This window comes from Miscanthus floridulus, chromosome 6 (assembly GCF_019320115.1).
Source record: "Miscanthus floridulus cultivar M001 chromosome 6, ASM1932011v1, whole genome shotgun sequence".
In the NCBI taxonomy this organism is placed as follows: Eukaryota; Viridiplantae; Streptophyta; class Magnoliopsida; order Poales; family Poaceae; genus Miscanthus; species Miscanthus floridulus.
Genome location: NC_089585.1, coordinates 96899648 through 96970382, shown reverse-complemented (window position 1 = coordinate 96970382; position 70735 = coordinate 96899648). Strand labels below are relative to the sequence as shown.

Here is a 70735-nt window from a genome sequence, read left to right as displayed (position 1 = left end):
CAAAAGGAAGGTGCTAAATAGCCTAGGGATTTTAGGCTCAAGATGTCAACGGGCCCCGATCCCCGATCCTCAATGGGGATTTCATCCATTAGGAGAGCTTAGTAGTCAAAAAATGATCCCCATGGGGAGCTCAATGGTTAAAAAGTGATCCCCGTTGGGTCAAGCGGGTAGCAGAGTGTTCTAGTAGTCCCTGTCCCCATTACCCGTTGGGGGACCCGAGTATACTGGCCAAAAGAAGCCTATCACAATATGTTCAGCTCAAGCCCAGAATAGAGATATAAGTAACAAGTAACCCTAACAATCCCTCACCTCTTAATCCCACCATCCATGACCTGCGGCCGCCAGCCACTTGCCCTCGCCCGCTTCTCCCATCCACTTCTGCACCCGCAATCTCGTGCTCATGGAGTGGCAGTTGCGCCGTGTCGTTAACTTCCTATCCATAGTCCACCCTCCACGGCTTCACCCATCCCACTACCGTTGTCCTACACTAGATCCATGAGGCGCTCGCGCCACGCCATTGCTGGTCGCCTGGTCCCCAACTCAGTCGTCATGCCTCCACTCCCGTAGGTGCAACCAATGATCATCACACAGATCCAGGCATAGCCCGTTAGCAAATTGAGCTCTGTCAGGATGGATGCAATAGATGCGACTATTGAGCTTCATGTTGGGGTCTTCATGTTCCAGATTCGTTGATTTTTTAACAGTTTGTGCATTTGTTGCATGTCCCTATTCCATGTGAAGAACAAAGTCATTATAGTACTTCTATTGTTGAATCTGTCAAGGATTTTGATTTTTTTAGAGTATTTATTTTGAGTCAGTCACTTTTAATCGGGTGTGTTCAACCCGGCGGGGCCCCGCGACCGCTATCAGGGACGGGGATGGGAGAAAACAAGCCCCAAGATGGGGAATGCGGCCAGGGAGCGGGGTGCTGCTCCTCGACGGGGATGTCCCCATTGCCATCTTGATTTTAGGCCCACAAACTTGGTCCATAGCTTTGCCAAACTAGTCACAAAGATGCTTGCTAATCGTCTGGCCCCTAGGCTTTAGCAAATTGTCTCTCCCAACGAAAGCGCCGTCATTAAGGGGCATTTTATATAGGATAACTTCATGTTAGTGCAGCATACAGCAAGGTTTCTCCATTGAAACAGCCCAGAGTTCTACTCAAACTGGACATTTCAAAGGCTTTTGATTCGGTGTCTTGGCCATTCCTACTCGAGATCTTGCAGCAACTCGATTTTGGACAATTTGGTAGGATATAATCAGCGGGTTGTTATCCTCTTTGTCGACCCAAGTCTTACTAAATGGGATTCCTGGTGATCATATTTCTCATAGGAGAGGACTACGACAAGGTGACCCCCTCTCCCCGATGTTATTTATCTTGGTTATGGATGTCTTGGGGTACATGATTTTGAAGGCCAAAATTGAAGACTTGCTGCTGCCGCTATCTAAACATAACTTATAGCACCAAATTTCCATTTATGTGGATGATGTTATTATGTTCCTCTGACCTGAAGTGGGTGATGTTGCTATAACTCTGGGTATTCTCAATCTTTTTGGAGAAGCAACGGGGCTCAAGACAAACTTATAGAAGAGTAATGTGTTGTGCATCAGATGTGGCGACATAGAACTTGTTGCTGTATAGAGCCTGCTGCCCTTTGCACTCACAGATTTCTCATGCAAATATTTGGGATTGCCTCTCTCTTTGAAGAACCTCACCAAAGAACAAATCCAACCAATTATTGACCATACTTCTAATTAGCTCCCTGGTTGGAAAGTAGATTTGATTACCAAGGTCAGAAGAAAGATTTAGATTCCGTTTGTGCTTACTGGTATGCTCATCTATCTTGTTATGGCTTTTGATTTTCCACCCTGGGCTATCAAAGCAGTGGATAAAATCTGACCTAGTTTTCTTTGGAGAGGCCGCAAAGATGCAAAAGGTGGACACTGTCTGGTTGCTTGGGGCAAGGCATGCTGCATTGAAGAGCTTGGTAGTTTAGGAATTTCTGATCTCAAACTTCTTGGCTAGGCACTACGTATGAGATGGGTCTAGTTACAAAAAATAGAGCCACATTGCCCCTAGGCTAATCTTCTGTGGTAGAACCGCCTGAAATAACACACCTTCAGAGGCGCTCGTCTTCCACCAGACACTAAGCACCCCAAAAGCAAGCTACATCGGATGAATTCGGTCGAGCACACCCCAAGGAGAACTCGAATAATCCACATTTTTCCTCCAGGATCTAATAACGAGAATGAGTTTACAATACTTAGTCCATTTCATACAACAAGAGTTCTTAGAAATACATTATTACAATACTAAGTTCAGAGTGCAGAATTTAAATAGCGGAATTACAATAAACATCTAACGGTAGAATACAAGGATCCGGTTGTGCCCACCAGAAGAATCCTCCACACAATAGCTACTCTTAAAGCTGCACCTGCAATAGGGGTGAATAAACCCTGAGTACACAATGTACTCGCAAGACTTACCCGACTAGTGGGAATAATTTCCTGACTCCAAAGAATATGATAAGCTTTATGGTTTGCTGGGTTTCCTTTTTACAAAAAACAATACTAGTAGTGAATCCTTATGTATGTTTCTTATTAGCAGTCATGATTAGTTCATTATCTAACCATTCTAGGTAAGCACATGTTCCACTTTCAAGCAAGAGTTGAACAAACATATCCATTTCACTATCTTTCATCTTCCAGTTCTTACTATGGTGCTAGATCATAGACAAGTCGTACTGGATTACTCGGCGATTCGTGAATCAATGTGCCCAGCTAGGTACCTCAAAACACACGCCCCGCTTGTACCCTAGGCACAAGCAGGACCAACCCACTACTCTCCTGTCGATGGGTCTAGGTCCCCATCCAAACTTGGACTCCAAGCACCCACACCGGAGTCTCGGACTCAGTGTGGTGCTTAGACCTCCACCATCCCCGCCTCCAATCAGTCAGTCCAAAAAGAGCCAAAACCCAAGATAAGAGAGTAACGAGTCTTCCCTGCTCCCATAAACAAGTTTGTGCTTAGGATAATAAGTCTGTGACTTGACTAGAACCCAATGCAACGGTCGGTCCTTAACTGACACGGACAGGGAAAATAGTGTAACCAAGCTATGCTCCGTTGGTCGTAGGACACAACCTCTTACACCTACCAATACCCATACCATATTCCTGTCTGGTCTCCATTTCCTTTCATCATTTTATCATGAGAGTGATAATAATAATCACCTATTGTGAGTAATGGCAGGTTACTCACGTTACCGATAGCCTAAGCATAGCAGCTACCAGACATATGCTAGTAGGACTCATAGGTAGGTATATCTATGCATATAGTTTCAATATAAATCCTATAACGTAAATGCACATCATATATATATATTTCCAGTGATTATTCAAAATACGGGTTATGCACCAGGGCTTGCCTTGGGCAGGTGGATTGTTAGCTATGTCAGTCGGCGGCGGCTTCCGAGGCTTCCTCTTATACAAAGACCTCCTCCTCATACTCCTCACTCACCTCCTCGTATTTTTGCTCTCCAACGGTTATGAACTCCACCAACATGTTCTCTACATGCATGCAATGATGATGCAACACTTAGCATTTTAGCAATAGTAGCTCTTAAAATAACAATACATCTACCAAGCTACTAAGCTAACTCTAATGACTAAGATGCTAAGCTACCCATCCTTTCCACTGAACAGGTATGAAACATTCAAGTATTATCTTAGCAACCAAAAATGCATTTCTTACTTTATTTATGATTTCATATATACTAAAACAAGGAGTACTTAGCTACCCTATTTATCAACCTATTCTAAGGCTACAAAAATTATAGTGAGCACATAATAATACAATGAACCTACTGTAAAAATTCTATGGACAAAACTATTACCCATTTGCCACAAAAATTCCTACAAATATTAACCTAAATAATACTAAACACTTGAAATTGATTTAATAGGCCTCAGTATCAACTTAGACAAGCATAAACTAACTATGCCATCAGATAGACAACATTTTAAGGAACTAAACAAAATTTATTTCACAATTTTTGGACATCTATGCGAATTGATATTAATTTTCAAAGTTCAGCTCAGAAATTAAAATATAAAGCTATTTCTAATTTCTTAAGAAAAGGAAAAATGAATTCCACTCCGTGGCCCACCACTGCGCGTCCCATGCAGACGTGGCCCACCACGAGGTGGCCCATGACCGAGCGACCTGCGCGCGCTGCTAACTTCGCAAAAATGCCCCCGCGCTAAGACCGAATCAACCCGCATTCCACAACATTATTTCCCAAGAGAGAGACTATGTGGATGGGACCCTACAATCTATCGCCTTTACCATGGCTAGGTCCTTGGCCACCCCTGCACACGTCGGCACAGCGGACGCGGCACAGGACGGCCATGCCAGCCAACCGGGACCCGCCCCGGCCTAGATAGCGGGCCGATCTACACCTACAGCCCTAGCACCTACACTAGCTGAAGCTATGGTAGTGGTGGAGTTTGCGGGAGTGATAGCCATGGTGAGCAGGCGCATGCAACGGTGGCGTGACCATACCAGCCACCCTAGACCACCGCATAGCTACTGGCTATCACGAGAGCATCACTAGCTTACCCCAGTCACGGCTGCGATGATGGTTCGGTCGGAGATACCTCGAGCTGGGCTAGCAACGTGCGGCCAACAGGAGGCACCGGTGCCCCGTGATGGCGTGGCCGCGTCAACAGCACCGACAAGATGGTAGAGGTGTGAGTGAGGCGCGTAGGGTGTAGTGGAGGTGGATGCAAAACTCGTGGCATAGTTGGCTAGGCGTGGGATGGTGCGGTGAGTGGTTGCCTTCGGCCATGGCTAAACCCAGCCTTAATGGCACAGCAGAGGGAAAACTCCAAATTGGAGCACGTCATGACACAACTCAAGGCAGGGTGGGGACAATTGGCACATGGATGCCAAGGCGGAGACACGAGCACATGACATTTAAGGCAAGCTCCCATGCTCTAGCTCACCGGGGTCACGACATGACCATGGCGGGAAGCAGGGGAGGGCGCAATGGTGGAAACAACGACGAGCAGTGACGCGGCTGGTGCTCTTTGGCGGGACACGAGCATCGCAATCAGGGTACACACGCCAGGCGCAAGCGACAAGTGCAAGCGGCCATGGCTGGCTCTGGCCCACGTACCACAACGCCATTAATGGTGGACCGACGGCACCACAAGGTGACATCCCACGTGCGCGGTAGCAAGGTAGCAACAACACGGTGCAGGAGAACATGGTGGTGTAGTGGCAGCAAGGCACGATGTAGTGAGCAGGCGTGCAGCGCAGTGATGGGACGGCGGCGGCAACATCACAGCGCGGCGGGCAGCCAGGCTCAGGGGGTGGGGCACGGCGGCTCATGTTGATGGATAGCTAGCTCACCCGAGCAGGTAGCCTACGATAGCAGCGGCTGGCCAGTGTGTGCACGCGCCGACGTCGGGGCAGACTGGGAAGTCGGCCGAGAACATGCTGTGCATGGTTTTTAAAGCGTTCAAATCCTCTGACCAATTGCTCCAATCCCCAAACCCACTTCGCTACACCTTAGGGGTCCATTAGGATACTAAAACAAGCCATAATACCTCACTATTCCTTAACCCAATCTCTCATGATAAATTGCTAAATATAGCAGTGTCTAACAGTCGGTAGACTTGAAAATTTCTGTGTTTGAGCAAAAATTGACTTCCATTTGCGATTTCTAAGCTAGTGGAAATATTAGCTAGTAATATCATTTTTTGACAGCAAGTATTTCATTGTCATCTATAAAGTTTGTACTTCAAACTTTATTTAAGTTTCACATACATATTTCATAGCATTTTTGCTTAATAAAAATTGGTTTTTAACCTTAAGTGATATAACATGACTATTGAATTAACTTTCATTTCGCATTCGAGTTGATCGTTTCGAGTTACAGAAATTGATCGACACAATTTATTACATGCATTAACACATAAACATGATGCTCATGACATGTTTTAGTAAATGATTTATAGTGTAACACCGAGGGTGTTACATCTTCCAATCCATGTGCCTGAGCAAATTACAACCTTTTTTGCAATGGTTGTTTACTCTGAAGTTGGGGATGGATCAACTACCCTTTTCTAGATGGATCAATGACTCCATGGCCAATGTATCGCAGACCTTGCACCTTGCCTTTTTTGCCATCATTCCCAAAGAAGGCTCAAGCAGCGAACTATCCAGGATTCCCTCTCCAACGAGACTTGGATTTCTGACATTCAAGGGGCTCTCACTATTGGAGTAATCATTGACTATCTTCACCTTTGGGACAACTTATCTGATTTCTTTTTACCACTAGAGGTTGAAGATAGGCATATTTGGCAGTTCTCTTCTGATGGGTAGTATTCGGTCAAGACTGCATATAGGGGTCTTTTCATAGGATCTACTTCTTTTGAGCCTTGGGAAAGAGTTTGGAAGTCTTGGGCACCACCCAAACGTCGCTTCTTTGTTTGGTTGGGCGCTCACAACCGTTGTTGGACAGTGGATTGCCTCCATGGGCTTCCTCATCCTAAGTGATGCCCTCTATGTGACCAGGATGAGGAGACTATTAATCACATCTTAGTCCTGTGTGTATTTGCAAGAGAGTTCTGGTATCGGCTCTTCTCACGGTTTGGGCTCCAAACCTTCACCCCTCAACCCATAGAAACTTATTTCCATTTGTGGTGGGAAATGGGGTGAGCAGTACTGTTGGTGACATGTTAAGGAAAGGAATGAACTCCCTCATTATCCTTGGAGCCTAGACTTTATGGACACACCACAACAAGTATGTTTTTAATGGTGCAACCCCAAATATTGTAGGTGCACTAGCTGTAGCTAAAGATGAGGGAAAGACATGGTCATTGGCAGGGGCTAGAGGTTTATCCCTCCTAGCTGCCATTGATCCAGGTGGTTAGCACCCTGTCTTATGGTCAATTAGTCGTCTGTACTTTCTTTTGCAGGCGCGAGTGTTTCTAAGGGCAGCAACAGAGTTTGTGTTTGTGTGTGTGTGTGTGGAGTGAGTTTGAGGTTTTTGTGTTGTATGCGCACTTGTCCCTTTTTTATCTTCTTAATATAATGATGCACAGCTCTCCTGCGTTTTTTAAGAAAAAAAATCAATATAAAACTAGAGCACCTAGCACGACCAACTCAAAATGATCCATAATTTAACTGCACTAACAAAAGTAACATAACTACAAAGCATCCTATCCCAAGAATTAAATCAAGTATCATACTGATTGCTGCATCTGAATAATATCGAATAAAACTACAACAGGTAACAGGTCTCCCGAGAAATCATTTCAATGTAAGCGAGGTGTTAGGCAAAGGGGTCCTCTATCCCCCTGCTATTTGTTCTGACAGCTGATCTCCATCAATGCATCATCAATAAGGGTCCTTAGGATGGTCTCTTTGAACTCCCCATCTCTTCCTATGAGTTGGATCAATACCCCATAATACAATATGTTGATGACACCCTGTTGATCATGAAAGCTTCCCAAAGAGAACGGTTCACGCTTAAGGGGTTATTAGAGTCCTTCTCTACCTCGACTAGGATCAGGGTCTATTATAAAAAATCATGTCTTGTTCCTCTCAACATGTGTGATGATAAAGCACAACAACTGGTGGGTGTCTTCGGTTACAAACTAGAAAGTTTACCCTTCACCTATCTGGGTCTGCCTTTAGGCACCACCAAACCAAGAGTAGAGCACTATGGCTTCATAATGAACAAGATTGAAAGAAGGCTTACTGCTACCTCCAGCCTCTTAACCCATGCTAGAAGACTCCAACTTGTTAATACAGTTCTGTCTTCTTTTCCTACTTATGCCATGTGCACTCTCCAAATCCTAGTGGCTAGAATGCATTGATAGAGCTAGAAGGCACTATTTGTGGAGAAGAGCTGATAGTAATGCTAAAATGCAGCCCCTTGTGGCTTTCCAGAAAAGTTGCAAACCAAAAAGAAAAGGTGGACTAGGAATAATAAACCTAAGAAGCCAAAACAAAGCTATTCTTCTCAAACACCTAGATAAAATTGTACAAAAAGAAAGAAGTTCCATGGGTTAAGCTCATCTAGAATGCTCACTACTCTAATGGTCAAATACCCCATGTCACCTCTAACAAAGGCTCTTTCTGGTGGAGGGATGTTTTAAAACTTTGTGATATGTTTTGTGGAATTGACAAATGCAAGGTGGGTCATGGTTCAACTATTCTCTTCTGGCATGACCTCTGGAATGATTATATTATGCAAACCAAGTATCCAAGGCTTTATACATTTGCAAAAAACACAAACATCTCAGTTGCCCAGTTCCTGACAAGTAATACATTGGAAACTTAGTTCCACCTACCCCTCTCTGAACAAGCTTATCATGAGTATCAAAGTCTCCAAGATTATTTGTGGGGGATATAACCCCCATGGTAGTAGACATAGGCCGCACCACCAGGGGAGGTCCAGCCCATAAGGAGAAGGCGTGTGACGCAAGACACCAATTGGCATGCATCACACAGTTTCAGGAAAGAATCTTGAAGATAGAGAAAGATCTGTTCGGATATGATAGATATCGTATTCCTTGTAAATACTTACCATATAGCCGAATAGATCTAGATCTAACCGACCTATAACCCTACCCCCAGACTATATAAGGCGGGTAGGGACCCCCTTGAATTCATCTCATATTCAATACAATCCAACAAAGACATAGGACGTAGGGCATTACGTCGATCAGACGTCCCGAACCTGTCTAAATCGTTGTCTCTATGCCTTGTGTCACCATCCGATTTCTATTATGCGCACCTCCACCGATCATCTACTACCGTGGATATAACCCTCGATAGACTGCCGACCAGATTTTGTCGATATTATTTACAAACAATTCAGGTTCAGCAAGAAGATAAAGACACTTGGCAATACATCTGGGCAAATAATGCATATAGTTCTTCTAAGCTCTACAACCTTTCCTACAAAAATATCCAACCTCCTAAGCCCTTCATTTGGATTTAGGACTCCAAATGTTGTAATAAACTTAGAGTCTTCACTTGATTACTTCTAATGGATAGACTAAACACAAGTAACTTCCTTAAGAGAAAGAAGCAGAAATTAGAAGGGAACAACTACAACTGTGTGCTCCACAATAGAAATTTGGAAGAAACAACCTTCCATCTCTTCTTTGGTTGTCCATTCAGCCAAAACTGTTGGCAACAACCTGACAAACATTGGAATCTTGGTGCAGATTTCTTTCAGATGATAACCCAAGCTAAGAAGCAGTTCTCGAGCACTTTCTTCATGGAAATCTTCATCATTGGAGCCTGGTAAATATGGAAACAAAGGAACAATTTTTTTTGATCGAGGATGTCCCTCCCTTGTTTCTTGGAATCAAATTTTGTGGAGGAAGCTAGACTGCAGGCCCATAGACTTTGTGATTCAAAAAGGGCAGCCTTTTAGTCCTCTTTAGGACTCCAAGGCTGACTCCCCTCTGCTGTTCTCTCCTCTCCCTCTCTCTGTACAGTTGTACAACCCTATAGTCCTTTCCCTTTCTCCCTTTCTCTTTGTACAGTTTACTTTATTTAAATATATATACCAACAGTGGGGGGCTTCCCCTGTTGTATTTATGGCTGAAAAAATAGGCAACATGTCGCTTAGAATTACCTACCATTTGTTGGTTGTAATTTATATTTCTTTCAGTTGTGATCTGCAAAGATCCTTGAAATCTCAAGACCCTGGCTAAACGCCTTGTTGAACAAAAGATGGCTCTAAAATTCAAACATGAAGCGGAACCACGATCGAAGGTCAATTGGGATGAATAAAGCAAGGCCCATAATCATGTCAAATAATCTTCCAAGTTCCATAATTTAGGGCCAAAATATGGTCTTCATAAGAGCCCTCGAGCACGCTTGTCCAATCTGGGAAGAGGGGATGTTCGAAAAAAATCTAGGAAATCTAGGTAGATATTGAAATATTGTTGCAAAGCATAAGGTCACTCACTAGGACAATGCACCAAGAAGTAGCACTGAATGCAACTATCATTGATAAAATATCAAATATCATAAGTCTAGAGACCAAAAGCCACCATATGATACCCAAAAACATATAAAACATAGCCACTTTCAAAAAGCGGAACAAGACATGCTGTTGTGTCCCAAATTTCTTTCGACCAACTTTGATCATCTGTAGACCAAACTGTTAGAACCATCATGTGAGTATTAATGTGTGTATGCGTGTATGTACAGGGGAAATGGCAGTGACTTAAGTTGGTGGAAACCACAAACACTAGAAAGAATCTTAAGAATTATAGACCAATACCTTCAGAACAGAAAGAATAGCTAATAGTATGATCCATGAAAAAAGATAAACATTGACCTTTTTTCGGTGACCGATTACATTAATGTTGGGTACAATACCATACTGGAAAAGTAGGAAACGAAGTGAAGAAATTATCTCCATCATAAGGGCACAAATGTTGGTCTTCCTTAGGTGCAAACTCTTACTTATCCACCAAGACTCCCAGTTGGTTTCTGCACTCATTCCAATACCACCTCTATTACCCAACCACTTCCACCAATCTTTTCAGTCATCAATAGTTTTCCCATTCAAATCCTGGTGGGTTGAAGATTACTGGCGCATAGAGCCATGAAACTACAAGTAGCCATGTTTATAGAAAATTTGCCTCTAAGGGCATGTGCTCCTATGTATATCATCGTTGGCTGCACATTGAGATACATGTGCAGCAAGAGATAGAAATCTCTCTCCTTCTGCACATGCACCCCATGTGCATCCAATGATGCATGCATGCGGGGGCACATGCCCTTAGTGGCAAAAATAACTTACAGAAAATTTGCCCCTAAGGTCATGTGCTCCTATGTGCATCACCATCCAGAGACCGAAAGCCACCATATGATACCTAGAAACATAAAAGCATAGCCGCTTTCAAGAAGCGGAACAGGACCTGCTATTGTGTCCCAAATTTCTTTCGACCAACTTTGATCATCTGTAGACCAAAATATTAGAACCGTCATGTGAGTATTAATGTGTGTATGCATGTATGTACAGAGAAAATGGCAGCGACTTAAGTTGATGGAAACCACAAACACTAGTAAGAATCTTAAGGATTGTAGACCAATACCTTCATAACAGAAAGAATAGCTAATAGTATGATCCATGAAAAAAGATAAATGTCGATCTTTTTTCGGTGACCGATTACATTAATGTTGTATACAATACCATACTGGAAAAGTAGGAAACAAAGTGAAAAAATGATCTCCATCATAAGGGCACAAATGTTGGTCTACTTTAGGTGCAAACTCTTACTTATCCACCAAGACTCCCAGCTGGTTTCTACATTCATTCTAATACCACCTCTATTACCCAACCACTTCCACCAATCTCTCCGGTCATCAATAGTTCTTTTCCCATTCAAATCCAAATGGGTTAAAGATTGCTGGCGCAAAGAGCCAAGAAACTACAAGTAGCCACGTTTATAGAAAATCTGTCTCTAACGACATGTGCTCCTATGTGCATCACGGTTGGATGCACATTGAGATATGTGTATAGCTAGAGATAAAAATCTCTCTCCTCCTGCACATGCACCCCATGTGCATCCAACGTTGCATGCATGTGGGGGCACATGCCCTTAGGGGCAAAAATAACTTATAGAAAATTTGCCCCTAAGTACATAGCTCCTATGTGCATCACCATTGGATGCACATTGAGATACGTGTGCAGCAAAAGATAGAAATCTCTCCCCTGCTGCAAATGAATTCTCGTGTGCATTCAACGATGCATCAATTTTACTGTGTCACTCTAATTATTATCCAACTTTCCCACGGTTTGGTGCAGTGTATACGATGGGGGTTGGTCGAGACCTACTCGCTACCTTTTCCATACTGCTACTACCTATACTACAACGGATCCACACCCACTTCTGTTTTTTGGTGTCTGATTCCGTGGTGTTTCTGTGATGAAAAAAATCATGGTGTTCCCACGGCCGCGTTTTTCCCGATGTTCCCCACGTCCTGCTCGCGTAACATTCGGTCGTCCGTTCTATGTTTTTCCCAGTGTCTGGCTCGCAATCCTTCTCTATTTATTTCTAGGCGTTTCCGTGTCCAATTTCGTGTTGTGCTCGGGGTGTTCGACTAACGTTCTGTCCGTTCTACGTATTTTTAGTATGCGCTCATGGTGTGCGTGCTGCATGTTCACTACTTTTTCCTTTTCTTTTTTTCTGGAGACTAGCAAATATGTCCGCACGTTGCAATGGGAAGAAGAAAAAAAGTTGTCAAACGAGTTTGACTTATTCACTTTAGCTTGCAGCACAGTTGCGGCGGCCACGACATCTTAATTTGTATAAGTGATACTTTTTATACTGTGAGTGCTTGCTGCAGGCTTGTTAATGGAAACAAGGATGACAATATTATATATTTATTTTTATTATATTTCTATAAAATTTAGAAACTACATTTTATTCTATGATGATCATCGTATCGATAATATAAGTCAACATTGATAATAATATGATGATGTTCTATTAATTCAATATTGAATTAAAACGCAACATTGATAGATTTTTTATTTTATTGTAAGGCATAAAAATATTTACTCGCAAATGTATCATAACTTTAGTTTTCATATTATCCATGTCTTGGTAGAGTTAGACATCAAAGTTCAATGACTTCTTTTGAGGATCCATGAAAATATGTAATTTTATTATCTTATTAAAGTTGGAAAGGGGTTAATCGTGGTCGTGTCTCGGTTTCCACGTGTCAACACTTGTTGAGAGTTGCATTGGTATATGCGGACAACTTAAAGATATGCCCTGGTATGCAAATAGTTTGGAGAAACATTTATTTTGATTAGATTGGATGACAATCCGCTTAAGATTTAAGTTTCCATTTTGATTAGTTAGGCTATTGGTTGATTCATGTTATAGTAAAAATGTATTTCTAATTAGAACTAACAACTTGTAATAGAAATATTTATTTATTAAGGCTCAATGTTTCAAACATAATATCTTTATATATGAAAAGCATATTTCCTTCATTAGAAAAGATAAATAAAATAAAATAAAATAAACATGGAAAGGGCAGCATTTTGGAATAGAAAAGTCACGGACATCACCGTGCATGAGCGGGACAGCACACCCCTAGACCCCGAGCGACGATCGGGAACACATACATGCGAGCGGGGGAGGAAAAAAAAGGCAGAGACCGAAACGGGAAAAGATACGGATAGAGCGCTTGTAACGCGATACAACACGAGTAATTAGGCTGGACGAAAATGTAATGATGGTAGAAATGTTGCTTCTTTATTACTAGGTATAGATATAGTTTTTTTGGTTTTCGTTCCATTTTTATTTTTTTATTTTCTGTTTTTTAGTTCACTAAAGACGTTTTGGTTTTACTTTTTCTACTATGGTTGAACACGACGTCACGCACGTCCGTCACGACAGCGGCACATGTTTTTTTATTTCTTTTCCCGTTTGATGTCAATTTTTGTCCGAACCTCCCTCCGATTTTCCTATTCATTCCATTATGTTTTCTTTATTTTTCCCATTGAACTAAATGTGAATGTGTCTATGTTCTATTCTGATTTTTCGTTCAACTATAAATGTGTTTCCATTATGTCTTCTTTACTTTTCGTGTTCAATTAAATGTGGATGTGAAAATAAAAATGGATAGATGAACAATAACATAAAAAATAAAGTATAAAAACAACACATAGGTCCCAGGGATGCAAGGGAATAAATTATGTGAAGACTAACATGTGTGTAAGATATGTTATACATGTCGTAATAGGTCCCAGGGATGCAAGGGAATAAATTATGCGAAGACTAGCGAAGAAATGGAGTCAAACGGAGCAAATGTGCAAAAACCGCATACACTGGACGGTCTAGTAGGCGAAATATTTAACACGTCGGAGTGTCTGATAATCGACAGATCATTTTGTGGCGTCTAGTGATAGGGTCACTGTGCAAGTGACCTCACCAGACAGTCGGACGACACTATGCAAAGGGCACCGGACAAATGAGTGTCGGTCAAATGATGAACAACACAGAGGTGTCCAAGGGTGGTTTTCAAGTAGGTGCAGTGAATCGTCTGAAGATGTACAATAAGCGTGGCGCTAAAAAAACACCGAACAATCCACCAAAAGAACCTTAGCCTAACGAGTAGCTGCACTGGACGGTCGGCGGGTGGAAAAATCAGTGCAGTGGATTGCCGATGGTACCAAAAATAAGTTTTCATTTCTCCTAACAACTAGCTGGGGTGGATGGATTGTATATATGGTTCCGATTCACTTGATTGATATTGTTGAAGTGCCCCAAGGCTTCTAGAAGCTAGGGCAAGAGATCCTACACTCCAACCACCCTCTCAAGCGCATATTAATCACATCCAAGGCAAAAAAAAATCTGAGAGATAGGGTGTCGGGGACCAATACTAGTGTACCCAAAAAGAATGAGCTAATAACCATCAACATTGGTACGTCCGAGCAGTCAAGAGCACGACTACAGCTCTAACCGACCCCTAGGTGTGCAAGCTCCGCCTCGCCCGACCTCTTAGGGTTGGTTTCGTCTCGCCCGGCCTCTGGAGGAGGACTCCGCCTCGCCCGACCTTTGGGTCTACGCTCCGCCTCGCCTGGCCTCTCGGGGAGGACTCCACCTCACCCGATCCTGAGGCCATGGGCTCCGCCTCGCCCGACCTCTAGGGGAGGACTCCGCCTCGCCCAACCTTTGGGTCTGCGCTCCACCTCGCCCGACCCTTGGGTCTGCGCTTCACCTCATCTGGCCTCTAGGGGAGGACTCCGCCTCGCCCGACCCTTGGGTCTGCGCTCCACCTCGCCCGGCCTCTGGGGGAGGACTCCGCCTCGCCCGACCCCGAGGCCACGAGCTCCGCCTCGCCCGACCTCTGAGGGCTGGTTTCGACTCACCCGGCCTCTAAGGGAGGACTTTGCCTCGCCTGACCCCAAGGTCACGAGCCTCGCCTCGCCCGACCTTTGGGTCTGCACTCCACCTCGGCCGACCCTTAGGTCAGCGCCCCGTGCTCGCCCAGCCTTTAGGGAGGACTCCGCCTCGCTCGACCCCGAGGCCATGGGCTCCGCCTCGCCCGACCTTTAGGTCTGCGCTCCACCTTGCCTGACCTCTAGGGGAGGACTCCTCCTCGCCCGACCCCAAGGCCGTGAGCTCCGTCTCGCCCGACGGAGACCCATACCACCGCCAACCACTCCAGGTCCAAGCGAATGGGCCTAGGTCAAAACTCTAACAGCAGGGAGGTGACCGGCATGCCTCGATATAACCCATGGCCATGACGGGCCATACCTAGGGATTCACATCAGGAACAGTGTTGGACATACCGGTGTTGTTCCACCTAACCCTCGTACGGGCACTAACAGACGTGTTAGTTTGCCACGATGTCCGCTAGGATGGAGTGGAGCGCCATGACTAGGAGACGACGCCTGCGCATGGCTCCAGTGATGGACAGGGACGCGACATGGAGCTGTCCCTGTTGACGTCTACACGGTCGGCGGGACCCGCGTAAGGAAAAGGACCCGACGATCCTAGAGGGCTTCTTCTCCTTCTTATTTTCCTCTTTTCCCTCGACTGTAACCCCTGCTTTCGCTTGGCCTATAAAAGGGAAAGCAGGGCATCCCATGGACGGGACTGGACTCGACTCGAATCGATCGCATCACAACACATCACACCGATTCAGACTCGAACCCCGAACCGATTAGACCACACAAGCACACAGCCAGGAAGCGACCGAGCTCTCAACACCTGCTCGATCCTCTCTCCAGAGACTTGGGACCCATCCCACTCTCGACCATTTGTAACCCCTACTATGAACTTTCAGTGCTAGTAACATGAGCAACAGCAATGAACTAGATGTAGGGACATTCTGCCCGAACCAGGATAAACCTCATGTCCTCTTAGCACACCATCCGAGCTAGACGCACAATATTAGAAATTTACTTGTTGGTGGCAACTCAAAACACCAACAGTTGGCATGCCAGGTAGGGGCCTTTTGCGCGTCTTGACATCCACACCAGGCCTCGGATGGCTAATCACAACATCAGTCGGGTCCCGAGCACGCACGTGCGCCTCGGGGATCTGGACTTCATCGTCACGATGGAGGGACAGCTGGTGCGGGCTCCCATCGCCGTCCGACCTCTCCACTCCACCGGCCCCGACGTGATCACCGAGGTGCTGGAGGAGCTACAGCTACACACAGCAGAGGCCCACGCCCCCAGGAGCGACCAGCCCCCTACCTTCGACTACGGGAGGTTAGAGCGCTAGCTTGGTGCCTTCCTGGGACCCCCAACCGTCCTGAGAGGACCTGTGTCACCTCACCTTTTTGTTCACCAATGTCATGATGCAGCTTGCCAGAGGAGAGCCGCTCTCTTCGGAATACCTCATCTGGAGCGCCTCGACAGCGGTCCCGTGCAGGCCGTGCATCGCAGTTTTGGTGCATGAGCGTCTCGGCCTCCACCATGACGCACGTGGCACCCTCGATGCCAGCAGGTGTAACACACCCTCAGAACAACCCAACGAGGACATGTTGGTCCACCAGGCACAGCAAGGCGGTAGGCCACGCACCGCGGTTCTAGTACATGAGCGTCTTGGCCTCCACCACAACGCACGCGACACCCTCGATGCCTACTGGCATACCTATGATGATGCAAGGAAGGGGGCTAGCCGTAGCTACCACCCACATCATGGTGGATGCTACGACAACGGCGAGGACCGAAGCCCTAGCCCTAGCCCCAACTTGTTGGGACCTTAGGCCTTTGGTCGATGCATCCTCAAGGGCAAGGCAAAGTTGGAAGAGGACGCCGGTGAAGGTGTCTCCAACTGTCCTAACAAGAAGAAGAACAAACAATGGCGTGAGAGCTCGCTCATGGCCACTGTCAACCGTAAGGGAGGCCAGAAGCCCACCGAGGGTACCCCGAACCATGCTTTCCCTGTGGAGCACCTATACAAGGACTGTGACCTCTTAAAGCAGTTCTTGTCTAGGGGCTTCAACAAGGGGGAGCATATGAAGGAGACCAGCTAGCTAAAGCATGTGACGTCACCCTCCTCTGCTCGGCCAAGTACCAGCAAGCGTTGCGCCAGTACCACAGCCATTGAGTGCGGGGTCAGCCTTCAATGTCAAAGATCTAGTGCTCCGCTTCATCTAGAGCAACAAGAACCACCACAAGCTCTCTCCGTCGTGGGAGGGACTGTATGTCATCGCGGGGGTGCTCCGACCAGGCGCCTATAAGCTCAAGGCCACCGACGGCAAAGTTTTTGTCAATGCCTGGAACATCGAGCAGCTACATCACTTTTATCCTTAATATACACACACTTTCTCTTATCAGTTTCGTTATCAACTCCCCAACCTTTAGTGACACCCAACCCCAGCAACGGCGGGGGGTTGGGCCTCACTCGGGGGCTAAATAAGAGCGTACCTATCCGGTAGATATTCTTTACGCCTGACCTTCTCTCACGTTAAGACCCAGAAGCGAGGTTTGCGGAAACAAACGTTGAGTAAAACTAGTCGAACTATGAGAAACCTATGCCTCGGCAGCTACGGCATCTTTGCTCACCAGCGTGATCGGATTTTTTTCCGCACCTCGGGCTCTTTGGCCTTAACTACCAAAGAAGTCGGTGCGCATCTAAGAGTATATCCACCTGGCGAACATTCTCTGTGTCCAACCCCCTCTCACGTTGACACCTCTATAACACCCTCGGTGTTACGCCTTAATCAAAATACTAAACCATGTCATGAGCATCATGTTTATGTATTATTGCATTTGGTAAATGAGAAATTAAATTTTATTGCACTAATTCTCAAATTGAGCTCTAATTTATTCCTCGTCCAAGTTGTCCTTCTAGCACGTCATCTCTCTCCACATGAGAGCTCCATAGCCACAAAGTCAAATGATAAATTATTATCATTCACTAATTATTAGCATACCACTTGACAAGATTTATATCTCCATTAATCTCGCGACGCGCCACGGTCATCTCTCGTTGTTCTAATTATCCCGCCTTTACTTCGCTTGCTAATCACCTTGCAAAATTATCAGTGCATTACGCGCTGCCGCTGCCATAGTGTGTCGCACACGCTACGCATTAATCTCACTCACAAGTTTGGCTCGTAGTGCACGCACCCTTTCCTCACGTCAGACTGAAGCAGTGAAGATTTTCCTCACGTCAGAACTGGAGCAGTGAAGATTTTCCATACGGCGGCACTGTAGCAGTGCGGAAAACACTGTTCACACGCGGAAAGCACTGTTCACGCGTGGAAACACTGTAGCTTCAAAGAAACACTGTTTACCCGCGGCAGCACGTCGTTTCCGCGGCGCTTTATTACCTTTAAGCAAGCTAGTTTAGCCACTAACCTTACGACGCGTCGCTGTCGCGTCTTTGCTTTTCCATTCCTGCGTCTCCTGTCTTTAAAAGGATACGCCAAGCTATCTCGCTCCGCTGCTCACTTGTTTCTTCCTCTCAAATCAAGTTCTTCTGTTCTTGCCCGAGAGAGCTGCGTCTATCGATTTCTCCCTGAGCTATAATCAGCTGAGGTAGCTAGTTTACAATTGATCTTCTTATTCTCTAATGTTTCCTTGACCTGTGGTCTTCTCCTCAATTAATTCCTTGACCTGCATAAATGAACCAGCACCCCACCGCCAAGCACGTTCAGCCCAAAGCCCACTCCAGTCCTGACGTGCTCGTAAGTCCAAGACCACTCAAAGTTCATCTTTGAATTAATTCACCCATGACCAAGACCACACCACCGCACACGGCACGGAGCCGGAGGACAACCCTGCCAACTCGTTTCGTGCTTCCAGACTACCTAGCTTGTCATGACCACCCACAACCAGTGTTATATATGGTTTTGCTCCGCTCCACGCAGGGCAAGCAATTGCTAAGCTCCCTGGTGTCTCTCATCTTGCATTGCCTCCGCACATCGATCACCGTAGGAGGCACTTCATTCAATTCCGAGGTAGTTAGCCTACAAGAATTCCTTCATCCTCCTTCTCTATTATTTTCTTGACCCGCGGTCTCATCTAGTAATTCTAGACCCACAGTCATGTGCAAGTCAACAAGTTCAATTGCGTGATTAGCCTCCTCCAATAATATCATTTTCTTCATCTCTAGAGCTCATTTGAATTTATTTATTGATTGTGAAATAAATTTTGTTAGATTCCTAAATTCATGATCTATCTGTTAGTGTAATTAGTTCGTATAGTTCAGTGATACCTTTAGGGTTACTTTATTATTTTGAAATGCTTATTATGGTTATTTAGAGAATGAATTTTTATGATGCATGGTAGCTAGTGCACCTTGTTTTATTATATATATAGTAAATTGATATTAACAATAAGGATGCCTTTAGTTGCTAAGATAATACATGAAATGTTTCATACTTGTTTAGTGGGAATAATAGGTAACTTTGCGTATTAGTCATTAGAGTTAGCTTAGTAGCTTGGTAGATGTATTCTTATTTTAAGAGTTGCGGTTGCCTATATATTAATTATTGCATCATCATCACTACATGCATATAGAGGACGAGCCACTGGAGATCGTGACCTTCGGTGAGCAGGAGTACGATGAAGTCGTCGAAGAGTATGAGGAGATCCTCGTGCAGGAGGACGTTCCGGAGCCACCCGTCACTAACTTTGCTGACACCGTGCCTGCCCAAGGCAAGCTCCGGTGCATAACCCCTATTTTTAAATGACCACTGAATATATTTATATGATATGCATTTACGTTACAGGCATTTTATGGAAGCTACATGCATAAATATATCCACCATGAGTCCTACTAGTACAGGTCGAGTAGCTGCTATGCTCAGGATGTCGGTAGCGTGAGTAACCTGTCGTTACTCGCAAATAGGTGATTAAACTATGATATCATGATGAAATAATGGAAAGGAAAATGGTGACCGGACAGGGATGTGGATTTGGTACTGGTGGGTGTGAGGGGTTGTGTCCTGCGGCCAACAGGGCATAGCTCGGTTACACTTTTTCCCTGTCTGTGTCGATTAAGGACCGGTCGTTGCATATGACTCTAGGCAAGTCACAGATTATTGTCCCAAGCACATACTTGGGTATGGGCACAGGGAAGGCGTGCTGCTCTCTTATCGTGGATCTGGCTCTTTTCGGACCGACTGATGGGAAGAGGAGGTGGTGGAGGTCCTTGCACTGCACTGAGTCCGGGACTCAGAGGCGGGGGCTTGGAGTCCAAGTTTGGATGGGGACCTGGACACCCGGGGCAGGAGAGTGGTGGGTTAGTCCTACTTGTGCCTGGGGTACAAGCGGGGCGTGTGTCTTCGGGGCATCCAGCTGGGCACATTGATTCACGAATCGCCGGGTTATCCGGTACGGCTTGTCTGCGGTTTAGCACCGTAGTAAGAACTAGAAGTGGAAAAGAGAAGGAACAGTATCGATTGCTCAACTCTTGCTTGAAAGTAGAACATGTGCTTATATAGATTGACTAGATGAAAACTTAATACGGCTGATGATAATAATGTATCAATAAGGACTCACTATTAGTATTGTTTTTTGCTAAAAGAGAACCAGCAAACTATAAAGCCTAGCATATTCCTTGGAGTCGAGAAAGTATTCCCACTATCAGATAAGTCTTACGAGTACATTGTGTACTCAGGGTTTATTTACCCCTGTTGCAGGTGACGCTTGAGGAGTTCCTTGTGTGGAGGATCCATCTGGTGGGCTCAGACAGAATCCTCGTTATCTTATCACTAGATGTTATCTTTTAATATTCCACTGTTTATCATTTCGCACTCTGTATTTGGTATTGTAATAATGTACTTTTCAAGAAACTCCAATGTATGAGATAGACTTGTGTTGTAACTCGTTTTCATTATTGGATCCTTGGGAAAAATGTGGATCTTTCAGGTTCTCCCTTGGGGTGTGCCCGACGGACACCGCTCGCTGTAGTTACTTTTGGGGTGCTTAGTGTCTGATGGAAGATGAGCGCCTTCGTAAGTACGCTATTTCAGGTGGTTCTGCCACAACCTCAAAGCTAGGGACACGGAAACAAACTCTAAGTAAAACTGGTCGGACTGTGAGAAACCTACGCCTCGGTGGCTATGACATCTTTGTTCACCAGCGTGATCAGAATTTGTTCACCCACACCCCAAGCTTTACAGTCTTAATGGTGGAAAGGGTCGGAACGCACTAACTTTTTTTACAAAAAGGGGAAAAGGGCAAAAAACTATTTGGCCATAACGAAATCTAAGAGTTTGTCCATTTATTACGAGTTCGTCGCCTGGCTTATCTACCTAACTAAGTTTTCGGGCAGGATGTTTTCATCCCCTATCTCCATGGGTAAGTCCTGTCCTAGTGGATAACACAGGTCGATTGGACAGCTTGGCCGCTGCCGAGAGACGGGTAGGGAGCGGTAGGAAGCCCCACGCGGGTTATGCCGACCCCATCACAAACGACGGACCTAGACTCCACTCGAGCATGTCTAGTAAGAGCTCCATGAACCCATCACTCGTACCATCGAGGTATTTCCTATGCCAGCAGGTCACCCAAGTCAATCAAACGATTTGGGCCGCTGTCGAGAAACGGACCACCCTTACTTTACGCACATTAATTTTGCTATCGACCCCCCAACGCCAGCAATGGCAGGGGGTCTGCTCTCTCTCGAGGGCTAGCAAGAGTGTCTATTCGGTAGACACTCTCGATGCCTGACCCCTTTCTCGCACTAAAACCTAAAGGCAAGGTGTGTGAGAAAACAAACATTGGGTCAAATTGGTCGGACTGCAAGAAACCTATGCCTCGATGGCTACGGTGTTTTTTGCTCACCAGCATGATCAGAGTTTGTTGCCCGCACTCCAAGCTTTAGCCTCTGCCTTCCTAGGAAGGATTTAGAGGGGCCCACCTGTGGAATCTCTATCGAGAAGAGGCCAGTAGGTCACCCACAGTCGATTAGACGGCTCCGGCTACTGCCGAGAGACGGGTAGGGAGCAGCACAATGTCCTATGCAGGTCACATCAACTTCGTCATGAACGGCGGACCTAGACCCCACACAGACATATCTAGTAAGAGCTCCCTGAAACCGTCACTCGAACCTTCGAGGTAACTTTACTGACCCCCACTTTACATTTCCAATACATGAGCATTCATTCATCCATTCTCATGCATGCCTTCATACATACATTCATTCATTCATACATTCATCTCATACATCCAAGCATTGCATATGCAATTATTGCACCACAACGCTTCGCGTCGCGTCACAAAGCGATAGCCGTCTCATTCGACATGAGCGGCAACCGACCGAGATTCGAAGGCCGGTCCACAAAGGGCTCAAGGCTGCCTCACGTCAAAGAGAGCTAGGGGAGAAAACTTAGATGAGCCCTAGCGGCCTTGCCTGACCCTGCTCAGAAGTGGACAGGGACATCTAGACCTTTCTCATTCGATCCTAACCTCGAGCCAAGCCCATAGAATCTCCATCGAGGAGAGGCCAATGGGCCACCTGAGTCGCTCTCCAGAGTGACACGGCATCTGCTGGGGAGGCGGGTTAAGGAGCAGTGGAATGCCACATGAGGGCTATGCCGACCCCATCAGTGGATGATGGACCCGGATTCCACTCGGACATGCCCATTAGTGAGCTCGCCGAGCATGACACTTGAGCCATCGAGGCAAGTGTCATTAGCTCAACCCCTTTGGTTGTGAAAACCGCAGACAGGGTGACACATAAAACATGGCCGACCCCCACTAAGCCTCACGGGGCTCAGGGGCTCGAGCCGCTCGACCCAAACTCGGAAATCCACCTAACCGAGGTTCGAAGGCCGGCCCACGAAGGGCCCGAGGCCACCTCGTGTTGAACAGAGCTAGGGGAGAAAATGCAAGATGAGCCCTAGTGGCCTTTGCCCAACCCGTTCAGAAGCGGATAGGGTCATCTTGACCTTCTCGTTTGATCCTAACCTCGAGCCAAGCCCATAGAATCTCCATTGAGGAGAGGCCAGCGGGCCACCTGAGTCACTCTCCGAAGCAACACGGGCATCCATCGGGAGGCAAGTTAAGGAGTAGTGGAATGCCACATAAAGGCTATGCCAACCCTATCACGAACAACGGACCCAGATTCCACTCGAACATACCCGATAGCGAGCTCACCGAGCACGTCACTCGAGCCATCGAGGCAAGAGATATTAGCTCAACCCCTCTAGTTGTAGAAACCACGGATGGGGCAATGCTCACAAAGATGAGCCAACCCTCAACTGGACCCCTGCTACGCATGGGGGCTCAAGGAAAGTTCAACTCGCAAGGAGACCGAACACGCGATCACAGAACGATGGCTCAAATCCTAGGGAGGGGGTACGCACAAAAACAAGAGATGCTTTCTCCTACTAGTTTCGTTATCCTCTCCTTGATCTTTAGTGACACTTGACCCTAGCAATGGTAAGGGGTTGGGTCTCAATCGAGGGCTAATAAGGGTATACATACACCCTTTCTGAAACAGTCGCCGCGCTCGACACCCTTCCTCACGTTGAGACCTAGTAGCAAGGTCTACAGAAACGAATAACTGAGCAAGGCTAGTTGAACTGCAAGAAACCTATGCCCCAGTAGCTATGGTACTCTTGCTTACTAGTGTGATCAGAGTTTCCCTCCTACACCTCAAGCTCTACGGTCTTAACAAACGGAAGGGTCGGAACGCACCAAAAAAAATAGATTTGATCAAACGAAATGATGAGTTTGTTTAAACAATACACAAGGGTCAGTACTTGTCCACTGATTACAAGAATGATCGACCGACCTATTGAACTAACTAACCCCTTCGGAGGAGAACTATGTCTTCGATCTTATTCGCTAGGTCCTACGAAAGGGGAACCACCACTGCTTCCATCTCCTCTAGCTCATGGGCTTCATAGCTAGGCACGATGTTGTCCCAATAATGAGAATGAGCAATCACGAAGGATTGGTTGACCCTGGCGCAAAGTGCATTCCTCTCAAGCTGGCGCACCCAAGCTATGATCTCAACGGCATGGGCCGTGAGCGAGCTGGTCCCCTTCGATCGCACCACCTCAAGGTCATCGTAGACCACTCCAAGGACGGCGCTCAGGATACTGAGCTCGTTGCTCTCCACCTAAAGATTCCTCCTCGCCTTGGCAAGGTCCATGGCTATCCCAGCAGAGATGCTCTTAGCCTCCAGCTTCTGGGTCGTCGCGTTTCCGAGCTCGGCCTAGAGGGAGCCAACCTTCTGCTATGTGTCGTCACAATCTTGGTAGGCCTGGTCATGCTATCGGAGGGCCTGGTCGCGCTCCTCATGAGCCACACCATGCTCTGAGCGGAGCCTCTCTATGGTTTGGAGCAGCTCATCCTGCTCCTTGTGTAGCAGGGCAAGCACCGTGGCATCTAGATTCACCCTTTCTCTAGGGCCACGAGCTTCTCCTTGGCCCCTAGCTTCAGCTCCCTTTCCTGCTCAACCTCGGCTAGAAGGTCAAGGATCCGCTGGTGGGTCTCGGTGTCCTTCTGGAGCAGCTCATCCCACTCCTTCCTGACATTGGCGGCCTCCTCATCATCCCTTCGCAATCTTGTTGATAGGGCCTCGAACGCCCTCTCGGCCTCGTCAGCATGCCAACGGGCCTCGGCCACCCACGATCAAAGAATGTCCACCTCCTTGGTGAGGGGAGTCAGCTCGGCCGCCCTCTGCTAGGAGGCAACAAGCTAAGTAGTCACCTCCCTATGCAGCCATGCCTCCTCGATAAGGCGGTCCTAGGTTTCCTTCTGCTCACGAAGGAACCGAGACTTCCCCCGGCTGTGAGCGATAAGGGACTAAAAGAAGACGATGGTTAGAATACAAAAAATATGTAGAAAAAAAGGGCGAGAAGCAGGGTCAAGCGAATACCTAGCCAGAGGGAACAACAACATTGTCCAAGGCACCTCGGGTGTGGTCTAGGGCTTTGAGCATGGACATGATCCCCACGTTGAGGCTCTCCCGCTCCATGCTCTCTGTGGCATTATCGAGAGTGAAGAACATCGATGTCAGATTATCCAGACTCACCCACCTGAGTAGGGGCTCGCCCTGCGTAGGCGAGTCGCTGCCCACCGACGTTAGGGCCAGGGATGGCTCCCACCAGCTCTGATCACTACCGACCCTTCTCACCATGATGTCCCTGCCGAGACACTCCCTCCGGTGATGGAAGGGGTCAGCAGTATGGACACTGACTCCTCTCCTAGCACCATGACCTTCGGGGACCCCTCAGCCACGTCCCCCTCTGTTTGGCCCATGCCAGACACCATCACTTGGGCCGCCGATGGCACGGGTCATGCTGGTTCCTTAGGCACCGCCATGATAGCGCTCGGCTATGACCCGCTGAAAGCTCTAGTTTGGTTTTGGTTAATTGATGAAACCCTAAGTGCTAACCTAGTTTATCAAAGTGATTATGAGATAGGTAGCACTACTCCAAGTGATGAAGCAATGACGAAGATCATGACAATGGTGATAGCATGGTGATGATCAAATGCTTGAACTTGGAAAAGAAGAAAGAGAAAAACAAAAGGCTCAAGGCAAAGGTATAAAATGTAGGAGCCATTTTGTTTTAGTGATCAAGACACTTAGTGAGTGTGATCACGTTTAGGATAGATAGCCGTACTATTAAGAGGAGTGAAACTCGTATCGGAATACGGTTATCAAAGTGCCACTAGATGCTCTAACTCATTGCATATGCATTTAGGATCTAGTGGAGTGCTAACACCCTTGATAATATTTGTGAAAAAAATGCTAACACTTATGCGCAAGGTGTTTGCAGGGTTGAGATGGGTTTGGGTCCCTCTCTCCCTCCCGCCGAGCTTGCTCGGCGGGATTCGGCGCTTTCGGGAAAATGAAATGTCTATTTTCTATTGCGCCGGATGCAAAATTCTTGGTGGTTGGCACATTTGAGCAAGGGTGAAGAAGTTAGAGTTGAAATGGAGTTGGTCGAAATGATGCTGGCGTCGGTCTACTGACCGGACGCTGGGTCACTCAGCGACCGGACGCTGAAAGGCTGCGTCCGATCGAGCTGTCAGACGGCACAGTCGCTGGGGTTGAGCACCGGACGCTGGTCTGCGTCCGATCAAGATGGACCGGACGCGTCCGGTCGAAAAAACATGCCTCGGGGAGCTTACTGGAAACGACCGGACGCTGGGGCTTCAGCGTCCGGTCAGTTTTATCGGACGTGTCCGGTCATGCTCGGGAGCTTACTGTAAACGACCGGACGCAGGGGCTTCAGCGTCCGGTCAGTTCGAAGAAGCAGCGTCTGGTCGAGGCCGATGACCGTTGAGTCTGGACACGTGGCTGACATTGAGCGACCGGACGCTGAGGGCTAGCGTCCGGTCAGTATGACCGGAGCGTCCGGTCAGAGCGCGTTTTGCCCAGTGAAGGGGTATAACGGCTCTATTTGATGGGGGCTCTATATATAGCCCCATGGCCGGCTCAAGGGAGAACTCTTGCACATTTTTCATTGACATAGCAACCTTGTGAGCTTAGCCAAAGCCCTCCCACTCATCTCCATCATTGATCCATCATCATTGTGAGATTGGGAGAGAATCCAAGTGCATTGCTTGAGTGATTGCATCTAGAGGCACTTGGTATTCGTGTTGCGCTGCGGATTTCGCTTGTTTCTCTTGGTGGTTGCCACCACCTAGACGGTTGGAGCAGCGGTGAAGGATCGGCACGAGTTGGTGATTGTTCGTGGCCGCCTTCGGTGATTGTGAGGGGAGTTGTACCTTCCCCGGCGGAGTGCCAAAAGGTAACTCTAGTAAATTGCTCGTGTCATTGAGTTACCTCACTTGTGGGTCGGTTCTTGCGGTGTCCTATCGTGTGGACGAGGTTTGTGAAACACCTCTTAGCCGCCGAACCACCAAGTGTTGGTCGACACAACGGGGACTAGCGTGTTGGCAAACACGTGAACCTCGGGAGAAAAATCGATTGTCTCTTGTCATTTGCATTCTCCCGGTGATTGGTTTGATCTTCATCTTGTGATTGGTTCATCCCCTACACGGCGGTATAATCATCCTACTTACTTGATTATATTCTTGCAAACTAGTTGATACAAGCTCTTTAGAGTAATTAGAATTGAGAGCTTGCTTTGTTGTTTACATTCATCTAGTTGAGCTCTTGAGAGTAGCAAGTTTGTGTGCCTAAGTAATCATTGCAACTAGAATTGTTGGATAGGTGGCTTGCAACCCTTGTAGAGCTAGAGCAAGTTTGCATTACGCTATTTGTCATACTAATCAAATTGCTCTAGTTGATTTATAGATTTTTAAATAGGCTATTCACCCCCCCTCTAGCCATACTAGGACCTTTCACCCGCCTATCTTAGCCGCTGCCACCTCAGCCTGCATTGGTAGGGTCCTGACTGGCTATGTCGTGCCCGCCATAGTCGGTGCTGCGAGCATGGTCGACAGCCCCATCTACCCCATCATTGGCAGCGGTATCACTGCCATCATTGGCTGTTCTGTGACCTCCAAAGGCATCCCATGAGCCCCCACGTCCACCTATCCTACTGAGGGCATGGGCGGCACTGTGGGCGGTGCCTGATTGGCCGGCGACGTAGTCAAACTAGAGCCGCTCTCGCCTAAAATGGGCGCGACGCCAGCCAACGGCTACCGCCTCGCTTGAAGGGCGATGCTCTTCTTTGGCGCCAGCGCCAAAGGATTACGCTGCCTCCCGACGCTGCAAGAGACGAAAAGCATAAGTCACGATGAAATCTGACCAAAATAGGGAAAAAACAGAAGAGCTGACGACTCACCTTAGCGCCATCGGGCGGTAGATACGTTTGGGGGGCGAACCCCCTGACCTCTGCTCTGCCTTATCGGGGCAAGGCTGTTTCGAGCCTGCCCCCTGCTCCTAGGCAGAGGGGCTTGCTTCCCTTGGATCTTGGGGCGCGATGACAGAGCCACCCACCTCCGCTAGCACCTCGGGCGTGGCGACAGAGCCATTCGCCCCTGTTGGCTCCTAGGGCAGGCCGACGGTACGGCCCGTCTCCGCTAGCTCCCTAGACGTGCTCTCTCCTCCGTGAAATAGGGAGGGTCCCGACTCCTGCAAGAACGAACCGACACCTATCAGCACATCCTCGTTCTCTAGGTCATCCCACTCGATGTCGTCGACTACCTCTTTGTCATCTCTGTCGTCATCATCGTCGTCGTTGTCGGTGTCCTCCCCTCTCTTCCACGCCTGCAGCTTCCGCTGCTTCTTCTTTCTCTTGTCCTCCTTTGCCTACCTTAGCCGCTCGCCCTTGGCACAATTCACCACCCTCATGGATGAATCCCTCAGCAATGATGTCGGGTGATCCATGAAGATGAGGTCCCTCGGCTGGTCCCATCCCTCTCAAAGTTAGAATCAAGAGGTTAGGAAATCAATTGAAGAGGAGGTATGAGGAGGGGAAACTTATGAAGATGACATAGCCTGGTTCCGGTCGCATCGGAGGATGTCCTGGTACCAGTAGATGAAATCGAGGAGGGCGCCTGCATCATCCCGTGAAGGCTCCATCACCTCCTTAATGCGTTGCATGACCTCAGAGTAGGGGAGCGCTCCCTCGGCAAGCACAGTTCCATTGAATGACGCCTCAGGCACCATTGCATACAGTGGGAGCATGAGTATCATCAACGGTGCCACCCTCCCTGCGTGGTAGGCCCTAATGACGCCTAACCCCTTTAGGCCGCTCTCCTTCAGGATGTGGATGGCGGCGATGTGGTCCCGGATCTTCTTCTTGTCCTTCTCTAGAACGCCCCACTTCCTTCATGACTCTAGGGCTTCTTCGATCAGGCGTCTGGTGAACTCCGACAAAGGGACGGCGGCATCGTTCTTGAGGTAGAACCACTATGAATGTCACCTGTTGTTGGACGTTGATAGCCGCATCGATAGGTACTTGCCGACCCAGTTGTTCCGGAGCTGAATGCCGATGCACCCCATCGGCATGTGCAGCTCCTGCCTGCCGCTCTTCTCCCTCTTCTTCTAGAGGGTGATGGCGAAGAAGTACCTCCACAGATCAAAGTGGGGGCTAATCCCTAGGAATCCCTCACACAGGGCAACGAACGCCGCCATGTGCTAGATCTCGTTGGGGTTGAGATGCTGCAGCTCGATCTTGTAGTAGTGCAGCAGCCCTCGGAGAAATATGTGGGTAGGGGTCGTGAACCCATGCTCATGGAAGTGGGCAAACAACACTATGTAGCCATCAGGCAGCGATGGCAGATCCTCCTCACCGGGCAGCAACCACTCCTCGGCTGAGGTCCGCATGCGAAGAAGACCATGATGGATGAGGCCCTCCATGCGCTGGAAGGTGATGTCAGAACAGCACCATGGATCCATTGGAGGTGGGGACGGTTGGATGCGGGCTCAACGGCTGCGGGGATGTGGAGATGGGGAACCCTGGGCGATTGGTGGCAGTGGTCATGGCTGCGGAGGCAAGGATGTAAGGTATGGAACCCAGGGGGCGAACCCTTTTGTTTTATAAGGGCGATGGGTGCGAGGAAACCAACTACCCGCCTAGATCTCCGCGCCTGCCACGATCTACCACAACGTTCCGCCGTAGGATGTGTGCACTCAATCTCTATCCGTTCCCTCGGAAAACTCGCCGGACATTTCACCTCTCTGAATGGGTCACGACTTGACATGAGTAAGGGGAATATAGATCTAAAAGTGCCTTTATGGCCCGACTAGGCCTAAGAGTTCGCAGGTCGGCCCATCGACGGGTTTGACAACCGCTCCAGGCACCTTTAGGGTGAGAGGTGGAAATGGATAGGCCCAACTAGCGGCCAGTACCCGGGCACGCGAGCACCGCGGGCATCCCAGCCTAAGATCGAGTCTCGGCCGATTACGATCCATGGTTTTTCTTTGAAGAAAGGTACTTAGCCCTCGGGACCGGTCGAACGGACCCGAGAACTATATGGATTGACCGTTGAGAATCTAGGGCCAGTCGCCAAGCTGACCCAAGCTGGATCCCCACGAATGAGATGCCGAGGGCCCCACACAGACTAGCCCATTGATAGCTCACCGGGTGCCATGATTCATCCTTAGAAGAAAATCATGGCATGGCTCAGCCCCTCTGTTCTTACCGAAAAGAACGCTTGAGGGAAGACAATCGCAAAGACGAATCGATCCTCGGCTGGGCCCCTGCTATAGGAGGGGGTTCGAGGAAAGGGAATCACCACCTCTAGGTAACGCTGTGGGCAACAAAAGAAGGCCAAGGCCTTTAGAGTCCTCCCATTTAGAAAAGCCTCCGAAGGAGTATTCTACTCCGTAGGATTAGGGGCTACTGTCGGGGACCAATACTAGGGTACTTGAAGAGGAGGAGCTAATAACCATCAACATTGATATGTCTAAGCAGTCAAGAGCACGACTACAGCTCTAACCGACCCCTAGGTGTGCAAGCTTCCCCTCACCCAACCTCTGAGGGCTGGTTCTGCCTCACCCGACCTCTAGGAGAGGACTCCGCCTTGCCTAACCCCGAGGCCGTGGGCTCCACCTCGCCCGACCTTTGGGTCTGTGCTCCGCCTTGCCCGACCCTTGGGTCTGCGCTCTGCCTCGCCCGGCCTCTAGGGGAGAACTCCACCTCGCCCGACCCTGAGGCCGTGGGCTCAGCCTTGCCCGACCTTTGGGTGTACACTCTGCCTCGCCCGCCCCTTGGGTCTATGCTCTACCTCGCTCGGCCTCTGGGGGAGGACACCGCCTCGCCTGACCCCGAGGTCACGAGCTCTGCCTCGCTCGACCTCTGAGGGCTGGTTCTGCCTCGCTCGGCCTCTAGAGGAGGACTCTGCCTCGCCCGACCCGAGGCTGCGGGCTCCACCTCGCTTGACCTTTGGGTCTGCACTCCGCCTCGCTCGACCCTTGGGTCTGCGCCCCACCTCGCTCGGCCTCTGGGGGAGGACTCCGCCTTGCCCAACCCTGAGGCCATGGGCTCCGCCTCGCCCAACCTTTCGGTCTCTACTCCGCCTTGCCCAGCCCTTGGGTCTACGCTCCGCCTCGCCTGACCTTTGTGGGAGGACTCCGCCTCGCCTGACCCCGAGGCCGCGAGCTCCGTCTCGCTCGATAGAGACCCATATCGCCGCCAACCACTCTAGGTCTAAGCGAATGGGCCTGGGTCAAAACTCTAACACCAGGGAGGTGACCGGCATGCCCCGATATAATCCATGGCCGTGATGGGCCATACCTAGGGATTCACATCCGGAACAGCGTCGGGCGTACCAGTGATGTTCCACCTAACCCTCGTACGGGCACTGACAGGTGTGTTCATTCACCATGACGTCCGCCAGGATGGAGTGGAGCGCCACGACCGGGAGATGACGCCTGCACATGGCGCCAGTGATAGACAGGGCCACGACGTGGAGCTATCCCTGTTGACGTCTATAGGGTCGGTGGGACCCGTGTGAAGGAAAAGAAGGACCCGGTGATCCTAGAGGATTTCTTCTCCTTCTCATTTTCCTCTTTTCCCTCGACTATAACCCCTACTTTCCCTTGGCCTATAAAAGGGAAAGCAGGGCGTCCCATGAATGAGACTAGACTCGACTCAAATCGATCGCATCACAACACATCACACTGACTCGAACCCCGAACCAATTAGAACACACAAGCACACAGCCAGAAAGCGACCGAGCTCTCGGCACTCGCTCGATCCTCTCTCTAGAGACTTGGGACCCGTCCCTCTCTCGACTATTTGTAACCCCTACTACAAACTTTCAGTACTAGTAACACGAGCAACAGCAACGAACTGGACGTGGGGACATTCTGCCGTAACCAGTATAAACCTCAAGTCCTCTTAGCACACCATCCGAGCCAGACACGCAATATTAGAAATTTACTTATTGGTGGCAACTCGAAACACCGACATAGGCCTTCTATCCACATCCAAGTGAAAGAATTGAACTTAGTATTCAAATTTGTGAGAGATAGGCCTATCTTGAGAGATTGAGTGTTTAGGTTGGTATTCATTTGTAATCTTGATGAGCTAGAGCACTTGAGGTCCTGATGACCTTTTGGTGATGTGGGCCCTCTGCGCTAGCTATGGAGTAGTGTCAACTTTGTGTCAGGGGATGAGCAGAACCCTTCCTTAGTGGAGAAGCTCTGCAGTGAACGATGCCAAGGTGACCATAAGAGTCGGGCCACAATGGTGAGCCTTAGTGACTTTAAACACTTTCCTAGGTTACACAAGCCTTTATGGTGAGCTCAACGCCGTGACGGGGGAAAGGCTTGGTGGATGGGAGCATACCTTGGTGAAGTTCCAACAAGGACTAGGGTTTGCATTTTAGCAACCAATACCATGAGAAAAATCACCTCATCATTAGGAGTTTGCCCTCTCTCGACGTTATCTTTACTTACCACATTTAAGCTTACACATTCTGCTTGATTTGTGTGGATTTTATCTTTCCTAGATTAACATATGCTCGTTGATAGAATTGACTCTAGATTAGAAAACTCTTTGAGGGTTGGATAGGTAGAGCACACTAGAAAAACTTAAGGTGCGCATCTTGCTAGTTAGTTTATGGTTTTTCTAGTGAAATTCAAGTATAGTGTTAGACTAAAGTTTTTAGAGACCCAATTCATCATCTCCCCCTCTTCGGTCTTAACTAGTTTAGAAACCGAGTTTCCTTCTGGGATGCTAGACTAGATATCATAATACGCCATGCTTTTCGCTTTTGATAATTAATTTCAATGCAAACACTCTTAATCAACTCTAACTACCTTTGGTGTTCAATGTTGATCTTGCACCCACTTTAATTTTAGTACTATGGATAAGGGTGCAGGTCGACAGCTCACGTGGGTGGAGGTGGAGATCAACACAGTTGGGACTGCAGGATCTCATCCATGGTGGCCAACCATAGCAGGTTCAACATGCTATACCTCCCTTAGCAATCCCCCTCAGGGCTTGACGTCCTTAAGATCCACTACAGTAGGGATTACCAAGCATTCCGTCAACAGCTCAACATGCTCATCACCCTTCACCACCCACACATTGTTTGCCTCCATGGTACTTTGATGAGCCTAATGGGTGTGTGCTAGTGTTGGAGTACTTGCTCCAAGGCAACACGCTCAATGGGCGTGGAGGTCATGTTCTAGGTATTCATAGCACTATTCAATCTATGGCCTCGTCACGACGCCATTGTTATGCACTAGTGGCGATGCTCGCTAGCTTGCAGCCGCTGAGCAGCCACTATATGCCATGATGAGACCCTCGCTTGACCTTGTTGTAGTGCATGCTGCCTCATATCCCGCCAAAGCCACCCGTGTCTATCTTTTGACCATGCCATTGTGTTGAGTGGAGGAGGGAAGGCACCCCACCACAAAGAGGATCAAGCCTCCATCCCCCACATTGTTGGTTGTTGTGTCCCCTACTCACTATGGCTTGTTGCGTCTTTGTTAGTCCTCCATGGTTGTTGGTCACAACAACCTGTGCGACCCTTGGGCCGTTGCCCACACTTGAGATTCAGTTGAGGATGGCTTCATGGTGCTCGGCATGATGAATTGTTGGCAATGAGCATGGAGGAGATTTGGCAGATGGTGTCAAAACCAGATGAATGCTCACCTACAACATGCTTGACAAAATGCCCTAGCTAGGGAGGAGGAATAAAGAAAGGAAGATGGCATGATAAAGCCCAATCAGCGTGCCAAATCAACAGTAAAGCCCACATTGAGAGGTATGGACTTGTTGCACATCACTGAGAAAGAAATGTATTCCAGAAATATATTTTAGGAGTTAGTGGACCAAAATGATGCATGATGACATGTCCAGACCGTCCGTGTATTTAAATAAAAAAACTATTATTATAGAGGGCTTGTTCCTCACTTGTCCATAGGACATTGAAAACATGATGTAACATGGTTTTTTGTTTTGAGAAAAAAAATTTACATAAATAGACTATTTGAAGTCCTTGGTTTACTTGGACAATCATTATTCCCCGATCCTAAACATCATGACACTTACGTGTTGACACATTGAACTTAGAGCGTCGATCTTTTTTAAATCCATTTTCTAAGTCATTATTTGGAGTCATCACAAATTCTAATAATAAATGTTTTCGATCTCTCCATCCTCCAATAAATTTGCTATATTTAGCACTTTAGAGAACTAACTTCGCCCTTTATCTTGGGCGAGTGAGAAACCAGAAATAGAGAGTGAAAATATTTAGACATCTAGTTGAAAATGTTGTTACAAGGAAATTTTTTCATTAAAATCGCCATTCCTACCAATACAAAGATATATAAAGAGATTCTTGGAATATGCGACCATCTGTTTTCAGCCTGTTCGTTTGGTCGTAAACGATCGTAAATTTTCGGCCAGAACAGTATTTTTCTGTCATACCAAACCAGCCAGCAGTAATAATCCACGATCGTATACGATCGTATCAGCACCAGCCCGATCGTATCAGCACCAGCCGAACAAGTTGTTTTCTTTTCATGGAACACGTGGAGATTGTTTGGTGAAAGGGTCTGAGGCCCTATTTGGCTCTAGCTGATCCAGCTTATAGCCTAGTTTGCATTATCCAACCACCCAACCAAAAGGAACTTTAAGCTAAGCTCACTGATTAGTGATACAAACAACAAAAGTTTCTTTGAAAAGAATGAGCGACATTTACCTCAAGCGGATTAGGATGACAGAAAACTAAATTAAGAGGACAACGTGAGCCTTATATCCAATGTAAGACCCTTTTTCAAACAAGTTAGAGAAAATAGAGGGAAACGGGTAGAACGTCCATGCTCGGATATGTTTGGATCACCTTGGATTATGATAACTACTAAAAACAATCTCTAACTAATATAAACATTTTAATTATGAGATATAGATTATAAAAATCCAACCAGTGGCTTGTAGTAATCCTATAATCCACCTCCAGCTTACTAATAGGAGATTATAGTACAAACAATAATCCTACACCTAAAATCCAAGGTTCCAAACAAATTAGATTATTATAATCCACAATCTAGATTACTGTGATCATAATTTATAATCCATATTATAATAATCCAAAGTGGTCCAAACACCGCTAATCCGAGTGAATCTTTTTCTTTCATTTTACACCGCTAATCCGAGTGAATCTTTTTCTTTCATTTTTAAGATGTAGTTCAGTTAACCTGTAGTGGCTCCACTGCTAATTTCTAAGCCCTGTTCTATGAGACAACCATACAAGAGCTTTAGTGTGCAGCGCGCTCAAGCATATGCCTCTTCAGAACAGAACTGTTATACAATCTTCAAGGCTGTTCTGAAATCGTACCTAAATCATGGACAATCTGAATTGCTAACCAATCCTAGGGGCTCAACAGGTGCAATTGTTTATACCAGGCAACGGAATGGCGAACTTCATTCAATTTCCCGCACCCCTTTTTTTTGGTAAAAGTTTAAGGCATCACAAATCCTAGTCCAAACTTAGGCCTTCCAAGTAACGGTTAACATATACGTACATACAGACATCTCATTGTCAATGCCAAACCAAGGGCTTATAACACATGATTACACCACAACAGATTTCCATACATTGCCAAAGAAAAACTGAAGCATTGCACCTTTAGTACTTGTTTATATGTTGCTACAGCTTCTCACTTCTCCCCAGTAGTGGCCTTTGCGAGCAGCTTCTTTGGTAACTTATCCAATGGAGTTGTCTTCAGAAGGAAGAGTCGGGCAGCTCGCTCCTGTAAAGTTCCACCACATTTTAATCCACGAGATTGCAGCTCTATTTTTAGCTTCTCCAGACCAAGCACCTATAAGGCAACAACAGAACCGAAGAGGTTAGCAATGTGAGAAACAAACATTGAGATCAGAACATCAGAAAGCAAAGTTTTTGATATATACTTAAGTTCAAACAGAGAAGGAAAACAATGATCAAACAAATACCCAGACCCTTATTTGTCTTAATTATATAATAAAAGGAAGAAAAAATCAATAAAAAAACCAGACCCTTCTGTGGATAGAGTTCATATGGAAAAAGGAAGAAAGGAAACAGAAATCCAGTGAACTGTGCTCAAACAGCCAAGTAGGATACGGACATATTACCAAAATACGAATCAAACAGTTTTACAAGTGTGTATAAAGAAAACAGAATGAAGCATGGGGACCGACAGTGTGCTGATAGTGTGTTTGAATGCGCATTATCATTGTTGCACATTACACTTAGCATGTATGGACCTCTCATAAGCTGATTACCCATTAATTTCCAAGCCAATCCCATATGCCACTTCAAATGAATATCAAAATGGAACAGAATTGGCAGAAAGAGATAACCAAGTGTTTATCAGAGTATTGAACTATTGGAGAGCTAAGCTAATATCCTCGAAAGTATATGTATACTTCTAATTTCTGACAGTCATTACTCAGGAAAATCCATTTCTAGAGCTGACTACCATGTAACCACAATAACAAACAAGAACCTGGCATGAAAAAAAAAACATACCTCCAATTCTGCAGCTGAATTGTACTTTGCAAGGTCCAATGGCTCTGAATAAGATTTGCTGGCATCAGCATATTCTTCTACTTGTGGCACCACTGGATTGTTTTTGTTTGAAGTAGCTGAAGCAGTGTTATCCTTGTCTGCTTTCGGTGCTTCTTCAACTTGTGGCACCTCTGTATTGTTTTGGTATGAAGTAGCTGAAGTAGTGTTATCCTCATCTGCTTTCACTTCTTCTGAAGCAGCAGCAACAGCACTAATGGGATGATCCACCATTCCTACCTCAGGCTCCGCACTACCATCAGATTCAAAGTCACCACCTTCAGCTCCTGATCTTGTTGTCAGTTCCACAGTTGACTGAACACATTTTACATTTTCCTCTGAATTGCTGTGCTGGGACTTTTCCCCTGAGGACTCTCCTTCTGAATGTGACCCAGATACAGAACCCATATCAAGCTTCTCCTCATTTTTGCTGGATCCATTTGAGCAATTCCCGTCATCAACTACTACAGATTTTGCATCTGCGCTCTCATCATCCACATAACTGTCACTATCACTTTCATCTTCTTCTACTTTGTTCTTTCCCAACCTGCATAATCGAAATAATTCAGACACCTCACAACACAAACTAGAATAGCAAACATTAAGCCATTGTGAAGGGATATATTTGATTTAGTTAACTACCTAAAAACAAAAAAACAGACTTGCACAGAACATTTTTTTACCCCAACCCCAATCATCCCACAAGTAACTTAAATTTGCGGCTTACCAGAAAAACTATCAAAATTGACATGTTGACTTGAGAAAATCAAACATGAAATGCCTCTTACATGCCCACATTACTCACCAAAATTTGTGAGTGTTAAGAGAGAGGATGAGAGTTTCATGGAGATAAAACAAGTCAGCGCTGTTTCCCATGCATTAGAAAGCGGAAGAAACCCACACTGAGCAGCTTTGTTTCATTTCACCCGATCCAGTGTGGCCAGCTACGGCTACTCCTCGCGCTCTCTCCTTAGCTTACAATGTTTATTTGACAATGTGAAACTTCAAATATAAGAGATGGCCACATATGATAAACCATATTTATTTGCCAATATGACCATGTCCTAATAATATGTTAATACTTAGAACAATATTAAATGGCTATATAGTTCACAAGGCACATTTGATCGCAACATGGAATAATTAAATGCTGCAGCTAGCCTACGAAACACTAAAATGAAACTGTGCAATAACAGAGGATGTTTCATCTCCAGTTTCCAAGACTGCCACATCTTGAAAATAAGGACATGAAACTTCCCATCTTAAGTACTCCCTCATCCCAAAATAAATCAACTTCTAGAGTTGTCCTAAGTCAAACTATTTTAAGTTTAACCAAATTTATAGAAAAGAGCACCAATATCTATGACACCAAATTAGTATCAATAGATAGATACTCCACGAAATATATTTCCATACTGCACTTATTTGGTGGCATAGATGATATTACTCTTTCCTAGTATAAAGTTAGTCAAACTTAAGATAGACTTTAAGTGATTCTAGGAATTGACGAGCATATGAAAGTTTCATAGGAACTAATTGATTTCCATGATCTGTAATTGAACCAACATGTTAAAAGATCGGACGGTACTCACCAATTCTTAAGCTTCTTAGCGTCTGCGCCAGAGGGCGGCTTAGGCGCGGTCTTCCTCTTTCGAAGAGATGCACGCACGGACTCCTCAACCGCGTTGACGCAGATCTCAGCATCCTTGCGGTACTTCTCCAGGTACTTGTCCACCTCAGCAGCTGAGGGTCCGCCGCCGCGGCCCGCCTCCTTGGCCTTCTTCTTGATGAAGTTCTCGGCGAGCTTTTCTAGCTGGCGGTCGGCGGCCTCGGCCTTCCATTCCTCAAGGCGGCGCTCGGCGTTGACGTGGCGGAGGCGGCGGCCGTTGATGTCGCGGCAGGCATCAAAGTTGCTGGTCTTCTTCTGCCCCGCCTTGGAAGCGGCCCCTCGGAGGAGGGAGCCGAACCCGCCCTTGCCTCCTCGAAGGCGGAGGAGCGCGGACGCGGAGGGGAACTGGCCATCAGCCGCTGAGGTGAGGACGTTGTACGGCGAGACGTCGATGCGGCCGGTGACGAGGCGGAGGGCGGCGGCGGGGACGCGAGAGATCGACGCGACGGCGTCGAGGAGCACGGCGCCGGAAACGGTGGGCGTGGAGAAGCTGAGACATCTAGTGCGCCCGTCGAGGAGACGCACCAGGATCTGATACGTGGGGGTCTCGGCCATGTCGGGCGGAAGTGGCGGTGGCGCACAAAACCCTAGCTCTCGCCGGCGTTGGCGAAGCGAGAGACGGAGAGAGAGAAAACCTTACCAGAGACGTCCTTATAACGGAGAAGGCACGAGGACGGTACCGTCCTCGAACCCACCGGCACGTGGGCCTGGACACTCATTCAGATCTGGGTCCCACATGTCATGGAATGATGCCATTTGCGGCGCCGTGCGTATCCGTCCGGTTCCGTCCGCGTCTTCCTCGGGTTCCTCCTGATGGAGTCCTGGTCGTCCTCCCCCGCCCGTCACCTTCTTCCTCCGAGTCGACTCCACTCGTGGCGAGAATAGCTGATACAAAGCAGCTTCGGAGTCCGCGAAACGCGACTATGTTACGGTTCAGCGAGGATTCTTGCTAGTCAAGAGCGTCTACCCGGCGAGATGAAGCGTCCGACCGGTGGCAAGGGCGGCGCGGTGGACCCGTCTCCGCTCCGAACCAGGTGTCAGGAGTGCCACGGCGCGCTTCTTGTCGTCGGAGCCGACTCCGGTACCCATTCTCCGGCCCGATTAGATTACACTAGCCCTATTCTGTTACCTTTACCAACTCGTCGTCCTCAACTGATTTCATCATGGTTAAATTCTTAATCATGGTAGGAACAAAATCGGCAAGCCCCTAGATGGAGCCGTTGGAGCCCCACCCGCTCCCCTCGGGTGCTCGCCCGCCCCCTCCACAAAATCCTCTAAATCCACCACAATCTTCCCTCAATCCCGCTCAAATCCATCCTTTAGCTTCGGAGCGTTCCCTCCTCGTGCTGATCTATCGACTGATGGGTCTCCTGCCTCCGGTCAGCGGCGGAGCTCGAACAAAAAAAATTTAGGTGGGGCGCATCGCAGACACAACTTTGTAATGACAATACAAGGACGCACATCGACAGCTAATTTATTGCAAATTTAAATAGCGATTGATGATGGTACCTCTAATTTGAAGATAGTAGTCCGTTAATTCAACAAAGACCAACCGAACAAGAATAAGTGTCCAAATTAAAGACCAAAATCCAACGTTCCAAGAGCTAAGAAACCTGTAAATTTGAAGAGAAAATCAGTTAGTGACTTAGTGTGTAATATATGAATTATAATGCAATAATAAAGTTATGGGGAGATATACCACTACACCACTAGCCTACTACTAAAGAACTAATCGTGTCTAGGTCTTCTTAGTGGCCTAGGCAAGTCAATAACCCGATTTTTGATGGCTTGAAATGTCTTCCAAATTTCATCTCCATCAAGGCCTCTAAAAATCTCCTTCTCAATGTAACAGAGTATCAAGTCATTAAGCCATTCATCGGACATCCTATTGCGCAAATCTGTCTTTATTATATTCATAGCCGAGAAGGCTCTTTCAACAGTGGCAGTTGCAACAGGTAGAAGCAATGCTAGCTTGATGAGGCGATAGACCAATGGAAAAGTGATGTCTCTTTCACTTTTAACCATCTGTATGGCCAAACTTCCAAAATCATGACAAGCCTTCCAAAATCATCACGAATTTGCTTTTGTAGCCCATTGAATTCTCCTCTCATATTTGAGGCTCCATCATATCCTTGTCCCCTAAGCCCTCTTAACCTCATCTCTAATGTCGGGGTGAAATCTATCAATTGCTATTCGACATCCAGGATCAGCAATAACATGAAGATTTGCATCAAATTCCCTAATGAGATCAGTACCTGCACTTTCTTGTTCATCCTGTGTTTGTGCTTGCTCTGTTTGGGCTTGTGCTTGTTCTGGCCTAACAACAGTTGATTCAACTTGAGAAACTACAACTAGTTCTTGATGTATTTCTTCAGATTCCACAGCCACACCAATTTGACTTTCATGGGTACTTGGGCGGGATCCAGAACCAACACTCATACTTGAAAAAAAAGACTTCAAATCTACACATTTACAACAAGCAAAATCTCAATTATCACATCTCAAATAAATTGCTAAAAGCCTAAATCTCAAATTCACAATTGTACCTCTTGTCACAAGTTTTTTCTTTCCAATTGCAGAAGATGCATGACTGTTGGTGTTGGGGGCGCCTGCTCCTCGGCCTCGACCTCGGCCAGCTCCTCCCTCTCGCTCTCCTTCAGCTTCTCCCTGGCCACGGCCATGCCCGTGGCCTGCGCCTGTCGTCTGCTCGTCGGCCAAATCCTCCTGGAGCTCCTCCTCCATCAGAGCAGCCTCCCCGGTGCCGAGCGGGAGGCCAGGAGCGGCGGCACGGCGCACCTCGGGGCTCGGGGCTGGGGCGGGCGGGTGTCGGGCGGCTGCAGCGAGCGGCCGAGCGCCGAGTGGCGCGGCGTGACTGCGTGAGCGAGCGCTGAGCAGAGCGGCGCGAATGGAGGAGCCGCCGAGCCGGGACGATTGCCGATTGGGAATTAGGGATTTGGGGTTGGGGACACACACTTCCACTTGGGCCGGTTGCTAGGCTGGGCTTATTGGGCCGGTTTTCATTGTGGCTGGGCGGCTGGCTACAGCTCTAGTCACTCGTCGGCCATCGCGACAGACGCCATTCGCACCGCTCCGCTGGCTGCCTGGGCGGAAGGGAGGAAGACATGGGGGCTAGTAGTGGTGCTACTCCGGCGGTAGGTGGGGCGGCTGCCCCACCCTGCCGCATGGGCAACTCCGCCTCTGCCTCCGGTCTTGGTTGCGGTTGTGGTGGCGCCTCCCCTCTGGCGGGCGGCCAACGGCTTCTGCCGGCCGAGCGGTCTTCGCCTGGAGCGGGTGGACCTGCGACTGCCGCAGTTGCCGATGAGGGTTTCGTGGCTGCCGGCGTGCCCGCCGCCGCGCATCCTTTGCTGTCATCACCGCCGTCTCGAAAGGGTGGGGCCAGGCTAGGGGCATCCACGGCCACCAGCTCCGGGCTATTGGCGTCACTTGGTCGCCCCACTCTCCCCCCGACGCCGCCTCGTTCTTCCCCGGCCACCTCTCCGCCGGCAGGTCCAAGCGCTTGCGTTAGGAGGATGGCTCTCTCTCCGGCGACTCCGACCTCGAGCGCTCTCCTTCCCCGTCACTGCAGGCCGCGCGTTTGACTTGCTCGGGCGCTGCTCCCTCCTCGGCGAGCCCCCCACCGATGGCAGCTGTGGCGCCGCAGGCAGCGTCGATGCCGTCACCAACGCCGCTGGCGGAGGGCTGCCACGGCCGCAACGGGTGACTGTGACGCGCCACGCAGGGGCGGTGCGGCCTCGCCCTCCGAGGCTCAGCGAATCCCAGTTCAACTGCGGCTCGGCCCACGGAGCAGGGTATCCGCCCTTGATGCTGATGGGTGGCGTTGCATCCTGCCTCGTTCTCCAAATCATCCCGTGGGCAACCAGCAGCTGTGCCGGGGAGGCGGTGAGGCCAGGCTTCAGCAAGGCGCCCGCTCGGGGGTCAGACCCCGGATCTTCCCTGCCGATTTTCGGGGGAGGTGCTTCAACTGCCTATTCTGGACTCATGAGCGATGGGATCCCATGCGCTCCGAGGGGTTGGTCGTCATGGAGAAGCCTTCGGGTGTGGGGGTCCCAGCAGGAGGGTCGCCCCTTCCGGCGCAGCTTTGTGGATCGCCTGACTTGGCCGCGCGTTGCTCCCCCAGCGTAGGAAGCGGCCGCGGACGCCTGTGTCGGATTCGGAAGCTGTGGAGCTTGAGCTGTTGAGGCCCAGCCGCGGGTCTTCGACTGACGACGAAGGCCATAACGCTCAACCTCCATCAGCTGATGTGTCCCTGTTGACACAATTGGAGGCGCGGTTATGCGTCCCGCTCGAGACCCCTTTGATCATCAAGCCGAGGCTGAGGAGGTCTAGGACACCTTCAACGGTGTTGTCGGTGCGTCGGAGTGGGAGGCTTACTGCTAAGGCCAAGGCCTCCAACATGACTGTCCAGGCACAAAATGTGCTGAAGCAAAAGCTAGGGATCGCAGACATGGCGCAAAGTCCGGAGCCTACGGCCTTGGACAGTATCAAGGCCTTCTTCGCTGAGCCGTTGTCGCCCTCCAAGCAGGAGGCCCTTCAGGCACTCTTCGCTCCAGATTTTGATCCGGTGGCCATGGAGCTCAACCTCACTGGCTTCGAGCAGGACGCTTTTTAGTCGCTGGGTTCAGGGCCTGCTGTGTTTGTTTGTCCCTTTGCTTGGTCCTCTGCGCGGCCGCTACGTAGTTTCTTTTGTAATCACAACTGTGTGAGCTCTGTCGGTGTTTGGTTCGGTAACCACAAAATACCGTCCCAGCTTTAATAATTTGTAAAACTCTCCTTCTGCTTAATGAATACCGTGCCAATGGCACGTTCGAGAAAAAAATTCTTAATCATGGTTAAATTCTTAGAAGGTGAATACATATTACCATGAAGACTCGGGCACGATTTATTGCCCTATAACTTCAAGTGCATTTTTCTAATGGAATGCACTAAACTGTAATGTTTCTACTTTCTAGAAAAAGAAATGCAGCAATTTCAAGTACAATTGGGGTATTTTAATCCCTTTGGATTCTAGGAAAAACAAAGGAAAAATATAGGATCCTCATTTCTATGGATTGAGTTACTGTTGTGTCCTTTAGTTGGAAGGAAACCTTCCTTTGTGTTTGATTTCACATGAAAACCATGGGAAAAAACATCCACTCAAACCTCTTGTTTCTTGTGTTTTTCTTGGTGTTTATCCAAACACCTATTCGTACAAAATTAATGTTGTTTCCTCAATTTTGCTTATGAATTCATATCCTATTCCTGTGTTTTTCCTATTCCTGCATTTTTTCAATCCTACATTCCGAAGGAGACCTAGTGAGCTCATGGCAGGAATTGAAAAGATTTTGGCTTAAAAGAACATTTGCAATCTTCTCTTCCTTTTAGAGTTTTGAATAGAGGTATTCACACAATAGAACCTTCATGTCCACACTGAGGGTAAGCTAAACAGCTAAATACTCGGACATGCGACTCGTTCAGGAACATAGCTATAATTCTTTTCTTGAATGGGGAAAAGGCTGCTGCGTGCTGCCTTGATCGTACGGTTAACAATTCTTCTTTATTTTGTTTAGATGATGCTAAACATTGGAATTTATTTTAGTTGCCAAGCAGGTTTAATGATTAAATTATTCCAGTGCATTAATACTAAGACCAGGATTATCATTTGTCATTTTCCTTTACTCTAGATATCTTCTTTTAAATTATTTTGTGTCACAGAATTACCTTGAAAACCATTGGTAAATCTACATTTTCTTCCTTCAAGCACTACCCATACCCATCAAGCTTCTCTATTTTGCAATTTTGCGATAGTGGTGGCTCTTACCTTTTGTGCTGTTATTAATGGGTGCAGGTATGCATGCATCTGCTGTTCAGGGTAGTACCTTGGGCGCAAGCAGGATGGACAGTTCTTATGTAGTATTATCAAAGAACAATAGATCTCAAGGTCTTGGAATCCCCCCACGTCCACGAAGTGCAGCAGCCCCACATATTGAACCTAATCAACCACCAAAGCCGATAGAGGCTTCATATATTATGCTTCCACCTCCTGCTGCTTCCATATACAAGACATCTTCCTCTGAAGGAGTTGGTAGACAGTTGCTGCCACCAAGTGTTAACTCCAGTAGCTCTATGCCAGGAAATAATTCTGGATTTCTCTCTAGTGTTACCGTATTAAAAAGAGCATTTGAGATTGCTACCTCACAAACTCAGGTACTATTGCTTGTTTAAGATGCGTCAATATTCATTATGTGAGCATGGATATATTTGGTACTTCTGTCATTCATATTTTTCTTTTTGTGTTTGTGCTATTTGTTTTTTATGTTAGTGATTTGATGGCTTAATTGTCATATGCAGGTTAAGCAGCCGCTTTGTCTGGAATGTATGAGAATTCTTTCTGATAAGATGGATTTTGAGATTGAAGATATTAGTTCTGATATTAAAGCTTATGAGGCTTCTCTTCAACATTTGGAGCAGGAGTCCTACAGCATCCTCAGTGAAACGGATTTTCAGAAGGAGAAACAAAAGGTGAGCGTGCCTCTTGGCATATATGATTTGATTACAACTAACTAATGAAGATACAGGATCCAGATATTATTGTTTGATTGGTATTGGTATACTTGATGAATAACCAAACATAAGCAATCAACTCATGGCAGAATATTACTGTCAGATATGTCCTTTCTTTCAAAAACTGTCAGATATGTCAATGTTCCAACCTTATTGCAGAAGCTGTCAGAATTTTTGTTGGAATGTGTAAGTTATAACACTTTTGTGAATTCCATTTGTATTTTGTGCTGCAATTTCAGATTGAGGAAGAAGAAAAGAAACTTAGAGCTGATATTGAAGAAGCTGAAAAGCAATATCCAGAAGTTATTTCTGAGATGAAAGATCTTGAAACAAAATCTAAACAATTTAAGGAATTGAAAGAGCAGATAGTACTTTTTCTCCTTGCCATTTTCTTTCAGGCATCTTCTTGATATTAGTTTTAAAGTTTGTCTAGGTTGCATTGTCTTGAATCATGTTTATTTACTTGATGCTAACAGTAGGTGCTCCATCTGTTAGTTTTTCCTGCAGTGTTTTTTTTGTTTTTCTTGCTTCCTTTGTTTCTTTCCTGTTAACAAGAGGTTGATCAATATTGCACCCACTTCTTTACTTGAAATGTTAAATAATTTGGTTCTGCTATTTAATTAACTAAGTAAAACATTCGATATAAGTTGGCACCAATACCACCACTGGATAATTATTATCACAGGAATATTGTTCTGCGAATCACCACCACAACTATGCAGTTGCTTACACAGTCTGCAATTTTTGGTTTACTCCTATTGTATACATACTAAATTGTTAAGAAAAGCTTATGTGTCATATTCTTGGCAGATACTGGCAAGAATTCAACAGCTTTTGGTTTCAGCGGACATCTCATCAGGTATACTCATTATAGTTCATATGTATATGGATATCTACTTATCAGATTAACAATGCACTGTCTTAATGTTGTCGTACTTCAAAATGTGTTGACTCCTTCAGTGAAATGTACATACAATTAGACATGTACTCTGTTTCATGTCAGCTATAATTCAGAAGCTCACAGTTTACCAAGTCTACGTTGCTTTTGTCATCATATATTTCTTCCGTGTCAACAAATTGATGGCTAAAGCCAATAATGTAGATAGCAGCAGAAATTATGATTCCTTATCTATGTGCAGGTTTCCCTAGGATTGAATTGTTTCCCAACATTTTCTTCTGTTACTGATAGTTTACTACCTGAAAAATTGCCAGTTCACTACGCAGGAAGAACAAGATGCTATTTTGGCAAAAATAGAAGTTTCTCAGGCCCATCTGGAATTGTTAAAGCATACAAATGTTCTGAATGATGCATTCTATATTTCACACCATGGAGTATTTGGAACAATAAATAACCTTCGTCTTGGACACTCTCATGAGGTTGGTATCCTAACTGCAAGTTGCAAATATCAAAGATAAGACATTGATTCACTACATTCAATGCTTCGCCTGCATTCTATTTGAGGCATACTTCTGAGTTCAGCTATTTTTTATTTAAATCTATGTCACTCTTAGGTTGAGTGGGATGAGATAAATGCTGCTTGGGGTCAAGTTGCACTTCTGTTGCATATCATGGCTCAGTATTTTACCCCGAAATTTCAGTATCCTTGGCACATAATGATGTTTTCTATAAGTTTATGTACTCATCACTCTCGTCAGAAGTATATCCAAATTATGGCTCCATTGGCCTATTATTATGGTACCTGTTTCGATGTTTTGTTCTTTTCTGATATGTTGCTTTCTATAAATCTATACCCAAATACATTTTGGCTCGAAGAAGTCCGTTAGCCATCTTCTATATTGTTAGGGGTGCATATCCAGATATACTTAGGTCCAAGAACCTCTATAGGTCCAAGAACCTCTATCCGCCAGCCGTCTCCTCAACTATTTGGGGTGTATTACTGCCTAGGATAGTAGTGTAAACATATGTGTGTCAAAGACTCCAAGGTAGTTGAGTAGTATTGCTGTGTTTGGTTTGCAGCCTAACTTGCGATACCTTTCTCATGCCACAGTTACTAGTTAAGTGTTTGGTTGATTGCCACATCTGTCCATGTTTTTGGTTTTCTAGCCACACTTTGTTAGCCCTCAAGTGCACGTGTCACACACTAAGTTTTTTTTAATAACTTCTTTGCTACTTACATTGCTAAGTTGAATGTTTCACTTCATTGATTACATATGGATGTTAAACCTTGATACTTAGCACGCTATAGTTGTTCTAGAAAGAAAACTGTGCTTTTGAGTTCCTCAGCGTTTGCATAGATACCGGATCAAGATTCATGCTGTGGGAAGCTATCCAAGAATCATAGACATCAATAACAAAACGTATAAACTGTAAGCTTTCTGCTTTGTGTTTGTCCCTTTCTAGATGATCTGTACGCCAGTATTCCTCAATCCTCACTTTTCAGTGGTTCATAATAAAATGGAAAAAAAATCAATCTCACTATGCTGAAAAAAAAACTTGTTCATTTGGTCGTCTGATCAAATTTTGACTCGTTTCCTCCCCAAAAATAAACATGAAATTTCTTGTTCTTTTTTCTCCCTGGACAAGTTTAGTTTTTAGTTCAAATTGTGTGGTGATAGATGACATCATTACACAATACTTTCAGAACTTTCATGTTTATTTTTAATGGATTTTCATGTCGCCAAAGTTAAACTAGTATCGGATTGTTGGAGCTAGGCCTATTGCGCAGGGGATAGGAATGGGAGGTGGACTTGAACGCCCGGCGGCGGACTAGCGGCGCCGTGCTCGGCACTGGGGTTTAGGGCTGGAACGCGAGAGCGAGAGAACGGAAACGCCAAAGAGCGAGAGAGATTAACTCAATCTCTGGCTAACCTTCGTTAAACAAAAGTGTTCCATACTTATACTCCAATCCTAACAACTTTCAGCTAATGTAAAGGGATAACAACCAAATGACTCATACTCATAAACACTCGGATGTAGCAACCGACGCTCCTGGCGCGCCAGGACGATGGTGACCGTGCTCTGGCCCGACTTGGCGCCTTGGCCCGGTCCACTTCTCAGCCACTTCCCTTCTTCTTCCTCGCGTACACGTTGCCCACCATAACATCTCTCCCTCCCTCGACGAATAGCTCGTCCTCGAGCTAAAAGGAGGGGGAAGCGGTCTTAGAAATCCTAAAGTGTCTCCCAAGTGGCTTCGGCTTCGGGCAGCAGCTCCCACTAGATGAGAACGTGCCACACCCCGCGGCGCAGTTGAGCGCGAGCTGGCTGATGCAGGACACGCCCGTTGTGAAGAGGAGGCAGTGCTGGCGGCGCTGGGGGCGGCGTGTCGCGGAACGGCAATGAGAACGCCGACGTGGAAGATGTCATGGATGCGGGCGCGCTCTGGGAGATGCAGGTGGTAGGCCACCTCATCGATGCGCTCCGCGACCTGGAACGGGCCGGCGAACCAGGGGCTCAGTTTGAAACGAGGATCGGGAAGTAGGGACTACGCAGGTCGGTGAAGAATGCACAGCCAGACCCAGTCGCCGACCGCAAACTCCAGCGCGCGGTGGTGGTTGTTGTAATGCTTCTTGGCGTAGGCCTGAGCCTGGAGGAGACGTTCACGAACTTCGGCGATGAACGCGTCACGGTGGTCTTGCAGGAGGGTGTCGACGGTGTCCGTGCACGCTGAGCCTGCAGTGTAAGAAAGAAGCGCCGGCGGTGACCAGCCATAAACCACCTGAAAGGGCGTCATACACAGCGCAGAGTGGTAGGCAGTGTTGTAACAATACTCCGCCCATGGGAGCCAATCCAGCCATGCGCGCGGGTGATCATCGGTGATGCAGTGCAGATACATCACAATCGTCTTGTTCACCGCCTCGGATTGGCCATCGGTTTAGGGGTGGAAGGCGGTGCTCATCTTCAACTTCACGCTCGCCAGCTTGAACAAGTCACGCCAGACATTGCCCGTGGACACCGGATCACGGTCGCTCATGATGGAGCTGGGAAAGCCATGGAGGCGAACGATGGCTTCGAAGAAGGCCTTGGCTACGGAGGAGGCGGTGTAGGGGTGGCTTAGCGCGATGAAATGAGAGTACTTAGAGAAACGGTCCACCACCGTCAGGATCACGCTCTTGCCATGCACCCACGGCAGGCCCTCGATGAAGTCGAGGGAGATGTCAGCCCATACCTGCGAGGGCACGTCTAAGGGCTGGAGGAGGCCGGTAGGATGGAGGGCTTCAGTTTTGTTCCGCTGGCACGTCGTGCACGAGCGAACAAACTCGCGCACGAGACGACGATCGTGGTCGATGAAGAAATCCGCCCGTAGACGCTGTAGGGTCTTCTGGATCCCTTCATTGCCCATGGTGTGGGCAAGCTGCAATGCCTTCGGCAGCGCGGCGGAGGATGCCGGAATGTAGACGTGGTTGCCGTGGAGGATGAGGCCGTCCGCCACGCGCCATGGCACACCACGGTCATCGATGATGGAGTCCCGCAGGGCGCGGAGGGTGGCATCGTCATGCAGTTCGTGGCGAAGGTCGTCGAAGAGCGTGAAGGCGGGCGTTGAGAGACCGCCGAGGTGCAGGTCGCCCTCCATGCGGCGGCAGAGCGCGTCTGCGACCGTATTGAGGCGGGGTCTGTACTCCACGGTGAAATCAAAGCCAAATAATTTGCTTACCCACTGGTGCTGAGGAACGGTAGAGAGTGGTTGATCCAACATGAACTTGAGGGCGTAGTGATCCATTCGGACGACGAACCGGTGGCCCCGAAGGTAAGGGCGCCAGTGGCGAACAGCTTGCACCAGCCCAATTAGCTCCCGCTCATAAGCGGCGAGCTTCAGGTGCCGCGGCGCAAAGGGGCTGCTGAAGAAGGCAATGGCGCCATCCCCTTGGTGGAGCACCGCCCCAAACCCCGATCCGGAGGCATCACAGTCCACGGTGAAGGGCTTGTCGAAGTCGGGTAGGTGCAGAACGGACACGGAGGAAAGGGCCTGCTTTAGGGCGTCGAAGGTCGTAGATGCCTCTGTGGACCAGACGAAGCCATCCTTCTTCAGGAGCCACGTCAGGGAAGCGGCAATGGCGTCGAAGTCTTGAATGAACCGACGGTAGTACCCGGCCAGCCCGAGGAAGCCGCAAAGGTCGTGCGCTGAGCACGGCTGTGGCCAGGTGGCCACCGCTTCGACCTTGTCGCCGTCCATCACGACCCTGGCCTCATTGATCACATGGCCGAGATAAAGCCGCGGAGGAGGTCACGAACGCACACTTGCTGCGCTTGACGTGGAGGTGTTGTCGGAGGGCCGATAAGACGGCGTTGAGGTGTTGGAGATGTTGTGACCAGGACGGGCTATAGATTAGGATATAAGGATGAAAACAGATCGGATACGGACGGATATCACCGATATTACATTTGTTTTCATATTTCTGTCCGGATTTGGATTCGAATACGGATAGTGCTAATTATGTCGGATAAGATACGATTGGATATCGACATCATAAATATATGATTTGAGTATTCGGATATGGATACAGTATCGGATGTTGGATATCCGGACTCGGATACGGACAGATCTCAACCCCTCTAAACGAATTCGGTTTCGAATACGATCGGAAAATATCCGTACCGTTTTCATCCCTATTAGGATATCGTCAAAAACACCAACATGAACTTACGGAGGAACGGCTGTAGGACGGCATTCATCAAGCTCTGGAACGTTGCCGGCGCGTTGGTCAGCCTGAATGGCATGACCAAGAACTCAAAGTGGCCATGGTGCGTTCTGAAGGCTGTCTTCTCGATGTCGGCCGAGTGGACGCGCACTTGGTGATAGCCCAAGCGCAGATCCAACTTTGTGAAGAAGCGAACGTCGTGTAACTCATCCAGGAGCTCCTCAACCATAGGAATGGGGAATTTGTCCTTCACGGTGCGCTCGTTCAAGGCCCTGTAATCACCGTAGAACCGCCAGGAATTGTCCTGCTTCTTGACGAGCAGAACCGGAGCTGAAAAGGCCGATGTGTTTGGGTGGATGATCCCTTGCGCGAGCATGGCGATGCACTAAGCTTCGAGTTTGTCTTTTTGTAATTACGCGTACCAATATGGCCTGACCGCCACTGGAGCCGTGTCCGGGAGGAGATGGATCCGGTGGTCGCACTCGTGCGTCGGCGACAGGCCCATTGGCTCGGCGAAAACATCATCGAAGGACTGCAGCAAGCGATCAAGCATGGCCGGCCCGGTGGCACGTGTGGCGTGGAGGCGGCCTGTCGATGGGATGCCCGTGCGCGTCGAGCCTAGACCCTTCCAAAGGATCTGGCGGCCATGATGCCAAAACGCCATGCACAAGTCGTCGAAATCCCATAGAATGGGACCAAGAGTGCGGAGGAATGTGACGCCGAGCACCATGTTGTTGTTGTCAAGGGGAATGGAGTAGCAGTCCACTGTGAACGCTTCGCCCCAATGCGGATGTCGATGTCACTTGCAAGGCCGCGGCAAGCCACACGTTCACCATTGGCGACGATGATGACCGCCCCCAGGCAAGGCTGGAACTGAAGGTCGATGTGGCAGGCGACGTCGACATGAACGAAGTTATGCGTCGACCCGGAATCAATGAGAGCAGTGATCTGCTCGTTGCCGATGGCAATGTGCACTTGCATGGTGTCCTCCGTGTGGATCCCCACAATAGCATGGAGGGAGATCATCAGCGTCTCGGGATCGAAGGTCGTGGGCTCGGCGGCGTCGGTGGTCGCGGGCTCGGCGGGGGCGTCGTCCTCGAGCTCCTCGACGACATAGTCCATGACCTCGAAGTAGAAGAGGTGAGGATATTTGTGGCCACAGACGTACGGCTCGTCGCAGTTGTAGTAGAGGCCGAGCTTGCGACGATCGACCATCTCGGCCGGGGTGAGGCACTTGAAAGGACGCTACGGAGGCGTCGAAGACGACTGCGGCTGCGCACCCGGGGTTGCGACGAGGTAGTCTGGCCTAGGGCGCCGACAGGGCGAGCAGCGGCGCGCGGGTTGCGGTGCTCATAGGCACGCGCCAAGGCCATGGCGCGCTGGAGGTCCTGTGGATCGTGGAGCTCGACGTCGATCCGGATGTGTTCTGGCAGACCACGCGCCAGTGTGCGCCATACGCGCTTGGAACGCCTGCTGGTACGCCTCGACGGTGGCCAAAAATGGCAGCCGGGCCAGGTCCACTAAGTGGTTCATGCGAAGGGTGGCCCGAAGCGCTGGTGGCACAAGCGCTTGAACTCCTCCCACTCCGGATCGCCGGTGTCTCATTCAAGGACATAGTACCAATGCTGGGCATCGCTAGTGAGGTGGAAGGAGGCGAGCTAGACTTTCTCTGCCTCGGGGGTATGTTGGGCCCAGAAGAACTGGTTGCATCGGTTGATCCAGCCTAGGGGATCATCTTTGCCGTTGTAGGTGGGAAAAGAGATCTTGTGGTAGCGCGGCACGGCGGCGGCGGCCGTGAGTTCTGGTGGCAAGTGGGAAAGCGGTGGCGGCATGTGCATTGGGGCGGATGGCGGTGGATGGGGGGCTGAGCGATGGAGGAGAAGGATGGCACAGGCGACGGCGAGTGTGGAAAATTGATGTGAGTGATGGGCACGGCCTGGGTGGTGACGACCATGGAGGACGGCGCCGAGTGTGTGCTCACAGGCTGGGAGGTGAGTAGCTCCAAGATGACCGGAGCCAAAGCCGGGAGCGGCGGAATGCCGCCATAGCCCGGTAGCCCGAGCGACAGAAGTGGCGACGCGGAGGCAGCTGGCCGGCTCTCGACGGTGGCCACGCGCTTGGTGAGGTCCCCCACCTGGCGCTGCAGACCGTAGATGGCCGCAGTGAGCGCGTTGAGTGCGTCGGTTGGGACCGCGGTGAATGGGGGCTGTGAGATGGTGATCGGCGCGGTGGTGCCGATGGTGGCGGTGGTGAGCGCGGGAGCGGATGGGAGCACCAGGGGCACGATGGAGGTGGTGGTGGAAATGGCGGCCGCGGCGGAAGCTCCGGCACCTGACATTGATGCCAGATTGTTAGAGCTAGTCCTATTGCGCAAGGGATAGGAATGGGAGGTGGACGGTCATGGCTTGAACGCCCGGCGACGCCGTGCTCGATGCCGGTGTTTAGGACTGGAACGCGAGAGCGAGAGAATGGAAACGCCAAAGAGCGAGAGAGATTAACTTAATCTCTGGCTAACTGACGAGATCCTAACATATGGGTATGTTAAGCCTCGGGATCTATGGTTCCCGATCGAAGAGACGTCCCGGTCGATCCCTCTAGGACCGCACGGGGGCTCGCGGGCTATACCCATCGGGTAAGCTCACACGCACCCTCGGACCAAGGAACCTGCCCGAGCCCGATCACGCCAACGCCTCTGCTCAGGGCTCGTGGGCTCGCCTGGGCCTCAGGCTCCCGATCGACGGGAAACTTGAGCCTGACCCTCGCTCCTGCCCGGCCTACGATGCCAGCCAAAGCCCGGGCACTAAAAGACACAACCCGAGCCATCAAGGCTCGGGGGCTCCCCAACGCAGCACTTTGGGCGCGGCCTTGCTAGCCGCTCCCCCGACAGGGTCACGCACGGTGCGTGACACAAGAAGACAAGCTCCCCTCGGCCTCTGGGGGCTCAGGGGCTTCCGGGCCCGCGCGCCAGCCCCTCTAGCCGACCTCCCTCGCCTCCAAGAAGATTCCAGAAGATACGCCTGGGGGAGGCTGGTCTAAGCCGACACAGCCTGGCACTCAGTGTGTTAGAACAGGCCAGCCGGACGACGCCCAAGGCTTCTTCGGCTCCACGACATCGCCACGGTCCACAGAGCGCCGCTGCAAGACCCTCCTGGACTCCGGCGCATGTAAACCATAGGCTCAACCCCCCAAACCGTCATGTACCCGACCTATCTCGATATATAAGGGATAAGATCGGATCCTAGAAGGGGAGGACGATCCCAAACAACACCGAGAGCAAAGCAACCCAGAGAGGGGCACCGAGAGCTCGTCCACCGCACCCGTCGTCTTTCTCCTCTCCGACGATGGAAAGACTCCACCGGCGGCGAGGCAACCTCAGGATTAGCACCGAGCTAACCCATATCAAATCTCTCTCTTCCTCCTGTACACTCTGTTGTAACCCCCGATTTTGGGTGCTCTTGAGTGTAAGGATCATCAGTTGCTAGACGTAGGACATCGATCGGCCCGAACCAGGATAAACCATTGCGTCCTCTCTGTGATTCTTGTGTTCTTGAGTCCATCCGAGTTACTGGAGACACGCACTCTGACACCGATTCGAACAACAATGCTTGCCGTGGTTCCGACCCCGCGACACTAACCTTCATTAAACATAAGTGTTCCATACTTATACTCCAATCCTAACAACTTTCAGCTAATGCAAAGAGATAACAACCAAATGGCTTGGATCTAGCAACCGACGCTCCTGGCGTGCCATGAGGATGGTGACCGCGCTCTAGCCCGACTTGGCGCCTTGGTCCGGTCCACTTCTCAGCCACTGCCCTGCTTCTTTCTCGCGTACACGTTGCCCACCATAACACGGATGCTGTTAACATATGAAAGTAACCATAATATTTTTTTTATAATATGGGGTATATACCAAAATGGAACCTAAAATAACCAATTGCTTTGGTATTTTTCTGCATTTACTGTTCACCTTGATTGGCAATGCAACTTATCATGCTTTGCATGTGAGTAAGTGAATGGTTGATATTCAGGTTTGGTCCAGCGAATGTGTTGTTCAGCACCCGATATGATGTTGCCATGACATGGTTTCTGAGGTGTCTGCAGGAGTTTGTTGAGTTCGCTGTAAGTTTGGATAAAGAGAACATTGTTCCACCTGATAAGTCATTGAAGGTCCCTTATAAGTAAGATTTTCTTGCTAAGCTAGGGCTCTCGTGTTATGTTTGCTTACAAATCATGTCACTCTCCTTGTAACTGCCTTTTGGCTTTAACTTTTAATAAATTTCTGTAGGGGTGTAAACCCCTCCAGCTTCGTAAAAAAAAATCATGTCACTCAAGCATCAGATTTCTTCAATTTGTTGCTTATTATGGCATATCTTCACTTTGCAACTTCACTTAAAGAAATATTTTAATCACTGAAGATGCCCTCACCTGGGGTTCAGGGGTTGAATTTATTTAGATGTGTTCTATGCTTTTTTTATGCTTTGTGATCTCCTTTTTCTTTACTTTGTTCATTCGTACAAATCTGTTGTTTTGTAACAAGCTGACAACGGACAAAAGGTTGGAAAATGTCTTATGTCCACAACGTTGCCCAAACTGTATAGTTAATTTTCTTTGCTTCACAGGATTGATGGTGACAAAATAGGGGGCTACAGGGTCGTCCTAGGTGATTTTTTTTTTGAAATCTCGTCCTAGGTGATTTTCACACGAAGGAGAACTCGACCAAGGCGCTCAAGAACATGCTTTGCGTTTTGAAATGGGTTCTCTGCTCGATCAACGACAATGGAAGTTTCGCACTACCCCGGGATCACTACAGGCGCAAACTCGAAGAGATAGCTGGAACCCGAGATAATAGTTTCAGTACAGGCCAAGTTACTAACAACTACTCCCTTCCTCTCAAATTATTCGGTCGCTTTTGGTTTCTGTGCCAAAAGTTTGACTCGATTTATAGAAAATACGTGCAATATTTGTATCTTCAAAGAAATTTATTAAAAAACTAGATTCAAAGATCATTCTAATGATATCAATTATGTATCATAAATATTAATATTTTTTAATATATATTTTGTCAAAGTTGTTTCTCGAAAAGTGAAAATAACAGATACTTTGGGGCGGGGAGAAGGAGCTGATTTTAGCCCCCTGGGCCAATAGGAACTTTTTTTTATTTTAACACTTTTTCGAACTTAATTTTAAATCTAACACTCTCGAGTATTTTTTAAACTAACACTTTTGGCCGCGCCTATTGTCCCGGCGTGGCCAAATGCCTGTGCCGCGCCATGCATGGCGGCGCGGCAGAGGGCTGACGTGGCGGCGACCGGAAGCGCTGGCCGCTGACGTGGCAGGGCTCTGTCGCGCCACCGATCTTGGCGCAGCAGTGCCGCACCCTGATCCATGGCGCGGCAGTGCCGCGCCCTGATCGGTGGCGCGGCAGAGCCGGGTATAACCTCCACCGATCAGGGCGCGGCTCTGCCGCGCTATGGATCAGAGCGCGGCACTGCCGCGCTAAGATCGGTGGCGCGGCAGAGCCATGCCACGTCAGCGGTCAACGCCTCCGGTCGCCGCCACGTCAGCCCTCTGCCGCGACGCCATGTATGGCGCGGCATATGCATTTAGCCGCGTCAGGGCAATAGGCGCGGGCAAAAGTGTTAGTTTTTTTTAAAAAAAACAAGAGCGTTAGATTTAAAATTAAGTTTGAAAAAGTGTTAAAATTAAAAAAAATCGCCAATAGTGTGACAATACGTCACATTTGATGCACGAAAAACATCCGAGAAGATGAGATCCTGCCATACTTAAAGCCGGTCACCATCCGTCTGGCTGGTCGTTCAAGCAGTCCTTCGCCTCTACAGTACCGATCGAATGAGTAATAAAGGAAAACCTGCCACCCTACGCCATGGTGTCATTATTGTTATAAAACATATTGGTAGCGGTTAGGATTTTTTCCGCTTTGTTTTTCATGATCAACACACGGTAGATGAAAGTAGAACACGAAAGGTTATTCTTTATTTCTCTCAATATTGATGATTACAACCTAGAGCTTCTATATATATATAGTTCTATCAAGACCTAAGAGTTTAATAAGAGTCTATATATAAATGGACTAGGATTAAGGCTGTGTTTAGTTGTAGGAATTTGGATTTTGGGGCTACTGTAGCACGTTCGTTTTTATTTGGCAAATAGTGTTCAAACATGGACTAATTAGGCTCAAAAGTTCGTCTCGCAATTTTTCACCAAACTGTGCAATTAATTTTTCTTTTCGTCTACATTTAATGCTTCATGCACGGGCCGCAAACATTCGATGTGACAGGTACTGTAGCAACTTTTTGGAAGTTAGGGTGGAACTAAACAAGACCTAAAATTCTTTCTACTTCTTCTCTTATACTGTAGAGTCCGTATCTTTTAGAATAATTATCGCCGTGGATCGGAGTAAATGGCCGGCCCGGCCCGGTCCCTTCCGTGCAGCGCCCACCACCACTCAGCGCCGTGGTTAGTTAACTAAGGGCCAGCAACTAACGACCGTGGAAGTTGAACCGAGATCCGATCCTTGTCAATCTCAATCCCAATCTATCTCAACGACGATTCCGTCCCTCGAAGAAATTCCACGCCACGCGATCAGCCCCCCGCCCCGGCCCGCAGGTCCAGTCGACCGTGCCGTCGCCGTGCAGCATAAACAAATCCGTCGCCGTACGTGACGTGCTGGAAAAAGCCATCCCGTCTAAGTTCTGAACCATGCGTTCTGCATGCGGCCCGTATCATCGGCTGTTGGGGTGAGGTTCAGGTCAGTCTTGGCGATGCAGAACGCAATACAATAGTAGTACCGCTGACTACTGTATCGGGTTCGCGGGCGACGTGCCGGGATACAAATAGAGCCGTGCTGGCTGCGCGGCTGGCCTGATCTAGCGCGAATACACCTCCTCGCCCCGTTGCGTGCGCCGTGTGAGATTCTGCTGCTGTTGTCTTGTTGGCGTTGGGCACCGCCCGCCCGCCCGCATCACCAGCACGGTTCGCCGCGTGATAAATTCGCCGCGCTGCTGCGTGCCTGACGCGCCGCTCGTCTCGTGCGCTCACGTCCGCCAGGCAGAGAGGGACGAGGAGTTTTTACCTCGAAGGGGGGAAAAAACACGGAGAGGGAGGGAGGAAGGAGAGGCCGAGAGAGCACAGGAATAGAGATGGTGGCGGGATCGATGAAGCACCTCGTGCAGGTGGAGCCGGCGAAGGAGGCGGCGGGCGGGGCGCCATCGGCGGGGCCGACGTACCGATGCGCGGCCGGTGGCAACGGCGCGTCGCCGCCCGCCGTGCCGGGGCTCGACTGCTGCTGGGACATATTCCGGTACGTACGTCGTCCGTTTTCCGCCGCCGCCGCGCGTGCGTGAGCGTGATCCTCCCCAGCCGTCCGTCCTCCTCTCGCTTTTTGTCCCCGCGCGGGGCCGCCCGCACCGCGCGCGTAGGCGTACAGATAGATCTATCTATTCTCTCCCCCTGGGATTCGCAATGCCAGGCTCTCCAGCCTGTGGATTGCGCTCACCATCGACATGAATCCACCGCAATTCGCTCGCTGTTGAAATTATTATTGTTGTTTTGTTCCCAACCCCCCGGTGGTGACGTGACGTGCTCGTGCGCGTGATGCGACTCCGTGCAGCTTGTCCGTGGAGAAGTACCCCGACAACAAGATGCTGGGCCGCCGCGAAATTGTCGACGGGAAGGTCGGTGATCGTGGCCCACAGCCTGGTTCCATACCTGCGCCCGTGCTGGTTCCATACCTGATACCTGCGTCCGGCGTGCGGTTCTTTGTTTTTTTATATGTTCTGCTGACTGAATTCCACTGTCGCCTCTTTGTCTCATCATGCGTCCTCAGGCTGGCAGCTACACATGGCTGACTTACAAGCAGGTATACGACACCGTGCTCAAGGTTGGGGCCGCCATCCGGAGCTGTGGTGTCGGCAAGGTATGGGCGTTTCCTTGGCTTATTGCTCGTGATCTTCCATAGTGAGAGGCTAGAATGAATGATTCTTCGTTTATTTTCTTCCATTATCCGCCATGCTGATGCATGGATCGCTCACAGTTGCATGTATGATTGTCTGCAGAGCGGCCGGTGCGGCATCTATGGAGCCAATTCTCCTGAGTGGGTCATCAGTATGCAGGTGCACTTATTATAGTAGCAGTATCCGGAACCCAACTAGAAACATAGGATGGTGATCATCAAATGCTGAATAAAAGAAAAGACTGTTAGCCTCATAACTACAAGTCCTACTGATACAACTTTCTTGTTCCACCAAAGAAAAAGATGGCCAGAGCATTTTAACTTTTCATAACGTGCTGGAATTTATTGGAAAGTAAAATTCTTCTTTAGTACATAGTTTTTGACTTTGTCAATTGTTTGGTCCTTCTGGGGAGAACGCGCTTCTAGAAAAGTTTGTGTAAATTTCTATGGATGTGGATGCCAGAATTCTACTGTCTTTTACGAATATATTTCTGCATCTTTTCGGTTATTGACCATACCACAACTTCCACAATGCTATCACCCTTACTTGTTGCTTATGCACTCCATTGCTTTACTGTCCAGTCCTGCAATGCCCATGGCATTTACTGTGTTCCACTGTATGACACGCTTGGTAAGTTTTTTTTGTTTCTGTAGAGCAATAAAAATTGTTCAGAATTATCATGTTCACAAAGCAATTGTCAAATCACAACATGTGTACAGTCACACACGCACACATGTAAAGGTCCTGTTTGGGTAAGCTAATAACAATGGTCCGCTCCATCTACCGTCAACTTTTATGGCTGTAGGTGCTGGGGCAGTAGAATTTGTATTGTGCCATGCAGAGGTACAAATTGCTTTTGTTGAGGAAAAGAAGATTGGAGAGGTATGCTTCTTTATTGGAACCTTTTGATAATATCTCCACCCTTGTCAGCATATATGTATAGAATTTAAAGCAACTTATAAATTGTTATTACAAAAACAAGACATTATTTTATCACCTATTTCAAACCTATAAGTTTTTCTCATACAACATTTGAATGTTACAGCAGGAATCTAAAATCATTATTTGCATTTTCCTTATATCCAAAAAGATAACAAAATAGTACATTGATGATTTATTAGAATATTCCACAGCATAGTGTACATCTAACTTGCCTGATCTAGCGAGAATACCTTGTACCAGCTTGTTTGTTTGGGCGTTTCAAATAATTCATTGTTCTTTTCAGATGCTCAAGACATTTCCCAATGCGACCAAATATTTGAAGAGTAAGTTTGAGAAATTTCCTGGATGTGTGGATAAGCTATAATGTAGTGGATATGACTTACTGATAGTCATTCATTTTCATTTTGATTAAAGCAATTGTTAGCTTCGGTAAGGTTGATCCCGGGCACAAGGAAAAAGTTGAACAGAATGGCTTGTCCATCTACTCATGGGAAGAGTTTCTGCAACTGGTAAGGTTCTCCCTTCCTGACCAAATCACATATGGAATGAATAAATGCTTAGTTACAAGAATACTACTAATGTGTTAAGGCACGTTTTCCGTTTCAAACTTATACATTTTTTGGGACATCAGTTAGAAAGATTAATCTTTTCTGTTCTAACAACAGGGAGGTGAAGAGAAGTTTGAACTTCCACCCAAGGAAAAGGATGACATATGCACAATAATGTACACCAGTGGGACAACTGGTGATCCCAAGGGAGTGCTAATCTCGAACAAGAGCATTGTTACTATTGTTTCAGCAGTAGATGAGTTCCTTAACAATTCAAACGAGCAGGTAGACCATTCATATTTTGCTCCTGTGTTTTCTATCCCAATGCATTGTCTCTTCCTTTTACAAAATCTTATTTTGTTCTATCAGCTTCACGGGGATGATGTTTACATTTCCTATCTTCCGCTTGCTCATATCTTTGACCGGGTGATTGAGGAGGTATTCATTCGCCATGGTGCTTCAATCGGATTTTGGCGTGGGGTAAGGATACAAAATACATGTTCTATACTATTACTAGCTACCTTTTTTATTAGCGCGATTTGATCAATAAGAATTCTGCTTCAGGATGTGAAACTCTTGGTCGAAGACATTGGAGAACTCAAACCAACAGTATTTTGTGCTGTTCCACGTGTTCTGGACAGAATTTATGGAGGTATACTGCAATTTGATTAAATATTCTTTTTTACCATACCTTCTAGCAGCTATATTCAAATACTTATGTTATTCAAACCTTAATCCAGATACTGATGTTCTATATCTCTGACTCAGGATTGCAAGATAAAATTGCAGCTGGTGGTTTCCTCAAGAAAACCTTGTTCAATGTTGCTTACAAATAGTAATACTGTTTTTTTCTTCTTATATGCACCAAGGTACATCTTAGTTAATATAGTGATCAAACTCTTAACTTTTACTGCAAATGATTGTGCAGCAAACAAGGCAATATGTTGAAGGGAAGCAAGCATGAAGAGGCTGCTGCAGTCTTTGATAAACTGGTCTTCACCAAGGTACAATGAAACGGCGAGAAGTTGTGATTTCAGAAGTCAGTTTATCGCTTATCGCTACTTATTTACTGATTTGATTTGTTCTTTTGTATTCTGTATAGGTGAAACGGGGACTAGGTGGAAGGGTTCGATTGATTCTATCTGGCGCAGCTCCCCTATCTAGACATGTTGAGGAGTATCTGCGTGTGGTGACATGCTCCCATGTCCTTCAAGGATACGGTATCCTCATCAACATCGAAATATACAGTTCCAAATTGACAAAAAAAAAGAGCAGTCGCCCAAAATGTCTGATAATCTTAATCGCCTATCCTTTTTCCCCTCTCTAGGACTCACGGAAACCTGTGCTGGGTCCTTCGTTTCCCTGCCGAACAACATGTCCATGCTGGGAGCTGTTGGCCCTCCAGTCCCATACGTCGAAGTACGCCTGGAGTCTGTCCCTGAGATGGGTTATGATGCACTGTCGAGCGAAACGCCTTGTGGTGAAATTTGCATCCGAGGGGACACCTTGTTCTCAGGGTACTACAAACGAGAGGACCTAACAAACGAAGTTTTGGTCGATGGCTGGTTCCACACAGGTATCATCGATCCCTATTCCAGTATTCCTGCAGCATCTGATCGAACATGTCCATGTCAGCATCACTGGCAGTCAAGAAAATGTCTAAGGGAACTGGTGCTTTCATAGCCCTGCTTTGTCAACAATTTATGGTGTGCATTAACTCCTGGAAGATCATTGTTAACTGTCTTGAAAGAGACCTGATTTAACTTGCCATCTGAAATACCTTTGAAATTTTCCAAAAGTCCAGATATCTTTCCACGTATAATGGTTGTTCACTGTCAATTATTACTATTTATTACTGCAGGAGACATTGGGGAGTGGCAGTCCGACGGAAGCATGAAGATCATTGACCGCAAGAAGAACATTTTCAAGCTCTCACAAGGAGAGTACGTTGCGGTCGAGAATCTGGAGAACATCTTTGGTCAAACTCCTGGTGTTGATTCGGTACAGCTCAAAACAGCCTTCATCTACACACTTAAGTGTTCTGCAGCTAATGATTACAAATAATTCCATAATCCACTAATTTTCTTAGTCTAAATCATTATTGGTATGGTATATCTTCAGATTTGGGTCTACGGCAACAGCTTCGAGTCAAGCCTTGTTGCAGTTGTGAACCCCAACAAGCAAGCACTGGAGCGTTGGGCAGAGTCGAACGGGGTAACTGGAGACTTTGCCACGATATGCGAAGACCCTAAAGCGAAAGAGTTCGCCTTGGGAGAACTTACAAAGATGGGGAAAGAAAAGAAGGTAATAAGAGCGAAACCAAAACCCTCGTCGTCTATTTATTTAGAATTAGAATGATATTGCTGCTCGCGCAACTAGATCTGACGCATCGTCATTCTCTTAATCCTGGTGCAACAGCTCAAAGGCTTCGAGCTCATCAGGGCTGTTCATCTGGACCCTGCACCGTTCGACATGGAGCGCGACCTTATCACCCCGACGTACAAGAAGAAGAGGCCGCAGCTGCTGAAACACTATCAGGTATGGGCGCAGTTTCAGGTAACTCAGCTTGGACTACCGATGTTGGTGACGCTGACCTTCGTGTGCGTTTTTGTGTCGCTTTTCACGCAGAGCATCATTGACGGTATGTACAAAAGCATGAAGTAGGTTGGGCACGGCTCGACCTGTTGCAGCACGGCACGGAGAATCAAAATGCACTGCTAGCCGCCTAGCCGGTGACCTCGGCAAACAGACTCTAATGTGAATGGATATTTATTTATTGCGTTATATTGTGTCATTAAAAAGTTATACTACATGCTGTTAGCTAGGTCTTTTCTTTTCTTTTCTTTTTTTTTGCGTAAAAGCTAGGTCTTTTCTTTAATCCCTCCTGAAATTGGCGTACATAGTGGAGCTGCGTGAATGCGCCCGTGTCAGTGTTTCCATATAAATACACAGTAATTCTTTTTTTTAGCTCAAATGTACAGTAATTCTGCAGATACGCGCATCGGCTTTTCTTTTCGTGGAAACTGAAAAAAAAAACGGCCGTCCCTCGCTCACGACGTGCCGTCCGCCGATGTGCGCGCGAGAGGAACCGCACGCCGACCTCGGTCGCTAGGCACGGACGCACGGTTCATGCACCTAAAGCCTGTTTCATTCACGGTTTGGTTCAGACTGCTCTACTAACTTCCGCTGTGGACTTGTGGAGTAGCTCTATAGGCTGATAAGCACGGAGCACAGCTAAAAAGAACGAGGAGCGAAGCAGCTCTAAAGGGTCTCCATAGCCTGAAAAGCATGGAGCAAAACTAAAAAATGAGGAGCGAAACAGTCCTAAACAGACCCTAGCTTTATAGGCTGAAAAGTACGAAGCAAAACTAAAAAAACAAGGAGCGAAGCAGCCCTAAACAAACCCTTATATGGGTTGGACAAGTTGAACAATCAGGATGTTATCCGCTCAGCTGGCAAGTGCATGTGGGCCATATCAATGATCAAGGAGCTAGTCCAATAACATCAAGGTCATCTTCAACCTCTGGTATAGTGGTGTTGGATGCTAGCGCCGCTGCTACCATCCCGCTACCAAATGCAAAATCTTCGACCTTCTTGACGCAGATGTCGACTGCCCTTCGTTGATTTGCTCCCTTGGGCTCGCTCTCCACCTAGTAACGCGCTCCATCTTCAAGCGCCATCTCAGTTGGGTATTCTACTGAAGTTTTGCATGCCCAAAGCTCCCTCTCTATTCGTAGATCGTACTTAACAAATGGGAAATTTCATTGGCTGCAAGACTAATGTCGGGTTTGTTGGTTTCAAACCGCTCGGGCCCAACCTGTTCACGTCCTCCATACACGGTTTGGTCCAGGTTGGTTCACTGGGGTTGAGCGGTTTGGATCTGGGTTCAGGGCAACGACCCACCCAGGGGCGGAGCCAAGGAGGGGCTAGGCCAACACAAACACATTTTTACTCGATATTTATATTAAGAAATATATAATAAAATTCTTACCATATATATTTATTTGCTATGTGATACTTTAATTAACTAGTTAATGATGTTATTTGTACTCTGATTTCTTGTCCTCTTCCATATTAATCTCTTATAACATCTTATATAATTAAAAAATTAGTCTTTCTATTATTTTCTTCATCTCTTTTGTTTCTATAACAACCCTCTAATTAACTAGTTAAATATAATTAGTGTTTTCTTGTTTACCCTCCTTCTGAATTGATCTCCGATAACATCTATATTATTTAGGATTAGTTCCCGATCTCCAATAACATCCATATTATTTAGGATTAGTTCCTGTTATTGTTGTGATTCTTTTTCTAGTGAACTAGATTGAACGTCAGTTAAGCGTTAGAGACCTAGGACTAATCAATTTTGTTCCTTTTTTCTCTAAAATATTTTATATTTTTTCTAGTTTTTAGTTTCTTTTGTATTATAACACAAAACATTTATTTGGTTACCGAATTTTTTACAATTTAGCTCTTTTTTTAAAAGTTTCTCACAAATAGACCCCTGGCGGAAAGAATTCAAAAAAATAGACCCTTAGCTTGGCGCCATTGACGCTGGCGCCTACCTCGACGCCAGCATCTCTGGCGCCGAGCTCCTGAGCACGGAGGATGGCATGGCAGGGAGCTCGGCGCCAGTCACTCTGGCGCCGAGCTCGGTGCCGTAGATCTTGGCGCCGAGCTCGGCGCCGTAGATCTTGGCACCGAGCTTCCAGCATTTAACCCCGTCCCAACCTTCCTGTTCGAGTGTTCTTCCTCTTCTTTCTCCTCCCTCTCGGGTTTTTTCTCTCCCCACTTCACCCTACCTCACAAATTTGCATATTGGACCTTAAAAACCTTGATTTGATCCGTAGATCTTCGAGAGCAAGGTATTCTCGCTCCCCTCCTAGTTTTTTTTCGCATCGATTCGGTATATATTAGTCGGATTTTTTAACCTAAGAATCGTCATCACTTAGGGTTTCATTGTATCCCTCAATATATATATTATACTACCGTTGGATGATGCCAATGCGTGGAAAAAGCTAGCAAACCTAGGTGCATGTAGTTATGTTATGGGTTCATTGTTGTGCATCAAATGGGAAACCCTAGGTTTAGGGTTTAATGTTAACTGCTTTCGTTTCTTAGAACGAAATTGGTTGTATTGTAGTTATGGTTCTCATTGATATTTATTTGTGATGTTTTGATTTATGTTTGTTAAATTACATCCGTTTTGTTAGATGCAAGAAATATTTCGGGAGGAGTTTTGGCGAAAACGGTGTCGTCCTCGAGAATTATACCTCAACGCGTCTAGCAAAGATGCCCCCGTCCCTCCTGACCTCCCTGTCCCTAACTGTGACTGTGGTTTCCCGGCTCATGTTTTTCAATCGAAACATCCGGATACAGCAGCGCATTGCTTCTACACATACAGTCGTTTTAATATAAGAAATTATTTCCACTATCCTTTTTCTTTATTTGTGTAAGTATGCTACTAATATTTTGTTGGAATTTCGTTGTGTAGGACCATGAGAGGTGCCTTTTCTTTCAGTGGATCGACGGTGCAGATAAGTTTGATCCTAGGCACCTCCTTTTCGACGATTGGTTTAGAGGAAGACATCCACGTGAGCACTTCAAGCAGTGGGTTCCACCCCCCCTAACCCTCCGCCAATGACGTCTAAGGAGAAGCACCTAGCCACAGTTAGACGACTTGAGGAACCTCCTCTGTGCAATTGCGAAGATCGAGCTGTGATAAACCCTGAGAATACGTTGGAGTTTGTGTGTCCAAACAAGCATGAAGTAAGTGCAAAGTGTATGTGTTCAAATCTTGAGCTATATGTGTTCATGTACTAATGTCTTATTATTTAGGTGTTTTCAATGGCGAAGTGTCATTTCAAGGAATGGTTGTATGGTCCTAAGAACCAATGGCCGAAAGAACCACGGAGGGTTAAGGAAAATAAGAAAGAAAGGGTAATCTACAAAGCACCTCCTGTCATGTGCGAATGTGGTGTTAAATCCAACTATGGCCTAGTTCCTTTGGAGCTTGGAATATGCCATTATTGCAGCCATATGATTGAATATGATGAGGTTCGTTATTTTTGTGGTAAACATGGAATCGTATTTTGTTTCTTTTGCTAAGACATATATGATATAATATTTCTTTTGAACAGAGCACTAGAAAATGCAGGTGGGAATGTTATGATGGTCAAGCTAAGTTCTTGGATGAACTGAAGAAGAGACAACTAATTGCATGGAAGAGGGGATATGGACCTGACTACGTTAGCCTATTCATTAAACATCACAAAGAAAAAGATGCGTGAGTTTGCTAGACAGCGCGGTATTTGCAACCCGATCGATGTTGGGCTTAACAAATGGGGATTGGAGAGGCAGATGAAGTTAGAGGAGGAGAGGGCAAGGAATGAGGCAAGGAAGGAGACAAGAGTACATATGCAGGTCTTGAACGAGCATGTTGCTACATTATGTGCCAGTGAGTGCTTGAAAGTCTTTTTTCGTTGCCTGATTTTAAAAATAATATAATCGCGTTGCTAACTGATTGCATTTTATACATGAAGGGATTGGTTGCAGCGAGGAACATGCCGCAGAGGTGGCTCGTGCAAGGTATGAGGAGAAAAAGTTAGATGAGCATAGATCGCGAGCTGGTCGCACTGTTCAATCACTGATTATGTTGTCTGATGAGTGGGACGAGGATGAGGACGACACTGGCAAACTAAGTGAGCTCATTGCTCTAGCAGAGGCGGGTATGCAGACACAGGAGGCTAAGGATGACACTGGCAGACTGAGCGAGCTCATCGCTCTAGCAGAGACGAGCATGCAGGCGAAGGAGGCTAGGACGACACTGACAGACTGAGCGAGCTCATCGCTCTAGCAGAGGTGGGCTTACAGGCGGAGGAGGATGACGACGTGTTCTTCACTTAGGCCGTAGCGGTCGTAGATGAAGCGAAGGCCTCTTACTACAGGCGACAGGCAGGTCAGAGCAATGCATGTGAGCCTAGCCACAGCAACAGGGTTGTGGTAGAGGACTGGTACTCAGATGATAAGTTGCTTACTCAGTACGTTTCAGACTGAGGATTTAAAAGTGCATTTGCCCCTATGTCTACTGTCGGCACGTACTTCTAGTATTAATATATTGTTTAATGTGGCATAGTATTGACCTTTTCATTATGTGGCTGTTTTCATTATTTATGGTCTTAATATTTCGCTTAATGATACAGACGTATTACAATGTGAATACTTGCTGCAAAAAAACTAACGACGTACGACATTATATAAATCAACACACGAAACACATGAAATGGCATGTGACTACATGTACCGAACCCGGGTACAGAGTTTCCTTCGACTAAACCTAACATGCCTTAGGTAATTAAACCAAACAACAAACACATAGATGTGGTATGTGAAAAAGATAAAGTCATCCTAGTAGTGTGGCCACATAGCAAATTGTGTTGCACCTTCTCCATAGTAGCCTCCCGTTGTTGGTGGTGGTGGTGGCGGGGGTGACGGGGGAGGCCCCTTGTTGTTGTGGTTAGGGCAGATGCAATATGGATGATTGCAGAGTGCCTGCTGTAAATTGGCACCATTGTTGTTGTTGTCCTGTCCGTCATCCTTGTAACCGCTACTTACTTCCCTTTCTAGATCGAAGATACGGTCTTGTAGGTAGTAGATGTACTCCGCATATGGATATATAGGTCGAGGATCGACCCACCTACTGAACCCACAATTTTTTTCGGCCAAGGAAGACTACAATAAGTATGTCGTGTAAGTTATATACAAGAGAAACATATTAAAGAAACAAAAAGTAATATCAATTACCCATGCTCGTGGGCATTTGAAGAAATGACGACCTCCATCTATTCCCTCGGTGAACATCTGCACTAGGCAGTCCTCACCATGCATGCATTTTGGCCACTCTTCTTTTCTTTTATCGTATCCTCTTAGTGGTGCCTCTTTGGTGAAATCACTTTTGCTCTCAACTGGGAACCTCTCATAAAGAGCTTCCTGAAAGAAATTGGGACCAAGAGGACCTCTCATAAAGAGCTTCCTCGCTCGCGCGGCGCGGGTGAGGGCGGCGGCGCGAGCGAGGGCGGCGGCAGCTATCCTAGGGCGAGAGAGGGAGAAGAAGAGAGGAAAGGCGCAGACCCAGTAGGTATTAAAGGCTCGGCGCCAAGATCTACGGCGCCGAGCTCAGCGCTAGAGTGACTGGCGTCGAGCTGCCTGCCATGCCATCCTTCGTGCCTAGGAGCTCGGCGCCAGAGACGCTGGCGCCGAGGTAGGCGCCAGCATCAATGGCGCCGAACTAAGGGTCCATTTTCTGAATTCTTTCCGCCAGGGGTCTATTTGTGAGAAACTTTCAAAAAAAGGGCTAAATTGTAAAAAATTCAGATTTGGTTACTAGATCAATGCCCGTGTCTTGCACGGGAAAAAGACTAAAATGATTCAAGTCTACATGTGTGTTTTACACTTGTACCATTACTTATCTCACTAATGTTAAATTGAGCCAAATTAGACGATCAGTAACCGTGCATATTAGTATTTGATCTACGACATGAGCCATTATATGTAATGAAGGCAAGACATGGTAATCTTTCCTGAATCAATTACCTTCCCCTAACTCTTGGTTGCAATTGATGATACTAAGGAGACTAATGAGCATTGTATTACCAGTCCCTTAGTCGGTGTTTTGTTCAATCTAACTACTAAGCAAAGGTCGAAAGCGTTGCAGAGCAATTAAGCAGCAAAACAAATATGAGCAGATTGGCATATGAGATCAAGAGCTGAAAGATTTGGACCATAGAGGATTGGACATAATCTTTCTTATAGGAATCCTGCACCCAAAAGAGGGCCAGGCAGCGTGGCCACGTGGCCCGCTTTTCCCGACCATCGGATCGGGCGCGCGGACGGCCTAGATCGTGCGAGCCCCGATCTTTTTGCAAAAGAAATCTCAAACTTTAGTCGAATCAACCCTCATTACAGGCCTCTCAGGTTTTTTTTCAAAAAAGCCCTCAAACTTTACCGAAATCAACCCACAATCCAGGCCGTTTAAATGGGTCGGCGTGCCTCCCTCGTGAACCTGAGTCGAGGTCCTAATTCCACCACGCTCCACCTTGCAAGCCAGCGGCCAACAGCCTCCGCCTGCCATGCCGCCAGCCCCTCCATGACCACCTCCTTGGACACGGCGCATGGGCCATGGCAAGGGGCATCCCGTCCTACTCCTCGTAGCCCCGGAGATCGCCACTCCCCACTCCTCGCAACCGTGGCCAGCCTACGGCCTTTGCTTGCCACGCCACCAGCTCCTAGCCTCCTCCGCAACCGCCTCCTTAGCTATGATGCATGGGCCACAGCAAGGGCGCAACCAACCACGCACAAGCATGGCCGCCATCGTGGCAGCGCAGGCGCCAGCCACCAGCGAGGCAGCGCGACCTGCGCTGTCAAGCCGAGCACAGCTCGCACGGGCGTGGTCCCAGGGCAGCCGGTCGCGGCCACGGAGGTGCGGACCACAAGCGCAGTTGCCAGCTATCAGCAAGGCGGCGCGGCCCATGCGGGCGACCTGAGGGCATATGGAAAAGCTTGTCTAGTCTGCTCATGAGGCTACCCGCTCCGTGATCCCTCGCCGCAAGCGACGTAGCCCCACGAGCTGATGGCTGATGGGCACCACGCTGGGGGAGCACCAGCTTGTGGAGCCGCGCTTCGCCAAGGTCCCATCGAGCTCACACCGCTGGAGTCGCGTGCGCTTGGGGGCCGCCCGCGCATGTGCCACCCGCGCCATGGCCGTCCGTCGAGGGCCCACCGAGCTTGGGCCACTGGAGTCGAGTGCTCCCGAGTCTGGCCACGCACGCGCCGTGGAGCCAACATCCTCTAGCAGGTGAGCCCGTCCAGTCTACTCGCTGCGGTTCCCAATGAGACCAGCCTCATCAGGCGCTCGTACTCCCAAGTCCCGCCTCCCCGTGTGCTCTGCCTCCACTGCTATTTCGTGCAGCTGAATTGTTCCATGTCAACAGTAATGTGCAGGAGAACACTCATGAGAGCGCACACAAGGTGCTTAGCGAAATGCCAGCAAGCTGAGGTTGCTGTTATCGGGAAGAATATTTTGCACAAGGTCTGCTCCTATTCCATCTGTCAATAAGCACCCAAAACCAAAGGTTCGCATCTTTGTATTGCTTCAAAAAACTTCCTCAATCAAACTAATGGCTTAATATATCTATTGCAGTTCATTCCATGGGCATGGCACTTCCAGACAAACAATATTGTCAAGTGATTGTTTCCATAAGTGAATCATGTCTTGTTAGTAATTCTTGCAATGCAACTTCATATGAAGATTAAGTGATGAGTAGGTTTTGCTGTAGGATGGCAGAGGCAAGCAGAGGATACAAGAGAAATGCTTTAACACAGTATTGTAATGAGATCAAGGAAGATGATCGTTCACGAGTGTATAGGTTCCAGATCTTGCTGTCGAGTGGCGTGAACAGAAGGCTTACGTCGCAAGATCCTAGCAAAGAGATATCAGTTTTTGATCTCTTACGGTTAAGAGGGAGTTACATAATATACACTGGGATTGCTCTAACTTTCCCCACTGCACTTCGATTATATAGATTTTGATTTACTTCCTTACTCTGAAATTATCTGAACCTTTACATCGATTAATGTGTGCCACTGTTTATGCAACAAATTAAGTACATGCATTCTCAGCTTTTAATGCTATATCACTGGAGGTGTGCAACAACAACAAAGCCTTTCAGTCCCAAGCAAGTTTGGGTAGGCTAGAGTTGAAAGACAACATAATGATCTCCTAATCATGGTTTAGGCACGTCAATAGCTTTTTTTTATTAAACATTGCATTTCATCTCATATTTTTTATACTAATCCCATTTGTACTGCACATGTAAATGTCACCAAGGTGGAGAGGGTGAGTACATGGAGGCAAATCAATATGGCCCCGTTCGTGTGCCCTTAAATCCGGCTTGATCCGCTTCTTTTTTCATCCGGAACATTGTTTTCCTCTCACAAATTCCTCCAGATTCATCCAGATTTCTCCAGATTGCTCCA

General features: G+C 47.7%; 3 protein-coding genes and 1 long non-coding RNA gene across 13 annotated transcripts; 3 read left to right on the top strand and 1 right to left on the bottom strand.

Moving 5' to 3' along the window:
• Nucleotides 1-35253: 35253 nt before the first annotated feature.
• Nucleotides 35254-38718, bottom strand: LOC136456378 (uncharacterized). The gene is made up of 3 exons (XM_066456221.1): nt 38000-38718; nt 36372-36954; nt 35254-35682 (listed from the first exon to the last, which is right to left on the bottom strand). Exons 1-3 carry the CDS (start codon nt 38629-38631, stop codon nt 35521-35523), a joined length of 1377 nt encoding a protein of 458 aa, XP_066312318.1. The 5' UTR covers nt 38632-38718; the 3' UTR covers nt 35254-35520.
• Nucleotides 38719-38861: 143 nt separating this feature from the next.
• LOC136456379 (beclin-1-like protein) lies at nt 38862-55305 on the top strand. 9 transcript variants are annotated; one of them, XM_066456225.1, is made up of 10 exons: nt 38862-39157; nt 43945-44280; nt 44425-44595; nt 44877-45001; nt 45448-45496; nt 45862-46014; nt 46150-46235; nt 46894-46965; nt 54267-54416; nt 54858-55305. In XM_066456225.1, the coding sequence occupies exons 2-10, from the start codon at nt 43969-43971 to the stop codon at nt 54925-54927; spliced, it is 1188 nt and encodes a 395-aa protein (XP_066312322.1). In that variant the 5' UTR covers nt 38862-39157; nt 43945-43968; the 3' UTR covers nt 54928-55305. The 9 variants fall into 9 exon arrangements, 5 of the variants coding, with proteins under 5 accessions (XP_066312322.1, XP_066312320.1, XP_066312321.1 ...); XM_066456223.1 differs by having other exon boundaries at nt 43922-44280; XM_066456224.1 differs by lacking the exon at nt 54267-54416 and having other exon boundaries at nt 43922-44280.
• A 1804-nt stretch (nt 55306-57109) lies between these two features.
• Nucleotides 57110-62668, top strand: LOC136456377 (long chain acyl-CoA synthetase 4-like). Of its 2 annotated transcripts, XM_066456220.1 has the most exons (19): nt 57111-57559; nt 57869-57932; nt 58085-58174; nt 58314-58370; nt 58793-58841; nt 59017-59093; nt 59437-59476; nt 59568-59662; nt 59819-59986; nt 60071-60181; nt 60266-60353; nt 60470-60536; nt 60630-60705; nt 60804-60921; nt 61029-61277; nt 61563-61702; nt 61823-62005; nt 62120-62239; nt 62330-62668. In XM_066456220.1, exons 1-19 carry the CDS (start codon nt 57399-57401, stop codon nt 62363-62365), a joined length of 1989 nt encoding a protein of 662 aa, XP_066312317.1. In that variant the 5' UTR covers nt 57111-57398; the 3' UTR covers nt 62366-62668. The 2 variants fall into 2 exon arrangements, with proteins under 2 accessions (XP_066312316.1, XP_066312317.1); XM_066456219.1 differs by having other exon boundaries at nt 57110-57559; nt 59819-60181.
• Nucleotides 62669-65623: 2955 nt separating this feature from the next.
• LOC136458723 (uncharacterized) lies at nt 65624-66383 on the top strand. The gene is made up of 3 exons (XR_010760043.1): nt 65624-65758; nt 65842-66158; nt 66244-66383. It is a non-coding gene; the product is annotated as an uncharacterized lncRNA (long non-coding RNA).
• Nucleotides 66384-70735: the final 4352 nt, after the last annotated feature.

Coding starts and splice junctions, on each gene's coding strand:
- LOC136456378 (XM_066456221.1), bottom strand. CDS start 38,631: ATGGCCGAGACCCCCACGTATCAGATCCTGGTGCGTCTCCTCGACGGG. Junction 36,955..37,999: donor GCTAAGAAGCTTAAGAATTG/GTGAGTACCGTC, acceptor TCGATTATGCAG/GTTGGGAAAGAACAAAGTAG. Junction 35,683..36,371: donor ATTCAGCTGCAGAATTGGAG/GTATGTTTTTTT, acceptor GTTGCCTTATAG/GTGCTTGGTCTGGAGAAGCT.
- LOC136456379 (XM_066456223.1), top strand. CDS start 39,052: ATGAAGCGTCCGACCGGTGGCAAGGGCGGCGCGGTGGACCCGTCTCCG. Junction 39,158..43,921: donor TGTCGTCGGAGCCGACTCCG/GTACCCATTCTC, acceptor TAATGGGTGCAG/GTATGCATGCATCTGCTGTT. Junction 44,281..44,424: donor TTGCTACCTCACAAACTCAG/GTACTATTGCTT, acceptor TGTCATATGCAG/GTTAAGCAGCCGCTTTGTCT.
- LOC136456377 (XM_066456219.1), top strand. CDS start 57,399: ATGGTGGCGGGATCGATGAAGCACCTCGTGCAGGTGGAGCCGGCGAAG. Junction 58,842..59,016: donor TCCACTGTATGACACGCTTG/GTAAGTTTTTTT, acceptor TTATGGCTGTAG/GTGCTGGGGCAGTAGAATTT. Junction 59,094..59,436: donor AGGAAAAGAAGATTGGAGAG/GTATGCTTCTTT, acceptor TGTTCTTTTCAG/ATGCTCAAGACATTTCCCAA.